We start from the raw sequence: 72,089 nt of genomic DNA, 5'->3' as shown, positions 1-72,089 counted from the left end.
CATAACAGATTTGAGAGTTTATGATATGCAGCACCCCTTGTGCTAGGTGCTGGGGATGCAGTGTTGAATACATCAGACATGGTCATGACTTTTGTTTAGACTTATGGTCTAGCACAGGCAGCAGAAATCAACAAATTATTATACAAGTGTTATGTCCAATGCAGGATCCTATGGGAGTCTGTAATAGGAAGTGCAAACTTCATCTGGGAAAAAGAAATAGCAGTATCTCAGGGAAGAGGATTAAGAAGGCAGGCTGTGTTGCGTTGCCTTAAAGATCAATGAAGAGAAGGGCACCCAGGTGGTTTAAGCGGCTGCCTTCAGCTCAGATTGTGATCTGGGGTCCTGGGGTCAGGCCCCCTGTGAGCCCTGTGTCGGGCTCCCTGATCAGAGGGAGTCTGCTTCTCCCTCTCCCTCTGCCCCTTCCCCACACTTGTGCTCTTTCTCTCTCAAATAGATAAATAAAATATTTTTTAAAAAATCAATAAAGAGTGGCATAAAAAAGGTAGAGACACTCAGGTGATATACAAATTCAACCTGACTCATCTCAACCCATTTTAGCTAGTTTTTTAATAACCCATCAGATTTATGCTAGACTTGTCTTTTTGTTGTTGTTGTTGTTTTTGTTGTTGTTTTAGACTTGTCTTTATGGAAAATTCAAAGGTGAGTGTAGTGAATTTAGGTGTTACATTTAATTAATTAAAAAGTGCTCTCAAGTTTTATAAGTAATCCCTTTAAAAGTTATTCAAGCCATTAACTTTTTTCTTTCTGGAAACAAAATGTCATTTAAAAACTGGTGAGAGGGATCCCTGGGTGGCGCAGCGGTTTGGCGCCTGCCTTTGGCCCAGGGCGTGATCCTGGAGACCCGGGATCGAATCCCACGTCAGGCTCCCGGTGCATGGAGCCTGCTTCTCCCTCTGCCTGTGTCTCTGCCTCTCTCTCTCTCTCTCTCTCTCTCTGTATGACTATCATAAATAAATTTAAAAAAAAAATTAAAAAAAATAAATAAAATAAAAACTGGTGAGAGAGAGCCTCTGCTCAATTTAACATAAAGTCCATCGCAATAAAATTCTGTTATTCTACATCTTAAGCATCAAATCATCTTATCAACAAATAACATGCATGTGATCTTTAACATTAGGAAGTCTATGTGTTTAAACAGCTAAAAATAAAACAGTGGGATGGAAGATTTTCCCCATTAGAATGGAAATACTTAGAAATAGAGAAAATAACCAGTCATGGCAAGATAATTTCAGAAGATGAGCACTTACTGAGAATTCAAATCAGCATTCTTTCCATGAGGGGAGGATTTTTAAAGAAGTTAAAATAGTTGAAGAAAAGGAGAGGGCAAAAATAAATAAATAAATAAATAAATAATAAATAAATAAAGAAAGAAAGAAAGAAGAAAGAAAGAGAAAGAAAGAAAGAAAGAAGAAGAAAGAAAGAAGAAAGAAAGAAAGAAAGAAAGAAAGAAAGAAAGAAAGAAAGAAAGAAAGAAAGAGAAAGAAAGAAAGAAAGAAAGAAAGAAAGAAAGAAAGAAAGAAAGAAAGAGAAAACAAAAAAAAAAAAAAAAAAAGGAGAGGGCAGCCCAGGTGGCTCAGCAGTTTAGCGCCGCCTTCAGCCCAGTGCGTGATCCTGGAGACCTGGGATCAAGTCCCAGGTCGGGCTCCCTGAATGGAGCCTGCTTCTCCTTCTGCCTGTGTCTCTGCCTCTGTGTCTGTCTCTGTGTGTCTCTCATGAATAAATGAATGAAATCTTTAAAAAAAAAAGAGAGAGAAGGAGAGATGCAGTTTATTTTTAGGATAATGCTCAGATTTATTTTCAAGTTCTTATAGTAGAAGAGGTTATGTTAATCCGCAAGGATTCTTCATTTGAGAACAGTGCCGCCTTTACAAAAAATAGGACATTCCTCAGATATAATCTTAACTGAAATGTTTAAAGTATCAAAACTATTTATAATCTATGCCTCTATCTTTCTGTTTTCTGGTCCCACTAATATCTGAAGAATCTCCAAATTATATGAATATATATTTACATACTATGTGTTGTGTGAATATACGCATGTCTGTGTATGAATATGTGTGCATGCATACTTTACACACACACAAACACACACAAAAAGCCTAGAAGCATGGAAATTCGGGACAGTGATCATGACATGATATTTATACTTTTCAGCTACGTATTCTGATAAAGCTTAAATTTTTTTTGAATGAGCATGTATTCATAATTTATCATTTAAGTAAAACAAAGAAAAGGGGAAGAGTGATCTAATGCCTCCTGTGGTTGTCTTCCTCTGCCTCTGGCTACGGCAGCACAATCCTGTTTGTGTGGGGCCATCTCTGTATGGAGGGCAGAGGATGCTTATTTTTTTTAATCCTGTGCCTAGCAACTAATAAGCACTTAGTAAACACTTGTGCTGGATCAGTGCCTTCTCAGCAGAGACCAGATATTTCAAAAATATAAAGAAACCCAGAGGGAAAACTAAATGCCTGTCAATTGGGAGCTAATATAAAGCAGAGTTTATCCAAATACCCAAAGATGGAAGAGCATGCGGCTCTCGGGAACTATGGTTCTATAAGAAAAGTGAATAAGCTGATAGATGTTCAGAATATATGACATAAGGAGTATACGTTCCCAGATGCGATGAACAGCAGGGACTCGAGTTGGGTACTAGAAGAGGGAATCATCCCTTTCTCCCATTCCATCATGTTCTCATGACCATAAATGTTCTCATGTAGAGAATGCCAATAGGAGCACTTTTAGCCTTTTCAAGAGAAAAAGTGGCTATTTTGTTTTCTGTGTAATAAAGCATCTGACTTTATTTTTTTCTTTTATGTTTGCCAATGGCTTTTAAGCTCAGCCTTTTCTCTTCCCTGTCTGCTCTGCATCTCAGCAAGTCCGTAATAAAGGCAATGCCCCCTCCTGTGGGTGCCCTGGCAGATTCAAATCAATCAAAGACCTGTTCACACAGGGGGCCCTCCCCCCCGGCCCACTCCTGGGTCAGAGTAACAAACCAATGCCAATCGCCATTTCCTGTACTCTGGAGCTCATTTTCAGACCAGCTGGGGAGCCTGTCCTGCTCTCCCAGAAAATTGATTATGTGAGTAGTAAACCTTCTCAAAACCACTCGGTGTGTAGATGTAGTGTCATTAGGCTCTGCGTCTCCATCTCATGTTGGGTGGGGGGTCCATCCTGTTTCTTCAGAGTGGCTGCAATGCTGACCTTCATGCCCATTGGCTGTGTCCCAATGTCTAAGTGAGTCTTCATTCCAAAACCACAATCTGTGCCCCATACTGTGATTCTGGGGTCTAGGATCTACAGACTACATCCCTCCTTTGCCACTTCTCCGCCCATTAGGCTCCAGAAACAGCTGTGGTCTGCAGGAGAGTGAAGGGGCTTCCTTCTGGACCACTAACTGTTTTCACCAACTTAGCTTTAGCACTAACTCTTCCCCTTGTAGCAGCCGTTAGCTCTAGCTTCAGACTCTCTCCCACACCAAGAACCAGTTCTGTCATGTACCCTTAGAAAAATCAGTTCCAGCCAGGCTGTTCTTGGTGATCAAAGTCATAGCTCCAAGATGCTTCTTCTCCAGCCTCTTGTTAGGTACTGGGGTACCTGCTGGCCAGCACCCGTAGGACTACTCCTCTGTGCTTCAATGTATGAAATAATCCCAACCTCCTCTTTGTTCCTCAAACTTTGGTACCTGCTTCCTTCAGCTACTCCTTTATCATCTCACTTATTCTTTTTTTTTTTTTTTCATGTTTCCTTCTCAATCCCCTCTATTAGATTCTCTCTGTTAAAATGATTGGTATGATTTCTGTTTTGATTTGATCTTTCCCACTACAGACTGATTTGATCCCTCCTACTACAAACTGAAACTTGTACAGATAGATGAAGCTACATTGTACCAAACTTTGGAAATAGTCCCCTATCTCTGCTGCATAGATTCGAAAGAAAAGCATGGATTTCCCTTGGGTTTTCCTGCTTCCATTTGCTAAGAATACCTGCAAACGTACTTAGAGTCAGCCTCCTAGAGATGAGCCCAAGGTTCTACTATTCACCCTTTTTCCTCTGCTTTCCATTCTTTGTGAGGCAGGTATGTTTTCCATACAGCTGACAAGGTGAATACAGTCAGATGTAATTCTCCCCACAGTGGATCTGAGGGCACAGGCATGGTTCTTAGGAGGACTGCACTTTAACATCAGATGTCAGCCACTTCTCTAACTCTGTCTTAGAAAGGACACCTACAAGTTAGATATTATTAAGCCTCTTTTATTATTGGCTCCACATTTGACACCCTGTTTTTCTTTCAAATACTTGTTATAACCTAGAAAGGGAGAATATTAAATGAGTGGTACTCTTAATTTCCAACAGGCAAAATAATAATGAAAATCAAGCAGAGGGAAACTAGAATAGTATCCCCCAAATACGTGGAACAACTGTATCTCTGAATGATTTTAACTTTTTAAAAAAAGATTTACTTACTTTTTTGTGAGAGGGAGAGAGAGAGAGAGAGAGAGAATGAGAGAATCCTGAAGCAGACTCCCTGCTGAGCTCAGAGCCCAATATGGAACTCTGTCTCACAACCCCGAGATCATGACCTGAGTGGAAATCAAGAGTTGGATACTTAACTAACTGAGCCACCCAGGGATCCCTCTCTGGATTATTTTAATACTTATATCTTTTATATCTCTCTGAATTTGACTTACAATGAACTTGCATTATATTTTTATTAAAGAATAATTATAATATTTTTTAAAAAGACTAAATCTGGAGAGAAATTACACTATGGGAGGAAAAATTGAACTCTTAGAAGCAGAAGATTTATAATCAAACCATGTTGCTTCAGCCATGCCCGCAGTTTCTTGTGTATCCTCCTGGCCAAGAGGAGAAATAATGGTCCAAATGGTACAAGAGGAAATTAACCCTAGGAAAGGCACATAAAGGACTCATTTAAGAAGCATAATAAGCAAAAGAGAATGAGCAGGTAGGGAATGGAAGGAGATGTGAGCCAGACAATTAAGGGTAAAGCAAGAGGAAGAAAGAGCCCAGGGTTTGCAGGCAGTGGCATCTGATCTACCACCATCTATGGAGATTTCCTCAGAAAAGAAGGCTGGCTCCTGGCCCCAGCTGGCAGCTTCTCCAATCTCGCTCTCCTGTCAGACATCTGTCAGCACTCTGTGAGGACCGTTGGAAATCAAGGCCCTTCACAGTTTGTCTTGGACCTCTTCAAGTCTTCCCACCCCTACTGGCTACTGAAAAGGAAAGGGGAAAAAAGTTATAAAGTTTCTCTAGCCACAGTGAGAATAACCAAAAAAAGAAAAGAGAACAAGACAGCCTTAACAAAGGCGATGTGTTCCCAGGACGCCTCATTGTCAAAGGCTCCATTCATTCATTTGTTCACTCCCCCAAATATTTATTGAGCACAACTGTGTGCCAAGCATGGCAGTCAGCATTGGCGGGCGACATATTATTAATGTCAACCTGAGCAAGATGTTCATTATCTTGCTCCACGTTCTTCCCTCAAACAAAATACAGCTCCTAAGGCCTCAATCCACTTCCACCCTCATAAGGTGTTCTCTTTCCCCTGAGATCAGGGTATAGATTACACCTAACACATGCCTAGGTATCTGGGAAAGGGGAAACAAGACAAGGGGACTCATCTTCAGTTGATCCAAAGGGACATATATCTAACCAGTGATGCCTTCACCTGCTTTCAGTTGACTCTGAAACTTTAAGCTCAAGAACATGTATTTGAACTAGGTGTCATTCTTCAAAAGTACATACATGCATAAATGCTTTTCACATGTTGATGTCTTTATTCATGCTATTTTTTTTCTGGATTTTCCTTTATCATTTTTCTACTTGCTGCAAACTCCTACTCCATTTTTTTTTTCCCTATGAAATACTCTATATTCTTTATACAAGAACATAGCTAGGGGCACCTGGGTGACTCTGTCAGGCATCCAACTCTTGATTTCAGCTCAGGTCATGATCTTAGGGTTTTGAGATCAAGCCCCACATTGGGCTTCATACTAGCCTGCTTGGGATTCTCTCTCTCCCTCTCCCTTGTCCCTCCCCAGCCCTCTTTCTCTCTCTTAGAAAAAAAAAAAGTTTATCTAATGTATGTAGATAGATGATAGATGATAGATAGATAGATAGATAGATAGATAGATAGATAGATAGATAGGCTAGATGAAGGAGTACTGAGAAAACAACCGTGTGTACTTCACTCAGCTTCAAAAATAGAACATTACAGAACCTTTCAAGCCATCTCTGTGCCCTTCCCTATATGCATTCCATTATCCCTCTTCCAACCTCCAGAATTAACCACTATTCCAAATTGTGTTTTTATCAACTCTCCCTTGTTTTTCTATACTGGATTTTCTACAAATATACAACTCTGTTTACTGTACCTGTTTTATACACAAATAGAATCATACTACATGCATTTCCTCGTGAATTACTACTTTTAATCAATCTTATGTTTTTAAATTCTGTATATTTTACATGCTAACACTATGTGGAATTTTGCAGTTTAGTTTTTTTTCCTATGTTGTATAATATTCCAATGAAATAACTATACTACGGTGAATCCATTCTATTGACTATGGGAATTTGAAATTTTCATGGTTTATTAAGAGTAAAATCAATGTTGCTGGAAATATTCTTATAGAATATCTTATACTTTACATGTGCAAGTTTCTCCTAGGCTATATTCCTAGAAATATAATTGCTGAATTTAGAGTTTTTGAAATTTTATAGGTAACACTAATTTATTTTCAATGTGTTTGGATCAATTAAAATTCCGTTGGCATGATGTCAGAGTTACTGTTGCTCTATGCTCTTTACAACAATCAGTATTGTTAGGCTTTTTTCCCCACCAATCTCAAATGTATGGAATTGTTATTTTATATTTTATTTGGCATTTCCTATATAAATGATTGGAATGAGTGTTTTTGAAAATACTTACTGTTTATTGCTTTTCTGCTTTCATGAAATATCTGTCCATGTCTTTGTTCATTGTTATGTGGCCACATGCTCTATAATCTGTATATTTTACATGCTAACACTTTTAAGTGCTGTAAAATGTCACAGATACCCTTTCCAAGTGTATTGCTTGTATTTTCACTCTCTTTATGATGACTCTTGATGAACAGAGGTCCTTAATTTAGAAAGTGAAATTAATTATCAATCTTTCCCTTTTTGAATGGTACTTAAGTATCTTTTTTAAAATATTTTTACATTTCAAAGTTGTATATATATATATATATATATATATATATATATATGTATATATTCTCCTTTTCTAAAATTTTAAATTTTTAATTGATTTTTACATGTACTATAAGGAGACATGCCCTTTTTCCAGTGATGGATCCCAAATGCTAATTATCCATCCTTCATTATTCTGCAATGTCCTTTTTGCCATATACTCTTTATGCAAATGCCTGTCCCATCATTTAGCTTCTTTTTTATTCCATTGGTTTGTCTCTTCCTGAAACAATATAAAGTGCCTTAGTTACTGTAACTTCAAACAAGTTATACTCTATGTGTAGGCAAGTTTCCCTGTCTTATCTTTTTTTGAAATATCTTTAGTTTTTCTTTGTCTTTTAGTAAAAATTTCAGAATTAGCTTGTCAATTCCACACATATATACATATGAAACAGAAAATCCTACAGAGACGTTGATTGGTATTGCATTAAATCTATTAATTTGGGGAGAATCAATATCTGTAATAGATTGAGTATTTCTATCTATGAGTATTTCATGTTTCTTCACTTACATAGTATGTGTACAGTCATTATAGAAAAGAGTATGGACATTCTCCAAAAAATTAATTATAGAACTACATGATCCAGTAATCCCACTTCAGGTTATATATCTGAAGGAAACAAAATCAGTATCCCAAACAGATATCTGCACTCATGTTTACTGAAGCATTATTTACAATAGCCAAGTTATAAAAATAATCTAAGTGATCATGGATGGATGAATGGATAAGGAAATTGTAATACATTATATATATATATAATATGTATATATAATATTCTAGCATATATAAAATTATATATTTATATAACATATTAATATAGTATCATAAATAATATCATATATGTTATATATAATGAAATATTATTTAGCCATGAGAAAGAAGGAAATCCTACCATTTGTGATCACATGGATGAAAACTGGAAGACAATATGCTAAGTAAAATAAATGAGAGAGATAAAGACAAACACTATATAATCTCACTTATATACAGAATCAAAAAGACAAAAACAAAAAAAATGTTGAATTCAAAGAGAGAGTAGATCGGTGGCTGCTAGGGGGTGGGGGTAGAGAAATGGAGAGATGTTGATCACAGGATACATGCTTCCTCTTATAAGATGATTCAGTTCTGGGGACTTAATGTAGAGCATGGTGACTATAGTTAATAATAATATATTGTATACTTGAAATTGGCTAAATGTTCTCACCACACACACACACACACACACACACACAGACACTCACACACACAAAAGGATAATCAAGCTGATAGATGTGTTAGTTAACTTCAGGGTTATAACAATTTATCAATGTATATGTATATCAAATAATAACCATTTGCAGTTTAAATATACACAGTTTTATTTGTCATTTATACCTGAATAAAGCTGAAGTGGGCATCAGGAAAAAAAAAAGTTACTGCCCTCTGAAGAGTTGACACTGTTATTCACAAATAGAAGTTAACCTGTATTGACTATTTTTTCCTGCATCTACTGAGATTTACTGTTATCCTTACATATGCCAATATGATAAAAATATCTTAATAGATTTTATAATGTTAAATCAATTTTGCCCTCTAGATTATACTGATAATAGATAATGCTAGGTTTAGATTATGACACCATCACGGTGTGTGGTTGAATGTTTACTTACTAATTTTTTTTTGAGTTGATTGTTTTACTCCCCATTGTACACCACTTTATGAAGTATTGGACTAGATGATTTTCCAAACCAATCTAGAATTCAGGAATCCAGTCAATGGTACAGTTGAATGCTGAGTTCAAAATAAAGAGGGCTTCCTGGGAGCACTGGGCACTCAGGGAAGTCACATACTGGGAATAGTAAAGAGATGAGCTTTAGATTATCTGGGACTGTCTAGCTGAAATCTTAGGACATGGGCTGGAATAGTATTAACTAAGTAACTATGAGGTAGTTAAGTTTGCTAAGAGGCTTGACCTGAGTTAGACCTGAGATTCACTCTATAAATTGTAGACTACTAGGTACAACCAAGTTATCAGTTCCTACATTCATAGTGTTAGTTGGTATCTGACAAGAAACTCAACATGAACTTACTGTGTGCCTGCAGTTACTCTCTCACTAGTATCAATGTTGCTTATGAGAATGCAGTCTGGATCTTATAGTAGAATCATTAGGGACAAGGACATTTCTCCAAATAGCAGAGTACCTAAAAAGGACACTAAAATACATCTTAAACAGTGCCTGCTTTCCTAGTAGACAAAATATTTAGAAATCCAATGGGCCATTCTTTACCTGGATCTATACAATCTCTTGTGGGTGGGGAGCTGTTTGCATGGCTCGCTTTGCTCAGAAACAAGAGATAGCTTGTTTTTTGTTTTTTTTTTTTTCCAGTTCCTATTTATTTTGCAGCAATTGAAATATTTCCAAACTGCAGTTAAAGAGAATTTCAGAGACATCGAACTATCTTGAAAAAGCTGTACAATTCCACAGGCTACCTGAGTCAAGATTGCAAGTAAGCAAGTACATGTTATAGTCTTTGAAGGTTGTCCATGCAACACAAGCTGACCCAGCCAGCATCTTTCCACATTGCAGAGTAAGAGACATACAGTGAGAGACCTGGTCTTCTTACACTGTTGCCTATTAGGTGCAATGGAATTTTTTTTAAGTGGTTATTTGTTAATCCAAAAACATCTGATTCTTGAAAAATCTGTTTTACTAATTGAGGGAGAGTTGATCTAGATATTGACAGTTCACTTTTTACAAATGATCTCATGTTTCAAGTTTAACTTATTTGAATTCTATGTCTGGATTTGCCATTGTTTTACTGTATGGCTTTGGGCTATTTATTGATTCACCTGGGGCTCAATATACCAATGATAAAGCATAATTAAAATGATGCAAAACAAACTACAAAACAAAATTTGGATTGAGTAGTCACTAGAATTACTTCTATTTTAAAGATGTGTGGCTGTTGAGTAATGACTGCAACAAGGATTTTATCAGCTATAACTATCTGAGAGGCTACTTCTAGAAGCAAGTCTTTTATGGATTTTGGTTCTCAAAGACAGTCTTATTCATGCCCAAGACACAAGAGAGGCTGGCTGACATGAATACATACCTTGGGAAATCAGTGAGTAGGGTGAAAATAGGATATTGGGTTATTACCCAACTTAGCCATCAATGCATTTCCAAAGTTTTCACATTAAAAAAAAAAAAAAGACCAAATTTTGAAAATTCAAAAGGCCTTTTGTCAAATAGAACAAGGCAATCAAAAGAGAATAAATGGGGTGGTGGGGCCATTTCAGAGTTGGGAGTTTTAGAGGAACAGAAACTATGGCTTTTATTTTAGATGGCTGAATAATAACATTTGATTCTCCCTTTTACTAGGTTTGTGACACTGGATGAGTTGCTTAACCAGAGCCAGTTTTTTGGGCATGTGACCTGTACACTCACCTAAGACCCTGCACTTAGAAGTTCCCCCACACTTGATTTCATATTCTGCTGCTGCCATCCTGAAATTACCAATAGTTTGTTTTTTTTTTTTTTTTTTTTTTTTTTTTTACCAATAGTTTTTAACATTTTTCATTTTCACTGGGTCTTGCAACTATTTAGCTAGTCTCAAGCTTCACTTTTCTGAAGCTGGGCTTTTCTACCTGTGAAGTGAGAATAGTAATACTTGTTCAGAATCACAGAGAGGACTGAGATACTTACGAAAGTTCCCAATGAACTCAGTGTATGATGCGTTTGCTAAATAAATGATAAGTCTTAGTCTCTACTTTGATCCATTTCTAGACCCAAATCTAACTGTTCTTTAAAAGGAGACACAAGACTTAGGGTTTTTTGTTTTTCAGGGTTTTTTGTTTGTTTATTTGTTGCTTTTTCCTCCTTACTTTATGTTCACAGACTGATGCAGTCCAAAAGTGGAAGCATAAAACCATCTTGAATAAAAGCTATTTTTGGCCGGCTTAGAAATATTAAATATAATAATATTTCTCATGTGTTTATAGTTGGTTCTGGGACTTCCCATGGATTGATAGTTCTGATAAGGCTTTTGAGAATGTCAACACTATACTGCATTTCAAACAGTACAGTGTGTCCCCATCAACAATTAACATGGAGTTTGACCCCTTAGACATCTTTTCTGGACAAATAAGCCCTTAAATGGCCAATATCTTACTTCAGTAGATCTTAAGTTATGAGGGTAATGTGAGTTGTTACTATGGAAGAGTACATTATTTATCTTCCTTGAACTCCCTGTTTTCAACACATTATCAGTTTTTAAAGAATATGGGTTCTTCAATTTCAAAAGAGGTATTTTCCTCTCACCTCTTATGGAAGAGATCTTGATAAATATCTTTTGTTTGATTTTATTTCTAATACACATTTTTCTTTATTTTAAAATAATTTGACATTATGGTTGTATTATTGCATTTTACCTAGAATGGAATGGAATGGAGAGTCAAGGGATTTCTAACAAAATAAATAATAAAATTGTAATGATAGCTCACTTTTAATGAACTATGTACCACTATTCTCAAGAATTTAACATGTCTGTTATTTTATCTTCATAACAATCTTCTGAGGTATGCAATATCTCCCACATGTAAATGCAGAAAGTGAGATTAAACACAATGAAGTGAACTGAACATGGTCATATTAGTTGTAGCACGAGACTTGAATCTATATCTGCTCATTTCCAAAACCTGCATTTATAGCATTTATGATATCCAAAGCAAAAATATCAGATAAGCGAAGGACTTACCATTAAGGAAGGAGAAGGTCAGTTGCTATTCATTCATTCAGAAATTCAACATATGTTCATTGAGCATATGATAAGTCAAACACTATCTTAGGCAAGGTGCCTACAGGTAGATAGGGGCTAAAAAAGTGAAAGGCAAAGCCATCCAAGTAAATGACTTATTTGAATTGTGCTAAATGGTATGAAGGAGAAGTGTAGGATACTTGGTGAGTGTGTAGCCAGAGAATGGGTTCCAATCTGGTATGGAAGAAAAAATCTCCTAGTATGATAGTATACTTTATCATTGAGTTGTAGAAATATCATAGACAAGGAAACAGTCCAGAGAAGAAAAACAACCTGCTTAAAATCACACAGAAAGTCAGTGGAACATTTGGTGGTCCCAGTTTGTATTCCAGGGTTCTTTCCTCTGTAGGGGGCTTTACACAATGATAATGGACTCTATTTTCTCTGAATAGGATCATGGGACTATATGCAGATGAAAGATATCCTTTTCCACCGATGAGAAGTCATGCCCAGAAACAGTCTTGTGAATGTCTGTGTCTTCTTTCATAACTCTCTGGACATTTCAAAGAATGCCACTACCTTGACTGAAGCACATACACGCACATCTCTTTCCTTAAGTGTCCACATATCTCTGGACAGTCCTATCCTGTTTACCACAAAACCAAACAACTCTGAAGATCGAAATATGTGTAAGTTCTTTAAAGGTTAAACATGTTTCTTCCCCTTGAGATTTATGTGTGTGTACTCTCAAGGTTTCCAGGCCTTGGCCATCGCCTCAGGGAATAAGACAGTTTGTTTTGGCTACAGTTTGGGAGGAGCTCGATTGAAACATTGCTTAGATAAATGACACAAACCCTACCGGTGATGTCATGGCTTTGTCATGGAGCTGTTGCAAAGAAGTCCATTGAAGTTATTTAAAAGGAATACTTGAAGGGTTGCTCTTTATCTTGGGTTTTTGAGACTGAACCTTTATTATAACCTCATTATTTTAGATAACCTGTATTTCAGTTCACTTTTGGGCTGTAGTTCAGATCACTTTCAGAAGTACATATTCAGCATCTACCAGGGATTGTGTTTGGTGCTAATAATTTCAGAATGAATTAAACATTACTTCTGATATTTCTTCTTTCTCTCCTTCTGTTTTTTGCTTCATGACTTCATCCTTAATTTTTTATTGCAATTAGTCACAGAAAGGCAATTTATAATTTGGAGGAAATACTCCTTATTTACCATATTGCATGAGCTCCAAGAAAGTTCTATTTTTCTTAAGTTAACAGTTTATTTATTTTTTAAAAGATTTTATTCATTTATTCATGAGAGGCAGAGAGAGAGACAGAGAGAGAGAGAGAGAGAGAGAGAGAGGCAGAGACACAGGCAGAGGGAGAAGCAGGCTCCATGCAGGGAGCCTGATGTGGGACTCGATCCTTGGTCTCCAGGATCATGCCCTGGGCCAAAGGCAGCGCTAAACCGCTGGGCCACCGGGACTGCCTGAAAGTTCTATTTAAGTTCTAGACTTTTGTAAAGATAGTAAGTAGAAAGCTGAGTTCTCGGGGATCCCTGGGTGGCTCAGTGGTTTAGCATTTGCCTTTGGCCCAGGGCGTGATCCTGGAGACCCAGGATTGAATCCTGCATGGAGCCTGCTTCTCCCCCTGCCTGTGTCTCTGCCTCTCTCTCTCTCTGTCTTTCTCTCTCTATCTCTGTGTCTCTCATGAATAAATAAATACAATCTTTAAAAAAAAAAAAAGAAAGCAGAGGCAATTTCAAGATAATATTCTTTAAAACCTGTGACAAATATAGCTTTACATTATATTTTAATTGGGTGGTAGTTAATTGGATGACTATTGTCTTGATGGCTTTTCGATGTCCAGAATATTTTATAAAGTGTTGTATAAAGGTATTAATAACCACAAAGTGGTGTGGAGACCTAAAGAGGAACTCTTGATTCAGGATGGGACAGGGAGTGGGAGTAAGGATGTATGAAAGGGAAGTCTTCCAGATGAAGGCAATGCCTACAGTATCAGAAAGATGACTTTAAAGAGGTGTGAAAAAGAGTGATATTCCAGGCAGAAGAATCCTTTGGATAAATGCATGATAGTGTAAAACAACAGAGTGTTTTTAAGGGTCTCCAAGACCAATGCTATCACTTTATAGATAGAATTCCTGGCCTCTGGAAAGAGAGGGTTGGTGTGGGGCACTTGTGTGTTAGTGTCAGAGCAGGGACCACAACACCAGCTTCCTGACTCCATATCACTGGTTTTCTATGCCAGTGTGAGATTTTTGTTCTGTATGTTTAGACTACATTCCAGGACCTCACTGTTGGTCAGGGTTCCTATAAACATTCCAGTTATCCCAAGCAAAATTCCTCAGCACAGGTTGCATGAAAGTGAGTCCAAGACCACCCTCTTTGCTAGATGAAGGATTGTTAGAGTTTGTTATGTGATGAACAAATTGTGGAATGTCTCTAACTTTCTAACAGGGATGAGTCTTAGTTACTGTTATTTTGAAAAAAAAAAAAATCTCTCAAGCAACTTTATTTTGACCCAAGTGGAAATTTAAATTAACCTACTGTCCTCCTCTTTCCTTCTCATCTTTTCTCCTCTGCAACGTTATTCTCAAAATCTTGTTGCTCTAGTCGCTGAAGGACAATTTATGTTTTGAGGGAATATATAATTTAATTAGCATATTGCAAGAAGCTCAGGAGAGTTCCATTTGAGTTCTAACCTTCCTTGAGCCGGGTTAAGAATGGAGGAGATAGACTGTTTGACCTTGAGCAAACCACTTCTTTTGTTTCATTCTTCTTATCTGACCACTGAGAGATTGGACTGGCTGGTTTTCACATTCTTCTCAACCCTAAAGTTTAATATTTTGTTTTTCTAAGTTACTGGCAGAAATATTGAATTTCTTACAACTTATTTTCAAAAATTAAATATTTTCCAGGAGTTTGATGAAAGGAAGAGCTAATTTCCTAAGCATGAGCCTGCTGATGGATTACACAATCTCCCTCACTGATTCTTTTAGCCAAAGATCATCACTGACTTTTCCTACCTCTTGCAGCTCTCTTCCTTCTTCTAGCATGGCTTCCTGTTATGTTCCTTGGATGATTTTCCATGTTTCTCCCATGACCAAACCAAAACAAAAACAAAACCAAAAACAGTGTTTCTACAAGCGTGTGGAGGGAAGCCATTTGAAATACATCAATATAAAAAAAAAAAAAAAAAAGAAATACATCAATATTTTAGTAATTTAAAACAATTCAATTCCCTAGGAGCAGTTTGCCATGTACCTCTGCTGCCCTTCTTTTCTATCATATAAGGAAAAGTATCCCAAGTAAGTACAAGGCTAAGATAAAAGGTAGAACTAATTTCCTCTTCCAGGATTGCTATAAAATGGGATTTTTTTCCTTCTTTCATCTCTAAGTGTGGGAATAATGTTCCAACAAAGCTAGGTGGAAAGAACATTGACAGGTCTTCATTCCTTAGCTATAAGATCACCAACACCCTTTGGAGAACTGATAACACATATAAATTAGTTCACTCACACCAAAAGAAAGCCTGGTTTCCCAATGGAACAGTGGGAACATTCTGGGAAAATGCTTACAGAAATCTGTTATACATGCATGCTATGGTACAGTCTGACTGGTTTCCTCATCTCATTGCCTCTGAGTTTCTGCCTTTTCCTTATATTCCTCTAGTAACATCCTGCTTGGAGTTTCCAGAGACACACAATGTGTCATGTCTTTTTCCAAATTGTTCCATCTTCAAGGGATACCCCTTTTATCACCTATTCTTCCTGGCATTTCCTGGAAGAGCCCCTCAGATCACTCTTCCTAAATATCCATGAGTCAAGTTCTCATCCTAATGCTAATTCCACTCCATCATGACAGTTCTTACAATGCACTCCAACAGCTTTTAAGCATCTACTATGCCTGGAGGACACAGTCTCCATTTGGCTCATCTCAAAACACTCAGCACATGGGCAGCTAGGCTCTGAAGAGCACTGGATAGCACTGAACTAAGAGCTAGTGAGATAAACTCTGATAAATATATCTTCCAAACACATAGATGAGCACGCAGTAGACTTCCAACACATGTGTTGAATTTATAAATAAATTGGGGTGCCTGGGTGTCCCAGTTGGTTAAGTGTTCGACTCCTGATTTCCAGTCAGATCATGATTTCAGGGTCATGAGATTGAGCCCCACGTAGGGCTCTGTGCTCAGCAGGGAGTCTGCTTGTGACTCTCTCTCTCTCTCTCTGTCTCTTTTTGTCTCTCATCCTCACAGCCCTTGCCCCACCTTCTCTCTCAAAAATAAATCAATCTTTTAAATAAAGATTCTCTCTCTCTCTTTTCATCTGCCCCTCCCCATGCTTCCCACCTCTAAAAGAAAAAAAAAAGATTAATAAATTAATTTTAACTAGAAGAAGAAAAAATTCATTGTTTTTTTAGAGGTGTGACATTTTGGTTGGGTAATTTAAGAAACAGATTTACCACTATTCAAGAGTGTCAGGTTTATTTCAGAGACAATTGGACTCTTTCTAATTAAAGATGGGTGTTTTTTTTTCAATGGGTATAAAGTTTCTGCTATGTAGGATGATTAAGTTCTAAAGATCTACTATTCAATAGCAGTGTTTTCTTACCAAGAAACACATACATACACACAGACACAAAACAAGGAAAGTTTTGGAAGTGATGGATATGTTTAGTACCTTGTGGTGATGGTATCATAGGTATATGTGTATGTTAAATCCATAGATGTATACATTAAATGTGTGCATTTGAGAAGATATCAATTTTATCTCAATAAAACTAAATTAAAAAGAGATTTTAAGAAAAGAATGAAACACAATTTCCTCTTGTTTTTTCCAGGATAGTGTATACTGCAAGGGAGAAAGAACTCTGGGGCAGGGTTTAGCAGACCGAATTCAAATCCTAACTCTACCACTTAATACTATATTGACTCAGCTTCCCCACTAAGTAGAAAGGAAATCAATCTCCTGAGAAGGTTGTGACAAATGAGCAAGGTAACACTTATAAAAACATTTTGCAAACATTGAGGCAGTTTGCAAATATTAAGTCAGGTGGCACTTCTGCTTTCCTACTGAGCTACCCAATCTATCGGTATTTTTCTTAACCAGAGGAAAATTGAAGGATGTGACTAGCAGACAAAGTGCCACTTTCTTCTTCCTTTAGTTCCAAAGCTCTGCCTATGGCTAATTTTTTTATTAGCTTTATTGAGGTATAATTGACAAATAAAATGGCATATGTTTAAAGTGTACAATGTGACGACTTAAGATACATGTATTTTGTGAAACAATTACCTCCCTCTGGTTAAATGACACATCCATCACTGCCCAAAGTTAACTTTAAAAAAAAATGTGATGAGAACACTTAAGGTCTACACTCTTAAAAAATATATATTTATTTGAGAGAGAGAGAGAGAGAGAGAGAGAGCTAGTGGGAAGGGATGGGCAGAGGAAGAGAATCTTTCAGGCAGACTCCCTGCTGAGCTTGGAGCTAGAGTGGGGCTCAACCCTATGACTGACTCATAAGATCATGACCTCCGCCAAAACCAAGAGTGGACCCTCAACCCTCTGGGCCATCCAAGTGCCCCAAGGTCTACACTCTTTTTTTTTTTTTTTTTTGTCTACACTCTTAATAAGTTTTTCTATGACTAAATTTTTAGGTGTCAGAGATGATTATAATGAACAATTGACTCAGTCTTACATTGCAAGGCTTGTTGAGTATTTTGGAAATTATTAATTAGAATTTGACTTAAACCAGTTATTAATGGAAATTCCGAGTATTAATTGAAATTGATAGGTTTGCTTTCTAGTTACACATGAGAATTTGATCCTGTTTCTTTCTTTGTGGCATTGAGAAAATTCCATCTTCCACATCCCTCCCCATTTGTTTTCTTGTGATTCACAGTTCTCAATACTCTGTATGTAGAAAATGGATTGTTAAATTGCAGGTATTGCCCAAATTATTTATAGATCAGCATGTATCAGTGTTTTTATGTTAGCAGTGAGTAGTGGAAGGCAAAGAACCTAAGTATGAGTCCTGGCTCCCCTACTTTCTGGCTGTGTAACAGTAGTGAGATAGTATCAATCCCTTAGATTAACATAATACTTGTATTGATCCAAATATTGAGGGAGGGGGAAAAATAATACCCTACAATATCTTCAAGTCAGCCCATTAATCATTTATTGACCCTTCCTTTCATTAGGCAAATATTTATTAAGGTGTCAAGCCCTGTACTGGGTAAACTGGCATGAGCAAAGCAGACACGGCCCCTGGAATATACTGAAGGTCCACCTTCCATCTTGATCACTGGACAGGGTCCTGGGTTAAAAGTGTGTGATTGAGAGTTACTCTAAAGTAGCTCAATGGTGGAGCAAGATCTGCTTAAATTCTTTCAGTGATGTGTAACTCTATCCCTCACATTTCCTGAGGAACTGATGTGTTTGTTTGCTTGTTTTAAGATTTTATTTATTTATTCATGAGAGACACAGAGAAAAAGAGGCATAAACATAGGCAGAGGGAGAAGCAGGCTCCCTGCAGGGAGGCCAATGCAGGACTCGATCACGGGACCCCGGGATCACGACCTGAGCCAAAGGCAGACGCTCCACCACTGAGCTACCCAGGTGCCTCAGGAACCAATGTGTGTTTTAGATAGCCCTTTCATTTTATGAAATCAATCTCCCAGGGACTATTTTCATTTTGTGAAAATGTTAGTTCCTGGTGTCCCACAGAACAATTTCCGCTTGGCTACATACTACATATCTTTTAATTTTTAGGAAAATGTGAGACAAAGGAAACAAGATCCTGGACATCAGTCAAAATTCTGACACAAAACAAGTTTGTTTTCAAAAACATCCTGTGATGATTAATTTTAAGTGTCAACTTGACTGTACCACAGGAAGCCCAGAAATTTGGTCAAACAGTATTCTGGGTGTGATTGTGAGTGTATGTGTGGATGAGATTAACATGTGAGTTGGGAGAGTAAAGTGCATTGCCCACTGTAATGTGGAGCTTCCTCCAATCAGTTTAAGGCCTGAATAGGACCAAAAGGCTGAGTGAGAAGGAACTTCTCCTACCTGACTGCAGTGAGCCAAGACATCTTCATTCTTTCTCACCTGAACATCAGCTCTTCTTGGGTCTCAAGCCTGCTAGCTTTCGGACTGGAGCTTACAAGATCTGCTCTCCTGGTTCTTATGACTTCAGACTCTTACTGGACCTATACCATCTGCTTCCCTGGGTCTTGCAGCTTGCCCACTGTAGATCTTGAGTCTTCTTAGCCTCCATAATTGTGAGACTCAACTCCTTATGGTACATCTCTGTGTATATAAGTGTTTATATGTGTGTATATATATAATATATTTATATATAGTATGATAAATATCATATTTATTTAAAATATATTTAAGTATTTAAAATATATATTTATAATATATTTTATGATGTATTATATATATATCATATATAATGATATATATATCATGATAAGATATATATATATATATATATGATAAGATTGGCAGTGCACCAATGCCCTGGTATTTATGAGCAGTGTCCACACTGGGCAGGAGAAGGTCTGTTTGTATAGGAAAGTTATGGGCTTGATACTAGGCTAAGATATCTGGACTATCTTCTCAGGAGCATGGCAAGTCTTTGGAGGGTTTTAATCAAGGAATAGATGTGTCTGATTTGCATTCAGAGACATCATTCTGGCAGTTATGTGGGTTATGGATTGGAGGGGACCAGACTAGAGGCATTTGATGTTCTACCTTTAACCACTGATTGATTGGATATATCATGAACACCAGTTATGCGACTGGCATATCGCTGAGTACAAAGGTTAGGCCACAGACAAAGAGTGGGGACACAAGAATAAATCAAATGATTTTTCTATCCCCCAGAGATCTCACAGCCCAAGTAGTATTATAACTGTGATGTTTTCAGGAAAGATTTTGATGTTCTTTCCAGACTTAATTCCAGACTCTACAGCAGTTTCTCAATAACATGTGTGAGACCTAAGAGATCAAGCCAATAACTTAAATGAATTGAAGTATAGCTATCAGTCACAGCCCAAAGTGTTAAGTGAATCAGAAGCTTAACTGGCAGTCTTAAAACCTGTTTCCATTTACAACGAATTTTTTCATCCTCTGCCTTGTAAAATTCTCACAAAGCACTGAAAAGTAAGAAATCTTTTTGATCATATCCATCTATTACATAAGGTAATTGAGGCTTTAAAAAAGTTATATTATTTGTCCATTACACAGCCAAGAAGTATAGAATTAAAACCACATCCTCTCATTTCTAATCCATTTTTATTTTCATTAGTCTCTCTCTAGTCATTAATAATACACATCCCCAGAAGGTAGTTTATAGAGAGATTTGAGCTCCACGCTAGTCTCCCAAGGAGGCACAAGACAGAAATAAGGAGGAGAACTCACTAGTCAGTGAGGTAATCCACACACAGGTTGCTGAATCACCCTGGCACTAAGGAGGTAGGTAAGTGATTTTGCTCTTTTGTGGAGACTAATGCATCTTGCAGGAGCTTAAATGGCTTCTTGACATAGACTCTGCTCATGATTCCCATGGAGTCATTCACTTGTTCATTTACGTGCTCATTCATTCAGGATGTCTTCCAGCATATTAAAGCAGGCCAGGTCTGAAAGGATGATCTCACCCTGTCTGGGGAGCTCAGACCCTGGAATGGGATCTGGCAGGGATTTTCTCTCCTGTAAATGTGGGTCAGGAGGCCTGGGAGGCAGCACATCAGAGGGTTACAGGCCAAATAGCCCCTCCTGGGGGAGAGGATGGCTCTTTCTGAGGCAAACATCTGCATCATGTGTCCCTAGCCTCCTTTGGCCCAGGGAACTGTGCCTGTCTGTTTTAAATTGTAGAAATAGGAAAATCAACTCAGATTCCACCTTCCTTGCACTGAGCAGAGTCATTTCACATAAAATATAAATTCAGTCCAGTCTCCAGAAAAGATCCACTGCTTTCCAATCCAATTATGTGAGCCCAAAAGTGACATGTTAGTAATGAAGGAAATTGGGCTTTCATGTATGAAAAAACAGGACTCAAATCCCACGCTGAACTCATTGTGTGAACTTTACCAAATGACTTAGCTTCTCCAAACTTTAGTTTTCCCATCTGAAAGATAGAGAAAATTTTAACCTCCAACAGGACAGTTGGAAGAATTAAGTGGAAAAAACTAAAAGGATTTTAAGAATAGAATAATTTATTGTGTGGTAGGCCTTGTCCTACTTAGAATTTCTAATTGAATCATCACAGAAATCATTTGATGAGCCCTGAGACTAGAGGCTGACACATGACTTTCCTGAGGGTGGAAACCGTATCAGCAGTAGAGTGGAATTCAGAGACAAGCCCAGTGTGTCTGACTCTGCATTCCTGCCCATCAGCTTGATGATATATAATGTCGTGCTCTTCTTTTTTGATCTTTGGCTACTCTCCCCCCAGATCCCTTTCTCTACCTTTGCTTTCTTCATCAGTGAAAATAATCATTTGGCTTGTTTGCAGATAAAGACACCGGAGGCTTATCATCTGAACCCAGTGCAGCCAGACGCTGGCGTCCCATTATCCTTCTACTAATGAGTCTCACCTAATTCAAGTCCTGTCACATAGTCAATGCGCAGTAAGTGTTCTCTTTCATTTCTCTACAAGTGGCTCCTATGTAAAAGTGCATCTGAGACTTTCCCCTTGGATACCAGTAGCTATGACAGGTATCGATGGGAAGACATACTCCCTGTGATGGGGAGGATGAGCAGGTACTGGAGCACATGGTTGCCGGAGGTTAAATGGTATCCAGAAGGCTCGCTGCAGTTTGGATGTGTGTATCTGCTGATGGCGTTTTCCATCTGGCCTCTCTTCTCCGGGTTTGGTTCATAGCTAGCAGAGGTCTGGGAAGGTACCAATACCAATCTCTCCCTTAGTGCAGAGTATAAACTAAAAGGGAATGGAGACCCACTCTCCACCCCCACTCGCACTTGAGGAAGCAACTACTAGAGGAGGTGAACTCTTCGGGTAGTTTCCTCAACAAAGTGACTGAGATGATCCTTCACATCTGTCGTAACTCTGTTGTCAAACTCTAGGGACTGCACTCTCTGATGCTTTATCGTCATCCCTGACACTCCTGGGAAGCCTCTTCCAGAGTGTGAACAACCAGTCTTTAGCACACTCAAATTTTGCCATCTAATAGACTAATATTAACTCATTTTATCATTGTTTTGTGCATCTAGACTTACCATGTCACTGGAAGGTGGGACTTAAGAATGACTATGGATGCCCTAACAATGACAGTGGCCTTACAAGGACTGGCTGTGGAGTCAATCAAAATCAGGCTGCTTGGGGTTGACAGCTCCATCCTATAGGCCTTTCTACATGCTTATTCCTGTCTGGGATGCTATTGATTTCCTTTTCATTGACTAATTCTATGGATCCATCTCTCTTTTGCATTTAGAGTGTTGAATGAAATATAATTACAATCTAATCATTGCTAGGTTGGTTTCAACATAAGCTGAAGGGCAGTCCTTTACACAGTTGTGCACTGAGAATTCTGTGTCATTCACAATGTGTCCAATGATGGCACTAACTGCCACGAGGTTAAAATGCCAAAATTCAAGATAGCAGGCCCATGATTGATGTTTATGTGGCCCACATTCATTTAAAAATGCTACTTTGAAGTAGAAAATGCATAAGAGGTGTCAAATTTTAGAAATAGAAATTTGAACCTGGGCCAGCAATTCAGTTTTAGAATATTCAGGAAGCACTGAGGATACCCTTCTCCCCTTTGGGGGCAAATAGTATCAATTTATCTACATTGGAAATACTTCATAAGATTCACTATAAATAAGCATAGAGATTCAGAAAATATGTATAATATAAAAAGGATAAAATAGCTAATTGCTTTGTAAAGCACTGAGTCAGGTGTTTGTAAGCATGACCTAATTTAACCTTCATGGCAATGTATGAGAAAGATGTTTCCTCTATCAGTGTAGAAGCAGTCTCAAGAAAATTAATCTATTTGTTTGGAATAACATTATTCTGGAATGTGTATATGTGTTGGGTCTGAAAACCTATGCTCATACCATTTCATAAAATCCAGTATTGATGATGGCTTTTCTCAAGGTCCTCTGCTTTTTCAAGGCCCTTGAATTTGTAGCTCCTTGTAAAGAGCAGTAGGAAGGCAGATAATTGGGCTGCTTTCTAGATGAATACTCTCAGACAAAGCAGTTTCCAGCTAGTTTGAAAATAGATATCTGCTTGTCTCAAGCAGGCCCACCTCTTGGACAAAGTCCAGAAGGCTCGTCCATTCTGTTCTGTGATGGTTTCCACCCCCTTGATGACTGGGTATGTCCTACCTTGTCAAAAAGACATCTGGGCACCGTGAGCATTGGATGTGGTTATCTCTAGAGTCTGAAATTAGTAGCCATCCGGTGAACAGCATGCCTCAGTGGCTACTCTGAAAGGAGCTCCAGAGGCAGAGGAAGTGGGATGGGTCCTCCTAGACTGTAAAGAAGACAGTGTGTCTCACATTGTCTTGTCATACTGCTCCTTCCATGTGAGCCAGCACGTTCATGTACCCCTGGCTCCTTTAGCTTCAGTGGGACCCTGAATGTTAGTCTTCTGAGGTGTTTGGCAGGTCTCTCCCCCTGTGCTTGGTTGCTAGGAAATTGAATCCTATCCCTCCACAACCATGTGGTTTGTCTCTCCCTGAATTTTGGAAATAACAGCATTAACATTAAACTGTTTTTGTTTTCTTTTGTTTTGTTTTGTTTTTGCCTTCCCTAAGATTCATTGGGTTGAGCAGTTTGTTGGACAATGCCAGTAGCCCCATTCAGAGCCAAATGACTCCAGAGGTTTTATGTGTGGCCCAGATTTTTAATTTGGTTTTTGAAAGCTGTTATTGTCTGGACCCTGTGTATGAGAGGGAAAGTAGAGAAAAATGTAAATATGGTTTTCTATTGGTAGAGACATACTGCAGGCATACTAGACAGGGGAAGGGCCAGGAGGCAGTATTATGTGCTGTTCTGTGACAGAAGAACAGGGTCAAAGAGACCCTAATTTGGGACAATTAGCATCACTCCTGTCTCCAACTCTAGCAGCAGAGCTAGTTTTGCTGGCAACAGGAGCTTACTATCTCACGAGGGGAAAGAACAAGGTTGAGTTAACATGTGTCTTAGTTGTAGAAGCAAAGGGTCAGGAGTACAGGAGTATTGAGAGAAGTCTCTCTGGGGACCTTGGGGACCAGCATATTCAGCAGCCATATATTACAGATGAAGCAACTAAGGATCTCTACCAAGAAACAAAGAAAATGATCTTAAAAATTATGTCATAGATGAGGATTGAATATGCTACCCCCTCTTTAACCTACCTCTTCATTCACTCAACCCCTTAGATATCAATGTACCACCAACTAATCCAGGTCCTGCTGAAGATCCAACAGTGAGAAAGACAGAAGCATTTCTTAGAGTTCAGTAGAAAAGACAGTGAAATATAAATGAACACATGAATATTAGTCTATTACAGTAATTACTATAAGGAACACTAAAACTAGGGTTCTGAAAGAGGATATTGGGGATGGAGGAAATCTCCCAGACAGAAGTGTTAATGGAAAGTCTCTTTGAGAATTAAAAGATGAGAAAATATGACCCATTTGAATCTCAGAGCAATAAACACACCTAGAAGAGGAAAAAATTTGTACAAAACCCCTGAAGGAGAAAGAACTAGGAAAGTTCTAAGATCTTGGCAAAAAATACCATCTGGCTGGTGTGGTTGGAACCTAGTGCATCAGAAGGCAATGAGGGAGAAATGAGGCAGCAGAACCCAAGAAGTGGTCCAGCATGGCCTTGGAGATGATGCATGCTAGTTAGGATGTTATACCGACAGTAATAAGTCATCGGATGTCTTCCTTATTTTTTAAGTAATCAGCATGTTTCCTGTGGCTCACACATTTAGAAATTAATAAAGTATACAATGTAAAGATTCTCTGCCATTTCTATCCTATCTACACAGTTCCCACCCCTAAACTTCTCCCTTGTAGATAAGTGTTGTCATTATTTTTTTAGGGATCCTGCACACACAGAAAGCACCACACACAATTTATAGGTACAACCCTAATTTACACACAAAGTAGACTACTATATACACTGTTTTGCTACTTGCTTATCAGTTAGCATATCTTGGAAATCTTTCTCTGTAAGTGTAAAGAGATTTTTATTTTTGTGTGTGATACAAAGCACTTTATCTTGCAGATATACCATAATTTCACCAGTGGATTTGGGGATTATTTTTAGTCACTTTTTGTTGTAAACAATGCCACAACTAATAACTGTGGGAAAACATCATTTTGTCTTGGCCAGAGCCTATCAGCAGGATAGAGCCGTGGAAGAGAGTTTTGTGAATCAAGAGACACACATTTTTGAGAATATCATGACAAATAGCAGAGTAGGACATTCTAAGAATTAATCCTTCCACTGAGTGAACCTATAAGCTGGTAAAAACTAACAGAAGAAACATTTTCACAACTTGAGGATTTAATAAAAATCTTACAGAAACCAGCGGTGTGTTTAATGAAGGAAAGGCTACTACATTTTGGTAAGAATGTCTTGTGATACTTCTGTTTACCTGTCTATCGTTCAGCATTCCCCCGTTTTGTGGCAGCCATGGGGACAGGGGTCCACATTTCTGGTGCAGCTGCTAATGCTAGGACAATGAGAAACAAGCAATACAGACTTTTTTCTCTACAGATAGTGGTGTATTTTGACTTACTTAGCAGTTCTCAGAGGCACCATTTCAGAAGCTTGCCCTTATTTCACCCCTTTCAGTCTCGATGGCATCTGTTGAAAACATTAGAGATCTATTACCCATATCTGCCTGGGGCGAGGGATGACATATGGGCTAAGCAGCAGACAGACCCAAAAGCCTGAGCAAGGGGAAACTGAGAAGGAAGATTCTTGTGCATATAATGATTTGAGAGTGGGCTGTGTAGACCAGATAATTGAGAGTGCAATGCACATGCCTCGGACTGGATAAATACTCTGAGAAGTCCTGAGAGGACTGTGGATTGCATCTCTGGCTGATGTTTGAACTCTACACAAGCAAAAGATGAAGGGGGAAGTAGAATTGTAGGCACACACACTGGCAAAGCATTGAAGGAATGCTCCAGCTCAGAACCAATTTGCAAAGGAAGACCAAAACACTATTTCTGGCTTTTGGCTTTTAGCCTTTGGCTTTTGGTTCCAGGCATTTTAGGAAATCTCTGTCAGGCCTGATTGACTACTGAGGCAGTTTTCATTTAGGGACTTTAGAGACCACACATGACAAGGAAAATAGTCTGCAAAAAACAGTTTAGCAGAGTCACTAAACAGATGGGTGATGGTAGCTGTCACCAAGCAACAACAGCAAAACCTGGGGACGAGGAGAACGCCTGATTTCCAGAGTTACGACATTATAAGGCTCAGAATGTTGAGTTTGCAGTAACAGCAACAAAAATTACAAGGTATATAGAGAAACAAGAAAGTGTTCTATTTTTTCATTCTAGGAGGAAAAAATAGAAATTGGCAAACTCTGCAGAGCACCTGGCTGGCTCAATCTGGAGAGCATGTGACTCTTGATCTCAGGGTCATGAGTTTGAGCCCCATGTCAAGTGTACAGATTGCTTAAATAAAGAAATTTAAATGAAGAAAAGAAAAGAGACTGACAAACTGCAGAAGCCCCCAGGTTGAACTTGGCAATGCTGTGTATTTAGCCATGTCGTTACTTCCACTAGAGTTCTTTCTTTCTCTATTTGAGCTACTGTCTAGTGTCTTTTTATTTTCACCTGAAGAACTCTACTTAGCATTTCTTTAAGGGATGACCTCCTAGTGACAGACTTATTCAGGTCTTGTTTATCTGGAAATGTCTTAATTTTGAAGCCTAGTTTTGCCAAATACAGAATTCTTGGTTCTTAGGGTTTTCTGTTTGGTTTGGGTTTGTTTCCTTTTACCTTCAGCGCCTTAAATATGCCTTCTGGTCTCTGTAACTTCTGCTGAGATATTGGCTACTAATCCTATTGAAGATCCCTTGTACATGGTGATTCACTTCTCTCCTTGCTTTCAAAATTCTCTTTTTTGTCTTTTTATAGTTTTATGATAATGTATGACTCTTTGTGTTTACCCTTCTTTGAGTTTGTTAAACTTTATGAGTGTGTATATTTGAGATGTTTTTGGCTATTGTTTCCTTAAATGTCTTTCTGTTCCTTTCTCTCCTGTCTTAGGACTCCCATTTTGTACTGTTGTACATTTGATGGTGTCCCACAGATGTCTCCAAAACTTCAAACACTCCAGTCTTTACAAATGCATTTATATGGGGAAGAGTCTTCCCCGTAACTGGCAAAATGACTAAGATCCGTAACTAGAACCAGGTGTGCAGCAGGACACCACATATGGGCATGCAGGAGTGTCACACAGGAGACAATGAGTCTCCCAGAAATTAACCAACTGTGACGAGTGTTCTGGCCTTCACAGGCTCTGGTACTATTGGGGAACTCTTCTCAAGCCCTCTGGTATTTTGAAGGACAGCAGACCCTTTCTAATAACTGAGTGACAGCTATATCAAAAATGCCTACAACTTGGTGGTTGCTCAAGACAAAGATGCAGTGAATGAATGAGAACCACATAAAAAATCTGTTCAATAAGGTGGAAAACAGATGAGTTCAAAAAGGCAGAGTCTTCTCAGGTCTGCTGAAATCTAGTACTGAAGTAATTTATTGAAAATGGCTAAAGATCAAGCATAATTTGCAAAGCCTTGGAATAAGCCCAGGGAAGAGGAACTGAATTACTTGAAGTGATTTCAGTCACTCCAATGCCCTTGTATTATCTCGTCTGTTTTTGTGTGTTCTGTTGTTCCGCTCTGTCTTCTTGCCACAGTACTACTTACCCTATTCGTTGACAGCTTGAGTTTCTTTGCCTGTATTCTCAAATGTGCCAGAAAGATGGATACTCTCATGAGCACACATGAACTGACTGAAGTTACTTTAGGCTAGGCTCCATGCTGAGTACAAAAGATTCAGAGATGATTGGGACATAATCTTTGCCATGTTGAAACTGAATCTACAGTAAGAAAAAAAAATCTCCTAAGTATACAAGCAGAATGCACACAGATATAAGCCTTCCTTGAAGAATTCAAGAAAGTTATTTATTCATTCTTCAAAGCTTTCTTGAATCCTGAAAGGTGATCAGGCTCTGTTCTAGGACAGGAAATTTCCTGAAAAACAAAACAATCAAAATCTTTGCACTCGAGGAGCTTTCTTGTTTTGTGTGCTTTTAGGAGGTGGAGAAACATACACAAATCAAGTAAATGGGTAAATAAACAAGGTAATCTTAGATTATGTGAGGATTATGAAGGGAATGTATTATGTGTTAATATAGCTAGAGAACAGCATTAGTCTGATAGAAAAAGAGCTACTTAAGAGGTTTAAGTCAAGTTAATGAAATCTTAGCAGCAGGTGGATATAGATAAGTCCTTATGCTTATGTTTACAAAATAATTCAGTCCCATTATTTACTGTTTATAAAACAGTGTTTCTTCCTTTTACAAACAATGTCAGCTCCATTATTTTCATTTGATCCTCACAGCTAAATACATTATAGTAGTTTCATTATGGAACTTTGGTTATTTACCTGAGTAATTTGGGTTTTTGAAAAAAAAATCATTTCCCTATTTAGAAACAAAACAAAACAAAACAAAACAGGTCAATGAATTCTCAGCTCCCAAAATTATTTGAGGGTTCAAATTAGTGGGATGCAACATAAAATGAGAGTTGAATCTTAATCAGAAGAAGGCTATTGAGGGTCAACTATCTGTTGGAAATTATGGTAAGAGTTGGACTTTGTTTCCAGAAATATCCAAACAAGTGTAGGATATCCCCATATCAGAAATACTACAAAAGAGGGCAGCCCGGGTGGCTCAACGGTTAGTGCCACCTTCAGCCCACGGCCGGATCCTGGAGACCCAGGATCGTGTCCCACGTCAGGCTCCCTGCATGGAGCCTGCTTCTCCCTCTGCCTGTGTCTGTGTCTCTGCCTCTCTCTCTCTCTCTCTGTTTGTGTGTGTGTGTGTGTCTCATGAATAAATAAATAAAATCTTAAAAAAAAAAAAAGAAATACTACAAAAGAGATTCCTGGGTTGTGTTGGGTCAGTAGATTGAAAATTCTAAGGCAAGTATCCATCTGACGTTTCCATTATACTATTTCCAGGACCCAGTTAGGTGCCTAACAATGGGCATCTACAGTAGATAATCATTGTGGAAAGAATGAGTGAAAATGTTCAGTAACTTTGAATTTATTTGATGCCTTTGACTTCCCTACCGCCTACTACTCTAAAATATGAATGCTAAATTCTTCAACAGTTTCCTTGAGGTAGCATTTGGCAAAATGAGTGATTCTATAGCCTTGAAATCAGGCAGTACCTATGCTAAGGTTTACTCATAGGGAAGTGCTGAAGGACACTCTCTACCTCTCAACACACTGCTCTGAAGTATAGAGAATGTATATGTACCAATCGAGGTACTACTAGCTTTTAAAGCCTCTTGAAGATTAGATATTGATTAAAATGTACTCAAGGATTATTTAAGAGCTCTTGCCCAGCGTGCCTCGGAGCATATGAAAACAATTAATGGAATATATACCAAATCTGACCTACTCTAGGGATTAGGTGTTCTCCAAGAAAGAATTCCAGGATGGTTGGTTTGAGATGATTTCTGTTCACTTTCTTTAGAGGAACACTGCTACTTTGTGATGTTATTTGTTCTGTGAGAGACAAGGGCTTGCCAAGCAGTATTCTCAGACCGGAGAGTTAACGCACGTTTAGAGCACCAAAAATGCAAAAATAATCTTCGGTCACCATATATTTTGGTCTCCTAATATTCAGAGCTTTCTTGTCTATTTTCTTAAAATACAAAATGTTAAGAGGTGGTCTTTGAGCAAATTAAAATCATTTTCTTACCACAAACTTCACACTACTTTTCATAAATGTCACATCAGAATAGCAGAGCCATTCCAGAAATTCAGGTGGCCTTCTGGAAGGACTTATGGATGACTTCTGGAGGCTATATTTATTTTTTTCCTACTGTTATTATCTCTACAGAAACAATGTTGAGTGCATAGAGAAGCTCTGGACATATTTTGCCAGGTTCTCTCTGTGGGGCTCAATGCTGTTTTTCAAAATTTGTGTTTACATTGAGAACGTATTAGATGATTGAAACCAGAACTTGCAACAGCTACTTGCTGTTTGAGAGGCCAAACACCTGGCGACTGAGGGATTGGGCTCTTGCCCTGGCCTCACCACTCCCAGCTTGTAGATCTAGGACACAGTCTATCTCCCTTGGCTCCTGTGTCCCCTTCTTTACCATGGGCACGATACTGCCCACCTCACAAAAATAGCCAGTTGATAATCACGGAGGAGCTCCACTAAAGTTGAAATAAAAACCAAAACTACTCATTCTGTTATTTAAGAATTTTAGAGTAATGGCTCACACCTAGTTTTTATTTTATGCTCAGTACTCGAAATTTTAATCCAATCAATCGGCACACTATTTTTCTCTCTCTTCTATACTCTGCACAGAAACAGGATTCATCCTAATCTTTGAACCTGTAATTTTTCTATCAGGTAGACTGTCCCTGAACCTGTATTCACACAAGTCTTACACATGCTTTGAATCCTAGTTTAAACCCCAAATTTTCATGACAACTTGGCACTAAATCTAGAGTAAAGAATTTGCCCAGTCTAAACAATGACTTGGTCACATGTGTTGTTGTGTATCCTTATCATTGTCTGTGAGTTTTCTGAATGCAGTGGCTCCATATGACATTTTGGAAATTAGAAGTCCAACGTCAATGAAAATCTTCAGAAGTTTATGGGTTTTGCTTACCAGTAAGCCTCTGTAAAATTGTATTATTATTCTTGTTCTTGGAACAGACAGTTAAACACTCATGTTCCTCAAAATGCTAACTAATCTTTAACATGCAATAACATTTTAGGGAATTGCACACAGATCCTTTTGAAAAAGATTTTGCTATAGATACCCACCAGTGAAATTTCCAATTAATATTTAGGAAGTAGTTTTAGTCCATAGCTCAGAAGTGAACATCCAGCCTAGAGATGAGAGCATGTCCCTGAAGGACAACTGACATGCAAGATGCATTTTGTATCATTGTCATAAAAAGGTGCTATCAGGGATTGTCTATGCCCCGAACTCAACTAGGGTTGGTGTGAGGACAGTGACATCACTCTCCACAAAAGAACAGCCAGTGTAGAGCTGGCTTTCGGGATTAATCCATATATGCAAGGTGACTTGTAGTAGTTCAGAGATTGCTTTTTGTCCCGATGGCTAGCACAACTGAAGGGAGTCACTCACTTCTCCATTATCCTGACCACCACAGAGACTATGTTGTGTTGATTTTGGCCTGGAAAGAGTCAAAGTCTAAAGCTTTTTGTTTCAGACTAAAGTCTGAAGAGCAGAAGTAAGGAAGTGAACTGGCTAAGGACCCATCATTTGTTAAAATGACAATCAGGACTGAAATCCGCATTTTTTTAAATATCCATTTCAGGGGTTGGAGATAAGAAATTTATTCTGTTGTATTTTTTTTCTAAAATGTAGTATGATTTATAATTATTCAAAAATTCCCAGAAGTCCCCCTTTCCTCATCACATTCTGCCTCCATAAAATCCTAACTTATTAATGAACACCATCACAATAATGACATCCTACCACAAATCACAACTTCTAAAATGTCCCTATATCCAAGCCTCTATCCCTTTGATTTTGCTCGTCCCTTGGCCTGGAATACCCTACTGGACAATATCCTTTAATAATCAGCTCAGATACCACATCTAGTTTTTCAGAGCTTCTTTAGTTGATTGAGTTATTATCCTTAAAGAATGATTTATATTTTGCTTCAGACAATAATTATGCTTTTTCTTTTCCTTCTCCCTAAAATGTGATATCAAGAATCTGAGAACTGTATTCTCTTTACCTTGAAAACTTCTGGTACCAATAAGCCTCCTATAAATGTGTATTTAATTTGAATCTGCCATTGCGCAAAGCCATAGATTAACTAGTAAAAAGAAGTAATAACCAGATCTTCTGAGCCCCAGTTCCTGTTCTCTTCCCATTCCAGCTTGAAAGGTGACTTTGACCTCACTTTTAACCTTGAATGAGGACACGTCTCTTGTCTCTTGCTTCACACTGGATGCTCCAAGCCAGCAGTGTATGGCTGGATGTATAGTAAAGGATGAAATCATCCCTTTGCTTGTCCTGGAATCTTGGGAGGTCTCACATCCGGCAGTCCCAACTGTGAAGTCCAAACACTCCATCTGCGAGTCCATCTGGCGTTTTGAAATACATAAATGTCTTTGTCAGCCTAAACTTCTGCTGGACTAAGCACAGTTTCCACACCAAGTTGCCCCTCTAATCCCACCCATCAAGTTCTCAGAATAGTCATGGAGCAATAATTGTTTCACCCATTGCCTCTCTACATCTGAGATTTAATTATGCCCAGCTGGCAGGAACATGCAGCGAAAGATGCAAGGGCAAGGAGATCCAGGGCAGAAAGACACGAGACCCCACACTAAGGTCCAGACCCTATGACTCAAATGCCCAAACATCAGCAACTCTAATCAGTTTCCACATTCTCTTCCTCGGGGTCATGGGGCATTGACATGAATCACTTGCAGTTTGAAATTGGAAGTTCTGCACTTTCCAGTGGGAACCGTTTCATTTGCCCAAGAGAAATGGGAGAATCCCCCTCCTCCAGTCAGAGACCTCATCTTTGTGCTTCCTGGACTTTGCCAGCTGGCTAAAGACAGGTTTAAAAGATTTATATGAGGTCCTTAGAATTTTCTACCTGTATTGGGGCTTCTTGGCAAAACTGGAGGAAGATTTTCCACTCTCTAATACATGGCTCCTTAAAAGGACCCTGGAATATTAATTGGTATTTTGAAGAGAAAGCTTATGCTGCTAAATAAATTTGTGAAACACTAGGTTAAACCAGATTAACTATCTCTGTTGTTGCTATTTAAGCAAGGAAAGCATTTATCATCATAATATACTCTGTAATTGCCCCAGAGGACAGAATGTGTGGCTTATTTGACCATTAAAACACTTTTTCCACCAAGGCTCTGGTGGAACTAATGGTAACTGGAATTCATTTAAAAACAAACAAAACACAGTAAAACAAACAAACAAAAAAACCCTGAAACAGACCAAAAAAAGTCTGATCTATTCCTGCTATTCTTTTCTTTTCATACCAAACTTGGATAGTCACTTCTGCCTTTTACATTTTCTTCTCTGTTTTACTGCCCTCTAGTTTCTTTATTAATTTTATTAGTTTATTTATAGAAATTACCTGCTAGTTTCTTCTTTAAAAAAAAAAAATCTATTTTTAACATTGCTTCCAATTGTGGTTCTGAGGAAAAAGAGCAATGGCCTTGAATTCAAACAAATACGAAGTTAAGTCTTTGCTCTGAGTTTTAACTGTGTGACCTGAAACAAATCTCCACTCTAGGGGCACCTGGGTGGCTCAATTTGTTAAGCGTCTGCCTTTGGCTCAGGTCATGATCTCAAGGTCCCGGGATCGAGTCCCGTGTTGGGCTCTCTGTGGGTTCCCTGCTCATTGGGAAGTCAGCCTCTCCTCCCCTCTCTGTTCCTCCCCCATCCCCACTGCTCCTGCTCTGTCTCCCAAAAATAAATAAATGAAATCTTTATAAATAAATAAATAAAACCCCAACTCTAGATCTGTCCCTGGGCCCTGGTGATCCACTCACTAAATTGAGATGCTGAAAGGAAGAGCCCTGATGATAAATGCGGGAAAACATCTTACAAATGGTAAAGCACTGTGAACATGTGAATTGTTGTATTCTACTGGTCTGGATCTGGAGGGCTGGTTTGGGCAAATGGAGACTGAGCCAAAAAGGCAGCATTTCCAGCTCAGGCCTTACTTCTGGCCCCTTGCCTTTCCCATTTTCACATTCGCACATCGGGGCTCAGACTGAGGGGAAATTGCCCTAGAGACTGGTGGTTTCCATTAGATTACAAGCTCTACGTTCCACGGCAGGATTTCCAGCCTCAGCACATGTTGGCCCAGACTCTGCAACCCCCCGGCCCCACTCCCCCACATTGCTATCAGTCCTCCCGGGACGGCTTCTTGCAACGTGTTGTTTTGTCTGTCCCTTGTTGCTACAGCAATCCAAAAAAGATTTGTGTTTCCAATTCTCTGAAATGGAGACATCTGCATGCAATTTTGAAAATCCTTGTCAGGGTCCTCGTTTACTGTTTTGATCAGCTCTCTCGACATGTGGGCAGAGTCTCCAGAGAAGTTCAAAGGGAAAAGACCCCTCTAGGCAAACAAGTGCTTGCCATAAGGGCAGCCTGCCTATGAATTCCTGTCTCCCGTGGAATAAAAAGGTATGAGGCGAAGCCATGAATGCTCAGAAGCTAACTCCATCCCCCACTCTCCCCACTCAGCCCATGAGGAAGAGTGGTCAGTGGAATTCAAAGGCTCAGGTTAGAACCCCCTTGAAGTTCACTTCTATGAAGCAGATTATGACTTGAATTTCCATGTAAACCCACGGAGTCCTAAAATTTTGCCGCTTACACATGCCCCATCTTGGGAGGTGGTGGCGGTGATGGTTAATATTGGACAGCAGAAATCCTGGGTTTTGCTCCTCATTCCAATTCGCTATGTGACCTAAAATGTTAGAATTTCGTCTGGGCTTCAGTTGTCTCATGTGTAAGGTGAGTTGGTTGGATGTCCACAGCCTCTTTCAAGTCTGAAATAAGTCAGGATGGACCACAAGAAAGGCTCCTACACACCTACTGACCCTGGGCAGAAATTTATCATTTTAATCTGGACCAAATTTAGTCTGGACTAATATCAATTTAATCTGGACTAATCATCTAGATCTCAGAGTCAAATAGAACTAAATTCAAGCCTTAGTACAGCACTTTTGGGGCGTGTGAGCTGGGGAAATTTATGTAAGGCCTCTAGGATATTGGCAGCAACTCTAGAGAAGTCATGAGAAATAGGTAAAGTATATACATACAAAATATAACGCATGGTGCATAGGACAAAGCAACATTTATATAATTTCCCGTTCCTCCACCTTTTGCAATCTATCAACTTTCTTCCCTCAAGCTATCCCAAATCCAAGCATAAACAGACGTTTAAAGCCCTTGATGCATATCTGTATACATAAGCTTACATGCATATTATAGCTGGAAAGTCACTCATACCCTACCCATAGCATGGCTCCTTGGTTACTTATGTTTAACACTTTTGAGAAACAAGGTCTGTTTGTTTTTAAATGCAATTTAATATACATTTTTTTTGTTTCCCCCTGGGGGACCTTATAAAATATATTCAGTTCTTTCTTGAGTACCTGAGTACTCCAAAACCTATTTTCTTCTTGGATCTTCAGAAACATCATTTATGTTATTTTAATTACTTTTAATATGTTGTGTGTGAATGCTCTCATCAGTCCTCCGTGGAATATTCCACCTGAATGAGCTCTGGGAGATGTGCTTTCACACCCTTCCACTTTATATACGTGAAGCTGTGAGGGCTGTTACGCCTTTCATTGCTGTCAAATATTTTTCCTTAAGCAGCTCTTCCCTCTGTTTCTAACATGATGCCTCTCCTTTGTGACAGACCAAGTTGGTGCAACTTTTGTCAAAATAGCAGTGCATGGACTGACACCTGGAAAGTTTGGGGGCTTTAGTCTAGTTTATAAATACCATGTGTTTGAATGGCTGTGAAGCCTTTTGTTTCTTTCCTCCTTAGCTGCATTCCAGGTTGGTGAGATTATTAGAGAGCTGAGTCTTAGGTGGGTTCATTTTCACCATAATTATGACGCAAAGCCCATGACTTTTAAGGGCTACTGCATTTCCCATTGCTGTTGTGACAAATGACCATGAAGTAGGCAGCTTAAAACAACACACCTGTATTATCCTATAGTTTCAGAGCTCAGAAGTTTAGAATAGGTCTCAATGGGTTAAATCAATATGTCAGGAGGACTGGGTTCCTTTAGGAGAATCTAGAGAAGAATCTGCTACTTTGCCTTTCTCAGCTTCTGGAAGGTACTGCCCTCCTTGGCTCAAGTCCTCTTCCTCTGTATTCAAAGCCAAAAGCATGCACATTCAAACCTCTCTCACTTTCTGTTCCTCACCTCAACTTTGTCTTCACATTTGATTCTCTGACTCTACAACTCCTGCCTACTTCTAATAATGGCCCTTGTGATATTTTTTGTTTATTTTTAATATTTTTATTTATTTATTCATGAGAGACATAGAGCGAGTGAGAGGCAGAGACACAGGCAGAGCGAAAAGCAGGCTCCATGCAAGGAGCCTGATGCGTGACTCGATCCTGGGACTCCAGAGTCACACCCTGGGCTGAAGGCAGACGCTAAACCGCTGAGTCACCCAGGGATCCCTGGCCCTTGTGATTATATTGGGCCTGCCAGCATAATCCAGAATAACCTTCCCATTTGGATCCTTAACTTAATCACATCTGCAAAGTCCTTTTTGCCATGTAGGATACTATATTCATAGATTTCGAGGATTAGGACATGGACATCTTTAGGCAGACTTTATTCTTTCCACCGCAGGTGCCAAAATCAGATTGCCCTAAGTGATCTCCCTTCCCATGTGCCCACCCCACCAACTTAGCAACCCGGGACTGGCCTTTGGGATACTTATCTAACTAAGCTAGTGTTTCCACTGGGCCCACCAAGAAGACATTCTACTGCCTCTCCAGCCATAACAGTGTGGGTACCTGACCGCTTTGGCTCAAGGTCCTAAATTTGAATCTACTCCTTCAAGTTCTTGCAAGAAATCAAGCAGGCTTTCCCACTGATATCCAATCCAGGCTGTCTATATATGACATCTGCATCTGGAAAAATACCAAATGGCAGCAAAGACAGAGGGGTAAACCTAGCTCTGTGCTCCCCAGAGTGGGTAGATAAAATATTACTTTTTCTCAAACTAGAAAAAATGGGCAAACACCCCAGAATTGGAGATTTTTTTTTTCTACTGGTGACTGATCCAGTAAGACACATTTAAAAGGGAGAATAATACAGTAACTAATGTTTACTAGCATCTTAGTTTTTGCCAGATACTATGCTAGGTGTGGATGTATATTATCCCTTTACTTTTCTCAACTACTTTATGAAGCTTGTACTATTATTAATCCCCTTTATATGTAGTAAAACAAGGGCTTAAATGGGAAATTGAGCAAGTTCAGACAATTAGCAAGATTTAATTTCTAAGATCCTCCATTGTTTCCCCATTTTTCAGAAGATTGCCTACAGCAGGCTTCCATCCATATACTTCTTCTTTCTGCTCACTCTTTAGGTGATGGCACCTGGTCTAATTGCTTTAAAAACTATTTATATACTAAATATTCTCAAACTTAAGTCTCTAGCCTACATCTTTCCAAGGAACTCCAGACTCATGTCCAACCACCTATTACTTTGATGTCAAGGTCCATTAGACATCCCCAACTTAGGACCAAAACCAAATTCCATTTCCTATCATCCCCAATAGGCTCTTCACCCCCAGTGGTTTTCATCTTGGAAAATGTCACCATCATCCAGTGTACTTTTTAAGCCCCTATATAATATGCATCAGCAAATTCTATCCTCTACTTTTATAAGAAGGTAAGAGGCTAAGCACTTCTCACCATCTGAATCTAAACTGAGATGTCCAACAAACATACAATGCAAACTACATATATGATTTTAAATTTTCCAGTAGCCACATTTAATAAGTAAAAAGAAACAATTAAATAGCATATTTTAATGACATACTTAGCACAATTACTAACATCTGTTTGAACAATTATTTGAGCAAAATATCATCTCAACATGTGATCAATACAAAATAAATATTAGTGAGGGATTATACATTGTTTATTTCCCACTGAGCCTTTGAGTCTGACGTATACTTTACACTTACAGCACATGGCAGTTTGAATGAGCCCTGTTCCAAGTGCTCAGTGACCATATTTGGCCAGTGGCTTCTGTGTTGAACGGTGCAGATCCAAGATCCTAATCCCCCCAGAATTCCACCACAGCCTCCTAACAGTCTTTGGTGCTTCTGCTCTAATTCCCCTGAGTCTATGATTCACACAGCAGCTTAAGTGATCCTTTTAAAATGTAAATCACATCATGCCACTCTTTTGCATAAAATATCTTCAAGGCTTCCCATTACCAATACTGCCCATTACCAATAAAGTAAAAATCCACAGTCTGTCCTCCTGGGTCCCTGGCCGCCTCCTTTTTTTATTTTTTTATTTTTTTATTCATGATAGGCACACAATGAGAGAGAGAGAGGCAGAGACACAGGCAGAGGGAGAAGCAGGCTCCATGCACCGGGAGCCTGACGTGGGACTCGATCCCGGATCTCCAGGATCGCGCCCTGGGCCAAAGGCAGGCACCAAACCGCTGCGCCGCCCAGGGATCCCCCTGGCCACCTCCTTAACAGCTTTCGCACCCTATTCTTTCTCACTCTGCTCTAGTTTACTGGCTTTAGGGGACACAGCTAAGGCTCCATTCATATACCCTTGAGTCTCTCTGTTGGTGCTCTATGCTCATCCTCCAGCTTCTGGGAGTCATATCCTCTAAAGAATGAGCCCAGAGACCTTCTTTAAAGGGCTGCCTTTGTGCACCTAGGACTAGCCCTCTTGCCTTTCCTGACAGAGGCCAAGGGAGTTGACTTCCTCCCTAGATCCTTAGTGTATAATCTCCAGGGAAGACCAAGCTAAGGCCAGGACTTTGCCTAAATTCTCACTTTCCTCCCCTACCTTCCTTACTCCCCTATAGGCTCCTCCTGAGAACACTTCCTTAATGAATCATTTATAAGGGAATCTGGGCAGCCCAACCTAAGCTGCTGGCTGTAGACCCTTTACCACTTCAGGGCTGCCTTTGTACTTGCTATTCCTCAGCCTGCAACTCTCCTCTCCCAGAGCGAAACAGGGCCTGCTGTTCTCACTTTATCTGAGTCTCTGCTCAAACATCAGTGCCTCCAGAGAACCCTTCTCTGATGCACTTGTTTCTCCCTATCTCTTTCCCTGCCTCACTTTCCACTTAGCATTTCTCACCATCTGTCATATATAAGTGGGTTTTGTTGTTGTTGTTGCTTTTGCCCATTTCTTTCACTAGAATATAAACTTCGTGAGGAACAACTTTGTTTCATTTGCATACCAGCCCCAATACTCAGAGGTGTGTATGCTCTCATGAATGATGATAAATATGTGTTGAGTTAATAGATGAATGCATGAGTGAATGAACTGGTGGAGACAGGACCAAACTGGACAGTATAATTCCAGATTTCACACCTCATGTGTTTAAAAAGCCTAATCTTTTTTGAGACATAAAGAGTGTCTCAAACTATTGGTGTGCACATATATTCCTCAAAAAACATTGAGCATCATTCATTCTATATGCCAACTGTGGCGCCCTCACCTGCCTCTGTACTAAGGGAAATGGCCCTAGTTCTTAGGACAACAAGAGCAGAAGCATACATTACTCTACTGAAACACTAACAACTCTTAGGAATCTTAGCTTCTTACTTTCCAAGCCCAATTTTGGCTCTAACCAGTAGTGCAAATATTAACCAATGTCAGTCGGAATACATGAAAACTCAGGTGAAATAAATGAAGTAAATGCAAAATGCTCAGCACAGTTCCTGGCACATAAGACGCTCTTTATTCCCAGTAGCTATGATTATCATGGCAATTATTTGCACCCTGACATTTTACTGAAAACCTGAATCGGTAACTCTGTTACATCAATGTGAAAGAATGAGGTCTGGTAACGAACAGAAGGGAGACTTGATGTGGAGGGGGGAAGCTGATAAAATATGCAGTGCCACGTTTCTAGGACTTTGCGTGCTGAGCATTGACCACTGGAACCTGTGCAGCAGAGGCGAGAAGTAACAACGAAGGGGAACATATGATTTCCCTGGAGGAAAAGAATTATCATCTCTGTGGCTTTAGTAACAAGGCTGCTCAGTAAACTTTGCTGGTAGTTTGCAGCCTGTCTGAAAAGACTAGCACATTCTTCCAGTGCCCCAGCCAATATTGCTTTTGGAATAGAGATTATTGGCAGATGTGAAAAGACGACTGAAATAGCTTAGAAATGAGCTTTCTCTGCACGAATCACCCCAACCTTTTCCTGTTTCAGTACATCAGTGTAGGGAGCATGCACTCTGTCTTTAAATGTCAATGAGCTTGGGAGTCATTTGATTCACCAAGGAACTGCAATCAAATGATAAAAAGATCACATTAAGATCATTCATATTAATATTGAAACTGCAAGCAACACAGCAAAATGCCACGACATTCCTGGGCAATGAGTATCAAACATGTTCCTGCTCTACCAAGAAACTGTGTTCTTGGGAGTGAGTTCCATTGTACACACTTTCCTTCAGTACCCTGGATGTCACAGTCCTCAGGGTGTGGTGCCAGGAACTGGGACTGGTGAAATGGGCAGCTTGAGGGTCATGTTTATTATCTTGTGTTGTCCTTTCAAATGACCACAAGCGCAAACAAGTTTTAGTGGCTTATAACAACATAAATTAATTTTCTTACTCTTCTGGCTGTTGGAATCTTGCAGGGCTAAAATCTATGTGTCATCAGGGCTGTATCCCTTCTGCAGACTCTAGAGGAGAATCTGTTTCCTTGCCTAATCCATCTTCTGGAGGCTATACTCATTTCTTTGCCCTGGCCCCTTCCCCATCACCAAGGTCAGCAGCATCTTCAGATGTCTCTCTCTCCCCCACTGCCTCCCTCTCTCTCTGCCTCTGTCATCACACCTCCCCTAACTCTGACACTCTCTTTCATAGCATATTCACGGTTCCCAGGAAATAGAATGTGGACATCTCTATATAGGGGACCATCCTGTCTATCATACTCTCCACTATAACACCTCCCTTATTTATTCTGTATTTTCTTCTCCTTCTTCTGCACACTGTGAACTCCCATGCAGTACAAAGGAGTTGCCCATGCACCATGTTAAGATATATGACTAAATTTTAACTTGTCTTCCACCTACACTAGGCTGTGTCCCTAAAGATGATCCCAGCACTCATGCTGAGCCTTATTAGCTTGAGAAAATGCAAGGCTGCCAAACTGTAAAATATACATTGTACCAACCCACCATCAGACCATTTTCAGCAATTCTATACTTACCCCACTTTCATTTTCCATTTATACATATGCCACTTGTCCATTTTTGGCTCCCCTTTTCACTTCTCCATAGTTCTTTTTCCTACTTGTCCTCCTTTTGGAAAAAAAAAAAAAAACATAACAAAACAAAACTCAGTTACCTTTTTCTTAGTTAGAGTTGGGCTCAGTCTATACTGGAAACTCTCTCCTCTACTACAGTAGCTTCGATAAAATCTGTCTTTCCACCTTAAATGGGTGTCCAGCTCTATTTTCTCCTTTGGGACTTCTATCACAGCAAATATCAGAAAAGGATCTGATATAAGCATATCACCTCTGTATGATTTAGAATCTGTATTTTCTCATGGAAACTTGGGTCTGAGTTTTTGAGCTACTGAAATCTAGCAAGCTAATCCTTTTCATACAATCAGCAAGGGAGAAGATGTTTTCTGGGGGGATGCTCCTAGAACTACACCACATGACTGATGTGCTAGGAAGGGGAATGGTGTGCATTAGGGTCTATGGGATATTATCAGAGAAGCTTTGTGGAAGAGATGGGTTTGAGTCAACACTAGAAAAATTATCCAAATCTCCTGGTGGAGGAGTGAGAACAAAGAAGGGATGGAACAATGGAAAGCAGGAGAGGTCTTCACACTGCATCTTCACATTTAATATCTGCAGTTCTCCTCAGGTATTAAAACCCAAGAGAACCAGGAAGCTCACAATAACATCCTCTATGAGGATATCTGAAAAAGTCCTCTTTTTTTTTTTTTTTCCAATTCCCATTTTCTTTGCTGGTCAGTCACTTTTGGAATCTACCTTTCCTTATTCTCTATTGTTTGGTTGCTCATTCTCTCTTTATTAGCTCATCTTTGTAAAGCTATAAGAAACAAAATTGCTTATACTCTCCACTGAGATACGATGTCTAGTAGTGCTGTCACCATTCAGAGGGACAGTAGTGCTATGTTCCAGTTACCTGTGCTCTCTTTCTCCAGTGTGAGTGATCCATATCTCCGGATCCCAATTACCTGAAGTTAAAGGCCCAATGCAGCTTTGTTTCTACTGTTAGTAATACTTGCTACACCTGGAATTCCACAGATAGGAGGGATGGTGGACTCTTGGACTGACTTCTTCTAGATGTATATTTTTGTCAAAATATTCCTTCAATGGTCATAAATAGAATGGAATGACAAATGTTACAAATGCAGGCATGACTCTTCCCTTGATGACTAATCTGCTTCAGTTAGGACTTTATATGGGATCAAGGCTTACTAACAAGCCAAGCCCATGGGTAGCATGGAATCAACCATCAAATGAAGCCTTTACAATCTCAGTTTTATCATTTGGATTCCAACAGAGACCCCATTTATGCATTGTTACCTTCTTAAAAAGCTGTAGTCACTTCTCTCAAAATCATCTCATATCTGGATAACTGATAGCTAGTTATCCACAAAGAAATGGGTATTTTAAAAATTTAAAACACATTAATAAAGAACAAAATCTGTACATAAAAAAGGAAAGGATAGTATTTATTTCTTTCTAGTGTTCATAGTCTGTAAGGGAATCATGATAAAATAAATATAGTACTATTTAAAAAAAAAAGCACATGAGAAAATGGGAATAAAAACCACCTCGGTAATTAAGGAAGATATAATATAAAACGTTAGAGTTAAAGCAATTCTTTGTGGTGAAATGGTATGAGTTTGCTAGGTATGGAATTTTGAGGGGAAGGGCATTATAAGCAAAGAGAATAGAATTATAAAAACTCAGAAGAATAAAAGAGTATGACATATTGATGAAATGCCAGTAGTTCAGTGCTTTGGGCTTTGGGTGCAAAGAGGTTCTTGGTGAGAAGTAAAATTGACAAAGGAGAACAGGGCAGATTATAAGAATCTCTGCATGCTGTATAGGTGGATAAGCTACTTAGAGATTCTTCACTGGGCCACCGTGCTGCTTGCTCCTGGGCACAAGGGATGGTTGTACCTGGATTTATAACTGAAATAATGGCCTCATGAAGTAGCATGAAGGATAATGAAGAACATAGTGCAACGCAACAGTGAAGCCAAACGATTGAATTCCAGGCCTGTAAAATAGCCCCAGCAAGAGTCTAGCCACTCGAAGTATTCATAGTGAAGAGGAGCTGAATATTCAAAAACAGAAAAACAAATTTAGAAAGTATAATAGACTGGACATAGAGACCAACTGGTGGTGAGGAATGAGAGAATGAGTAAAATTTTCTGTTTGAGTTACTGGGAAGCATGATGTTCTCCACTGGAAGACAGGCAATAGCAGTAAGTTTTCCCCAAAAACGTATTCCACCACTGACCCACAGAGTTGGTTGGAAGCAGCTCTTATAATCAGACATACCCCATGGTCATTGGAAGGCTGTGACTACGTAGGAAGCAGGCGCCTCTTCGATGCCTATAGTGCTTAAATGGATGGAAATGTTCAAACAGATTATCTGGAAAATATTTCATTATTAGAAGTGACCTAAGTATGAAAGTGTCTATTGGGAACCAGTCCCAATCCCCAAACTCCTTGAAAACTTTTCCTCTCAAGAGGAAAGTGAAATAAGCAATACAGACTTCTCCCCTACAGGGTCAGGAATTTTGCAAGAAGAAATGCTGGGAATAGCTACTTCATCTAAGAAAGTGAATCCTAACAAGGATGACCGTGGGCCATGAATCATTGCTTCTAAAACTGAAGCAAAATTGGAATGGAATCTGGCTGGAGCACAAACTTCCTGATAATGTGAATTCCCCTGATTGGTGACTTTAGGGCAGACAATGAGAAGAAAAGAGCCTGGCCAATTGAGTGATGCAATTTTTCTGACCCTTACAATGTATGTGAGTTCATGTCAAAGTGAAAAATAACCAAGCCCCAGGACAAGGTCAAAGCTTAAAGATGACCTTCTCTAAATCTTATTTTGTGAAAGAGAAAGTTGGAATCTAGGAGATATTAAGAGGTTTGCCAAAGATCAAATAGTAATTTGGAGGTAGAATCCATTTGACACCCGATGGATAAGTTATGAAGGCTCTGAATTATATAACTGGACGCCTATAAATGAGTGGCACTCATTTTTTATTTGCTCTATACAAGGGTGTGTTCCAAATGTAAGACATCCCAAGTACCAATGATAAGTTCAGGTCAGTTCTAGAATACTAAAATATTCATGAACAGATAGGGTATAGTAAAATTTTCATTACTTACATCTATTTTTATTATTTAAAATAGTACTGCTTATCAGTTCCTCAACCTATCTCTCTACAACAAAAAATGTGAACCCTTCAAAGAACCTACAGTACCCTTGGAACCCACAAAATTACCACCACCACTACCACCATCACCATCATCATTATCATCATGCTTTCTACATGGCAGGAGTGGCACTAAACATTTTATACCCACCATCACACCCACTCCTCATAATCATCCCGTGAAGCTTGTATGATTATTATTCCCATTCTATAGAAGAGAAAAGTTAAGCTTAGAAAGAGGTAATATGTCCAATATCACATAGCTGGTACATAGCACAGCCTGGCCTGCATTAAAGGCTGTAAGAGAAAGGGCTTTGAGGTCATATCCACCAAACCTCTGCATACTTTTCAGCCACAGGACATTAATCCAGATCCTGCTTGGATGGGAGTTCATTGACACTAGAAACAATTTATCTTCATTTAGATATCCATAACTGTTCTTCTTATAATGAAGCTGAACTCAGGATCTTTGCAACATTTAATCATTTGTCTTGCTCATATTCTCTTGAGACCTGCCGAAGAGTTCAAATGTGTCATCCATCTGAAAGTTGTTCAGATGTGTGAACAGACTGTCTTTTCTCTCCAATATTTACTTCCTTTCAGTTATCTTTCATGTGTCCTAATTCCTGGATCTCTTATTATTTTTATGATTCTCTCTCAGTCATCAGGAATTCCAGTGGTCCTATATAGAGCTGAGTTAACAGCATGACTCTGAAAGAGTCAGTTTAGAAAAGGAGAGATATTGAGGTTAAATCCTGACATTGTTTTTTGCTTGTGTAAGTTCCTTATCCTACTGAACCTCAGTCCTCACCCATTAAATTGAGATAATGATACCTTAGCCATTGTTTAATAGAGACAAAATAAAATAATGTATATAAAGAATATCATAGTGCCTAAAACTTCTCTAAGCAAATAAAGTCTAATAAAAAGACTATCATATTGTGCCTGGAGATAGGTAATAATTGTTCAAAATGACAGTTTAAAACTATTGATAAAGGACTTCACTTCCAGGAAGGTAGACTAGACCCAATTTTCTCCTAATAAATACAACTAAAAAACTCTAGGCGTTATACACAAGACACACATAAGATTTTGAAAATTGAAGATAAGAAGGCAGACAAGCCAGGGACTTCAAGACTCAAGGGAGGGATAGGATAATGGATACCCTGGGTTTTCTCTCTGTCTCATATATACATAACTGGAAGATGAAAAAGCCAGCAACCTGGAAATGCCAAAGGACATAGACCAAAAAAAAAAAAAAAAAAAAAAATTTCCCCAACATAAGCTACTTCTCTTAGTAAAGGGACCAGGAAAGGGACAATCAAGGCACAAAGATTTTATTTATTTATTTATTTGTTTGTTTGTTTGTTTGTTTGTTTGTTTTGAGGAACACAGCTGCATCCGGGCAGCGGACAGCCAGCGCCCTGCAGCCCTGCTCTGTGCACCGGCATAAAGATTTTAAACAATAACCAATCTACTACAGCCAAACACCACAGAAGAGCTGTGGCACATCCACACCCATGCCAACAAATGCCACGCAAGGAGCAGCCTGGATTTCTGTCCTCATAGCATTGTAACAAAACTCCCCAACATGCAAGACTGGGGTGATATCAGAGAAGGTATTTCATCCCCACCAGCCAATGAAAAGCCATCCTACATATGTCACTTGGGACCATACAGGAGGTCTGAATTTCTACTCCAACCCACCATTCCTCTCCCCACCAGATAGTGCCAGAGCAAGCCTAGTGGGGAGGCAGGACTTTCATCACCCAGCATAGTGAAGGCACCCCACACCGAAGTTACCATGGAAATGGCATAGGGAACCAGATTCATGCCTCGCAGTAATGATGAGCCTCCAGTCTTGGTTGTAAACAGAGACCAAGTGGGGAACCTGGACTTTTACCTCCATTTGGCAGTAACAAAATGGTGCTCTCCCTCTCTGCCCAGAACAGTATCAGAGAAGGCCAGGTCTTATTTATTTATTTTTTAAAGATTTTATATATTTATTTATTTATGAGAGATACAGACACGGGGGGAGAGAGAGAGAGAGAGAGAGGCAGAGACACAGGCAGAGGGAGAAGCAGGCTCCATGCAAGGAGCCAGGTGTGGAACTTGATCCCGGGACTCCAGGACCATGCCCTGGGCGGAAGGCAGATGCTCAACCACTGAGCCACCCAGGCATCCCGCCAGTTCTTATCTAAAGAGTAGGTTTAATAGTGCCTGGTTGGCTTAGTTGATTAAGTGTCTGACTTTTTATTTCATCTCAGGTCGTGATCTCAGGATCATGAGATTGAGCCCTGCATTGGAGAGCTTGCTTGAGATTGTCTCTCTCCCTCTGCCCCTCCCCCTGCTTGCATATACACTCTCTCTCTTTTTAAATTAATAAAATCTTTTTAAAAACTCCTTTAAAATCAATCAATCAATAGTAGATTTAAATAAGACCCAGAGTTTTACAATGTAATCTCCAGATTTCAAACTAAAATCCTTGTACATACCAAGAATGAAGACGATGTCAACTTGAATGACAAATGACAGTCAGTAGATGCCAAAACTGAGGAGACAGAGATTTAAACATTATCTGCCAACGATTTTAACTCAGCCCTAATAGGAATATTGTAATGGGAAATTACAAATATTCTTTAAGTGAATGATAAAACAGAAAGACTTAGCCAAGGAATAGAATAAATAAAGAAGCAAATGATGATCTTAGAACTGAAAAATGGGAAACTCAGAGGTAGGCTCAAAATGGAGAAGGCAAAGGAAAGAATCAGTGAGTGGGAGGCAGAATGTTAGAAATTTCCTAGTCTAAACAACAATCTAAAAAAAGAAAGAAGGAAGAAAGGAGGAAGGAAAGAAAGGAGGGATGGAGGGGGGCAACACAGGGAGGAAGGGAAATGTGAACCAAGCCTCAGGGACTGATGGCAGACACTGAAAAGAAAAATAGGCAAATCCATAATGATAGCTGAAGAGTCAACGCTTGTTTCTCAACAAATGATTGGTCAAATAGAAAATCAGGAAGCATATAGAAGAACTCACATCATCAAACAAAAATATCTAATCAGCATTTAAAGAATATTCCAACCAACAAAAGCAGAATAGACATTATTTTCAAGTGTCCAAGAAGCATATACCAAGATAGACCCTCTCTTGGGACAAAAAACAAACCCCAACAAATTTAAAATGATTGAAATCATTTAGGTTTCTCATACTACAATGGACTCAAACTAGAAATAAAAAGCAGAAAGACATTAGGAAAATCTGAACACCTGGAAAATGAATGATACACATCTAAAGATTTCATGGGTCAGTATCTTGTAGTGATATTGTCCTATAGTTTTATAAGACATCATTGAGAGAAACTATTATTATTATCTCTATTATTTCCTGCAATGTCATGTTACAACTACAATTATATCAATATAAAACATTTAATTAAAATTTATTGATAAGAATAAAGTGTATCATAATTCCTTGAAAATTTATAATCAATCTGTGACATATGTTCAATGTTAATATGAACAGTTGTTTCCCACTGTGATCTGGAGAGTATTAAAAGAAGGAATTTATCATCATATGCATTTAGAAAATGCTGGCTTAAGGGGTGCCTGGGTGGGTCAGTTGATTAAGCGTCTGATACTTGATTTCTGCTCAAGACATGATCTAAGGGGCCTGGTATCAAGCCCCCGTGTCAAGCTCCCTGCTCAATGGGGAATCAACTTGAGGATTCTCTTCCTTTACCTTTGCCCCTCCCCCCACTAAGCTTACTCACTCTCTCTCACTAAAATAAATAAATAAATCTTAAACAGAAAGGAAAATGCTGGCTTAGGTATATTTCTCTTTTTTAAGAATTTTCAGAACCTTTATTATAGCATTCTATCTTGCGATCTTTCAAAGGATTGGTAGAATGAACATCATTCTTCCTCATTTTGAGATCGTTAACACTTAGCTCCTCTTCCCCTTCTCCCAAAAACACATGTTCCACACATCAGAAAAGCATTTGATACTGGTGATCCATGGAATTCGCTTAAGAAAATGCCAGTGTCTACAGAATATGCTATTTGTTACTCTGACTTAATAACAGAAGGAAATTTCAAGCAAAAGCAGTAACTAATCAGAAGGCACAAAAGCATAAAATAGTATAAATTTTTGGAGTGACGACTAAAGACATGGGAATGTGTGGAGAGCTTACAGGAGGCATATCAGCAGGGGTGTCAATTTGTCAATTGGCCAGATCATAAAGGGACTTGAATGCCAAGCAAGGGAATTTTTACTTTGTCCTGGAAGCCATAGAGTCTCTGCCTAGAGCCCCAGGGCCATCCTTTTATTCTACAAACAAGGACACTGTGACACAATTGCCTGCACGGTCCATTTAGCTGTAGCTGTCTAGATTTGACTCTATGAATTCTAAAATTCTGAGTAGAATTTATAGACGATGACATTAGCCTTTGACTTCAGTGATTACGGACTGTATATATATAGAGAGAGAGATAGATAAGCTTTGATTCAAAACATTTCTGCATATATTCACAATATCCTGTATAACCAGTAACTGCAAAGCCATTCTTTCTCAAATCCCCTTATTTAGCTGCTGGGGCCACAACTCCAGAATAACAGAAATGAGATAAAAATCTAGTTTTCCGTCCCCCACTTCAAGCATCTGCATTCTTTATCCTGTTTTCTGAAGGGGTCTTTCAGCCTGCATTCAAATGTAACCCTGCAAGAATAGGATCTTGCACCTGAACTTTTGTGAAAAGGAGCAATCCTGGGATTAATTAAAATCCTACACACTGATTAAAAGCATCTCTAGCACTTCAAGCTCAGTTATAAAAGCTTTTCATCTTGCAAACTCAGAAATATTCTGTAAACAGCTCCTACTTCCAACCTGTATTTTGAGAACAAAAGAGCAGATCCATCAGGAGGGAGGAAGGATGGGGGCTGGCAGTGGGGCTTGTTTTTCTGTGGCTTCGGTATTAAATAATCTGGTTTGAATTGTTATAAAGTACAAAAACAAATGGCATTCAGTCGTGGATCTTAACAATATCAGTTTGAAAAAATGTTGTTTTCCCTTATAACTCAATGGAGCATCATGCTTGGCAGCTGGGCCCCATTACCGGGGTCCCCCACAAGGGAAATGTCAAGTCAGGCGTTATTTACAATCCCAAGTTTATTTTCTCACTAAAGCCTCTCGTGGTTCTGTCCACATTTCAAGTGACAGGCATTCCATCCATAGTCACTTACACTCTGTCCCGTCATGTATGAACTTTCAAATCTTAACATCTTTAATACCAGAGACTATGAGAAGTCTTCTCAAACAAAATTGTACTTAGAGTCCTGAAGATTTCTGTTAATGTATTTCCTGGCAAGGAACAATGTGCATGGGCTAATATTCATTTACCCAGTGTTATTATAAACGCTCAAAACACAAATAGGAATGATTGCAAATGGGTTCCTGCCATACGACTGGCGCCAGATGATCTTAAGACAAGCCAGAAAGGACACAGAGACATTACATGCCATGGCATTCCCATGTCTGCACACAAGATCATCGGAACATACTAAGTCTGGAAATGTTTATTGTTCTGTTTCTATCCAAGTTTTACCTCTTTGGACAATGAGATTGATTGATCAGCTTCTAATAGAAGAACCTAGCCTCTGATACAAAAGCTGTGTGTTTATGAGAAGGTGAGAATCAGTTTTCCTTGAACGCCACTTCTTTCTCTAAGCTATTTTTAGTTCCACATAGCCTGGATAGAGTGGAGAGAACATGACTATATAACCAGAAGTGCCCAGTTCAAGTCCTTACCGTTAGCAGTGGTTCTCTCTGGGCAGGTTACTGTAACTTCTTTAAGTCATTTCCTTAGTTGTAAATGAAGATAAAGATGTTGATTTTGGTGAATTGTGAAAAATGTGAGACTATATTTGTAAAACTGGCTTTACAGAGGATGCTCAATAAATATTCAGCCTTTTCCCTCCATCCAAATTACTTTGAATGAAACTCTCACAAAATCTTTTTGTCTGTAATTTTCCTTGTGTTCCTGTTATTTTATATTCATTATTTAGGCAGTACTCCTATATGAGCTTCTTGAAGACAGGTGGTTCATTGGTAAATGATGCAGTAGATACAAAGCTGTGTTCTTCCCTCCCCAACCACAACGATCTCATACAGTAGGGGACTCAACACAGTTTGAGTAAGTAATGGAAGGAACTGGAACCATTCTTCCATCATCTCTGTTCTGTGGCTTGAGTTCTAAGATTCCTGGAGTTAGGGGCAGTATCCTATTCATCTTTGTACCCACTATGCCTAGCACAATGGTCTGCATAGCCTTGGTGATCAATAAATAGGTTGCCTTGAATAAAACTGACTTGATATTTCTTAATTCTCTTCCCCAACCTCTGATTCTGTGCTGGACATATAGGAAGTACTCAGTGGAGCTTAGGAAATCATTGTATTTAATACACTGAAGGAAACTCCCCAGGAAACCACAAATCTTATCATCCAAGTAGCATGCCATTTGAGTTACATAGACACACCACATTTATTTCTCCTGTCTTCAAATACCCAGTTTGTGTTGCTTTAATCTTATAGATTGGAAGACAGAGAGGCCAAAAAACACACAGTCACAAGTGAGACCTTCATATGGGGGACTATGCTCTTCACAATTGCTCTCCCTACTGCCTCCCCTCCCATTGCAGCTCACTCACCTGCCCCATGTTCCAGCCATGCTGCTCTCTCCTGCATCTGTGATCCTGGAGAGCAATTTCAGTGGGCTGCAGTCCCTTGTGCTCTGCTAGGCCATCTTAATCCTCCTGCAAAACATGACATGAGTTGCACTTCTGTGAAATAGTCCCCCAAATTGCTAAACAAAGTCAGACAGGCTCTCCTCTGTCCATCCGTCATGCCTCTAACATCACACGTTAAGGCACTTGCCCTGTTGCTTCAGTATGATTGTGAAGTACTTGAGAATTTTAATTCTAGAGCACCATAGAGTTCTTTAATTCTGTGCACCTGGCACATAAAAGATGGCTGGTAAGAATTTTCTGGATTCAATGATAAATTAAGGAAGTAGCCAGGAAGAGGAGGAAAGAGAAACTGGCCCAGTAAGGAAAAGAACATGTAAATAAGGGATGTATTTTAAAACTTATTTCCCAGATGCCTCATTTGATATATTGTTTCCTTACTGATTTGAAATAATGAAATAAATATATACTGTTTACCAATAGATAAACTCCTTGATTTAGGGAGAACAAAAATCTTTTCAACTTACTAACAAATTTCACATTTTGAAATTTAAAGCTCATTTTCCAGAAAAGCTTTCTAGCCTGCCTGTGAATAGTTTAATCATGGCAAAGTGGAAACCAGAAAGCTAGAAAAAAGAAAAAGAAAAAGCACCCTTATGTCTGTAGTTTATTTTTATTTCTGTACATGTTTCAAGAAAATTTCAAAACCACCCAAAGAGAACTCAAATCTCAGTTCTCAGTCCACATTTTCTGGTTGTAATTTCCAAGTTTCTAGTTCTAGTAATTTGTTAATGATCTGGAGATAATAGACACACATGTACACACACACACATGATCTCCCATGAGTCATCCCTAGCTCAGAGCACAGTAGCCATGGGGATAACACTTTTTTCCTGTCTTTGACATTTCAGTTCTTGACTTTTGAAAACTGACTGCAATTGGATTAACTTTATTTTCCACTACTTCATGAGAAAAACATGTCTCTCCTGAGTTTAAATGAGTCTAATTGCGCTGACGATTGTGTTAATTCGGGGAATTCTCAGATTGTTGGCGGCGGGGTGGTGGGGGGGAGGGGTGGGGGAACAGCAGTGTCCTACCTTAGATGATAAGAAGAGGCAATCAGTGCCAGAGGCAGTGCATATTCACAAGTGAATTAAGATACTTTTGGGAGGCATCTGGGTGGCTCATTCAGTTAGGTGTCCGACTCTTGATTTCTGCTCAGGTCATGACCTCAGGGTCATGAAATTGAGCCCCACATTGGACTTCATGCTGAACATGGAGCCTGCTTAAGATTCTTTCTCTCCCTCTACCTCTGCCCCTCCCCTTGCTCATGCTCTCTCTCTCAAATAAATAAATAAATCTTAAAAAAAAATACATTAGGATAGAAAGAGCTGAATTGAAGATTTTAGAAATGTTGCAGACAGCATTTTTCGGTGGAAAAATGAGAGGCAGTCATTTCAGTTGGGCACTGTATCCTTAGAGCCTAAAATCCCACATATAGTAATTGCTCAAAAAAACATTTTTTTTTGGAAAAAATAAGTGGATGTATGATACTGCCTCACTAGGCAAAGGTTAGTTAATATATGTGAATGGCAGGAGCTTCAAGAAAAACAAATCTTTGCACAGAGATGGAAGCTATCCTTTTATTTTTCCACCAAAAAGTGCTTTTGAAGAGTACAAAAGATGAACTGTAGCTCTTCTTCCATAACATGAAACAACCCTAGAATCATTGAGGAGGCCTTAGTCCAAAGGTCATTGTCCTCCTTGCCCTCCCTTCCTCTGCTTATAAGTATCACCATCCCTACATCAGCCACACTAAATAGCTCTGTGACCTTAGGCAAATTCCTTAGAAACCACTGAATCTTGGTTCTCATTTTGTAGGTGGAAACATAGGGCTCTTTCTGTCTTTGTACTATTTATCTCTCCCTATCCTTTCTCTGACTGTGAGACTTTTTTTTTTTTTAAGGTAATGACACATCAATGTTATGCTATGAGAGGTTATTAATATAGCACTAGAGAGTTTCATTTATATTGTCGGTGAGCCAGTCTAAAGAAGTGAGGATCTGGGCTAAGCCTGAGTAGGCAGCGAAAACAGATGGTGTTGATAAGATGTTTGGGGACGCTGAGGGAAAGAGAAGGGGGAAGAAGAGGAGGAGGGAAGACAAAGAAGATGAGATTTATGAATAACCAACTCAGGATGATCTATGGAGAAGAATAAATAACTATGGTGCCCGTGCTTGCTTGTGAAGGACCATAAATAGAACTGAACTCTCTCTGGTACTGAGCAATGCAGACATTTCAGGGAGTCATCAAGTTATGCAAAATAGAAAAAAAGAGTACAAGCCTGCTGTAATAGAAATTAGTAATGTTTACCTTATCTGATTTTCTTCTCCTATTCCTGCATATATGGGAAGACTTTTCAGATTCCATTATAGTCAGGCTGTCATGTGACTAATATTGACCAGTGGTCTGTAACATTTACTGTCATTTACTGATGAGGGAGTTTGGGTAAATTAGTTGAATTTCCTGAGCTTCATATTTTTCATCTGTAAAATGTGGTGGTAGGAGATGGGGCAGGGAGAGACAAAAAATGGCCTGGATTAAATAAGTGTAAGAATAAAAATAAAATCATATGTGCCCAACAAGTTCTAGGCCCTATATATAGATCAAAGTACTAACGAGGCAATATCCAATTAACATTAACATTTTTCTGATTATTATAAATTAGAGTGAAGGAGGATAATAAATAGCTGATAAGTATATTCTGTTTCTGTATAATCTTACCCTATGGAAAACAAAGAGGAGAAAAAAGTGAGAACCAAAGTCAGTAGAAGGTTCTGATTATAATTCACATTACAAGAAAGTTTGAGGATGGTAGCCTGTCTTTCCCTTGATGTTTCATTGGCCAAATCCAATGTTGACATTTCCTAGTTAAGAATATGGACTCTGACGATTGAATTATATTTAGGCGATTAAAACCAGCCTAGCTGACTGATGTGAATAAAGATTGTCCTTTAGGGCCAAGATGTAGCTGTCATCAATCATAAACAGACATGAACCCAGGATAGAGTAGATCTTTGCAGAAAATATTTATGTCGGTTACTATGCACTTGGGTTTTGTGGGATATGCCTATTTTTCCAACAGTTAATGACATGTAGTATTTAATGTGCTCAGGTTAGCTCCTGAATATTTTCGCTCTCCCCTTTTTGTCTTTTTCATATTCTCTTTCTCTCCCTTCCTTCCTTCTTTATTGTGATTTGCTCCCATATATTTTGCCTATCTATCCCCAGTTTTGGATACGTAAAATGGCTTAAACTCTTAGATCCCCTCCTTATCTTCATCTCAATCCTGGCTTTGGATTAAAAAAAAAAAAAAAAGAGAAAGAGAGAAAGGAAGAAAGAAAGAAACTTTATAAAGTGTCAGGGTGATCCCTAGCATCAACTTCTTAGTTGTTTGTTTTCAGTATTCCTGGTTGGTATTCAATTCTAGCCCTTGAGTCCAAAGTAACTTTTCAAAATTTGTCTTCAACTGATATCTTAGAAACAGTGAATAAAAAGCCTTGGGAAGACTTCAGGCTTATTTTTACAGATGTGGAATCTGAAACTCATTTTATGTGATCCAGCACTACTGGATTGACCAAGCTAAGACTCATCCAAATCCCAGAATTCCAGTGACCCTATCCCTAATCATAATTAGCCATACCTACATCTTTTACAGGGTAAAGCATGTTTTAAAATTCAGGCATAGAGGAATTTAAGAAGCCCTGCTTTCTTGATCCACTTCTCCAAGTAAGGTCATCTTGGTTAGCTCAATGACATCATCTTTCTCCAACTTAATACCTTTTCCAGGCATAAATGTAACTCCTTTGGGATTTTTCAGTCTTTTATATCTTGGCATAATTTAATTTGTAATAGTCTCAGGAGAATGTTCTTGATGGGAAAAAGCAAAAGAGTACTAATCAGGGAGCTGAGAGAATGTAATATATCAAGTCTTTGAGAAGAAATATCAAGAGCAAACATCCTTTATCAGTTTTTGCCTAGAGCCAAACAAACACATTTATAACCACATTCATATTTATTTTTATTTACTTATCAGATTTTTTTTCTATTGAATGAAAATCACTATTCTAGGTACTGAGCTAAAACATAATTGAGTAGGGGGCCTGGCTGGCTGAGGCAGTACAAGCAAGTGATTCTTAATTCTGGTGTTGTAAATTCAAGCTACATGTTGGGTTTAGATATTACTTAAAAATAAAATCTTAAAAAAAAAAAAAAAAAAAAAAACAGAGTTTAGTAGGGAATGGCTACAAACTTCTAGGACCTTGTAGCTAAAAAGGCAATCTTCCTCATGTCACTTAACCAACACAGTGATGAAACAGAACAAAATGCTTATAACAAGGACATCTATTCAACACTCTGAGGAAGGAGAGAGATTGAATTTAAATGGTAAAAATGGGAAAGAATTCCTTGAAGAAACGATCTTTTAAACTGGACCATTTAGAGTTAGCAGCAAGGAAAAGAATTTTGCAGCTGAGGGAATGTCATCTCTAAACATCCATTCAGCATCTTACAAATATTTCTTGTGCTCTTTGTTAAGCCCATAGGTTATAGCAAAGAAGACATGATCTCTGACACAAGGAGTTTTCTGAATCATGAAACATTGGAGAAAACATTAATTTAATATAAAGTAGCTCAAAGTGAACACAGACTCTGGGTTGGCTAATTTAGCTCTAGGAAAATGGCCCATCCATTCTTGGATTGTATTTTTATTTTAATTTTTTCAATAAAGTTAAAAGAGGCAGCTTGCCAATAGCAATCCTCCTTCAGTATCAGTTTTTCCTTCCTATACTCTTTCTACTTTATACTTGGGCCACAGAGTTGACCACGCTTCTTTAACATGTGTTTATTAGTCCTTTTGTCAGAAGCTATCCACCATAGTTTAATATTGGTTTAATATTATTGGAAAAATCTGTTTCCTGGATCCCCATACAAGGTACTATCAGTGAGATATTATTTAGATACTATTCCTAAGTAGCAGATCCAAGTTATGTGGGTTACAGCTTGGTCACTTGAGATACCCTGTGTCTTAACACTCTATGGCACCAGAAAAGTTACCATACCTCTCTTTGAACTTCAGTTTTCTCACCTGTAAAGTGAAAATAACTTGATGCACCTCAAGGCAAAGGTAGTTGTTTCTTTCTCTTGAGTGTATTTGTGGGATGGTAGTGAAGGAAAGGTGGCTGCTCTGAAAATTGGAAAATATCAAATCTACCACTGGCTACATCCCTATTTTGTGTTGGGGAAATTATGTTATGCCTTGTAATGTTCCAGTCTGTTTTAGGGGAAATTCATGAGGATTAAATATAAAAGTGATCAACAATATAATCAAATAATTCGATTTGGTGAGAGAGGGAAAGTAGAAATTGGCCAATTGATTGCTTGACTGCATGACTGATTATGTGACTCAATTGACCAGATAAAACCAGAACCATCCCTCTTTAGTAGCCAAGAGTGTAAGCACATATCAAAACAATCTCAGAAAAGGACTTGGGGAACATCTGCTCATTTGGACTGAAGTAGACAAAATATAGTTTACTAAATTCTTTGATAGATTCTAATCCTAGTTGAAACTCTTTGAGAAAAAAAAACAATGTAATGAAATCATGGGCTTTATTAAGCCTTGGAGAGTTGACAAAATTGTGTCTCTACATATTTATTTAAAATGATGATATGCCTTCCATGCTCCAAATATAAACCCAGTCATTTGTGTTTCTTATTTTTTTTCTTTATGTGAGAGCAAAGGAACCATGACAATAATAAAGATGATGAAGGAGAAGCAGAAGGAAGATAACCAATAACATACCATTTTCTTCTTTCCTACTTGGAATTGCACATTTTATGGGCACAATCTCTAATCCTCAACATCACAATCTGAAATATTCATGTACTCATTTTTAAAAGGAAAAAACAAAACTCAAGTAAAATGCATATTATATTATTTAGAACTCCTTTACCTATAAGAAACAAAATTGTATGGGCAGCCCGGGTGGCTCAGTGGTTTAGCACCGCCTTCAGCCCAGGGCGTGATCCTGGAGACCCGGGATTGAGTCCCACATTGGGCTCCCTGCATGGAGCCTGCTTTCCCTCTGCCTGTGTCACTGCCTCCCTCTCTCTCTGTGTGTTTCTCATGAATGAATAAATAATAAAATCTTAAAAAAAAAGAAACAAACAAAATTGTAAAAACAACCGCAGCAAAACCCAACTAGTTAAAACAAGCAAACAAACAAAAGGTGAGCTTTGGTGTAAGCATTGAAATAAAAGTGTCTCATGGAACCAAAGGACAGAGAGCCCACCCAGCCTTTGGATGTCCAAGAAACCTTCTCTTTCCTTTCTCTACTACTTAGTGGGTCTTAACTCATTCTCATTACTTTGTTTCCTCTCCACCTCCAACTTCTGACAAACTTTTGGGTTTTCATTTCCTAGAAGTGAATTTAATCTCTGTTTTTCTTTGGTCACTTCCTAAATCGCCACTAATGTACTCTGGTGGTTCAGCTTGCATTACATCCTCAACTTTGATTCCATCATCGGTGACTTCTGACTAGGTCACTGCTGCTGGGACCCTTAATGTGTGGATTGAGAAGACAAGCAGTGTTGAATCAACATGCTAAGATGTACCTACTACAAGTAATTTGACTCTGGTTACAAAGAAAATTCACTGTTGAGCAAGGATTTGAGCTCAGAAGCCCAAGATATCTTTACCACACAATGATGCCATAATATTTTATAGTTTGAAGAAAGACCACAAGTAATTAGGGAAGTTCTTTCAGGTCTTTGTAAGAAATTTAAGAGTGTTTAAGATACGATCTGAAATATTTTGGCTTATAATAGAGATGATTGCCCTATGTTTCACAATGAATGCTCTGGGGCCGTTATCAAATAAAGGACTCTGATTTACAGAGATAAATGATTTTGAGCTCCAGAGAGACTTGTTTTGACTTAATAGAGGAAGAACAGAATTGACTTGCAAACTTCCACTTTCCCTCTCTAAAATAAAATACTAACTTTCTTAACTACAACTTTGAATTGGGAAAACACTCACTTAAACTTAATTAAGATCATATGTTTTAGTTTTCACTCCTTTGACAGGCTTTAAAATGTCATTCAGATGTTAACTTGGCAAAAAGAAGAAAATAAGACTGCGGAGAAAATGAGTAAAAAGATTTTTAAAATGAAAAGCGAAATACATTTTAAGGATAAAGATAGGTTTGCATATTACTTTTAATATTAGAAATATGTTCTCATTTATCTTTTTATATTTTTTAGCTCATATACTTTTGAATATCAGAAATCTTAAAATCTCAAGATATTTTTATCTGTGTAAAACTTGAAATAGCTTGAGTACTTAGAGGAAAGATGGGATTATAGTTGGGGGAAACATCATAATGCCTTTGATGAATGACCTGAAGATTTATCTGAATTTCTTTTGCTGTAGACTGAAGATTTGTTTCCCCTAGTTCATTTTTTAAATGCTAACCCCCAGTGTGGTGGTACTAGGAGGTGGTGGATTGGAGAGCTGACTAGATCATGAGGGTGCAGCTCTCATGAATGACATTAGTGCCCTTTTATTATAAAAGACACACCAGAGAGATCCTTTCCCTCTTCCACCACTTGAGAAAGAGGATGCAATCTGCAAATCAGGAAATGGGTCCTCACTATATATAGAATCTGCCAACACCTTGATCTTAGACTTTCCAGGCTCCAGAAATATGAGAAAGAAATTTCTATTGTTTATCAGTAATCCTGTTTCTGTGGTAATTTGTTATGCAGCCTGAACGGACTAAGACATCTATGAATATCAAATTGGAATGATTGGGTTACACAGTGATAAGAGGCTGGCAAGATTCTAAGGAATTGTTTCTTGTCCTAGGGAAACAGCATTTCCTAGAATGTGGCCTATAAAACATAATATTGTGCTCCTTAATGCTTCATTCAGTGCACACATCCCCATACCACATTTTGATGACTCTGAAATTACGCTGCCTGTTACACAATGTCAGGGAGTGTTTATTAGCCATGAGGCCTTGCTCGGGCAAACTTAGCTGTGCATAGATAAGGCCCTTTCATCAAAGGATCACTCCAGTCAAGACATTTGCATTCCTGTACCTCATGTGGCTAAATTTAACACAGGTCCTCAATTTTTGCTTATAAGAGATTATACTTTGATGTTGTATTGAAATGAAACATTTTTATGAAGGCAGAAGATTGACAGTCACAAGACAACTAATCCAATTTAAGGTAGTAGACACTGCCAAATCTGTTGAAGTAGATCATAAAATGTTGAAAGCTAGAAGTTGATGTGATTTGTTTAGGCATTGAACTATTTTATCTGTCAAAAGCTTCCAGCTGAATTTCAAGAGAAACAGATTAACTTCTAGAGATACATACTTAAATTAAGTATATAATAGGAAATGCAAATAAAACTCTAAGAGCCTTTCATATAATATAGAATTATAATATCAATCCTGAGGACCCTAAAGAAGTAATATGATGAGTGTAATTTATGAAAAACATGTCAATCTGATGTTATCCTGGGTACCTTAGGATGATGGAAATCTTCCTTTTATGATTTCCAAAGGTGTTTTAGCTTATTCAAATCTTTTAAACATACTACAATAGAGAAATCTGCTTAGCTTTGTCCTTACCATTATTTCCAAACATATGAAGAAACTAGAACTCCCCTACCCCCACTCTCCATTGCCACTATACACACACACACACGCACACACACACACCAACAACTACCATTTATTTACCAGTGCTGCATCCTGGTGAACATACCTTGGGGCATGTCACCCTAGGAATAGATTATTAAGATCATTTGCCCGTGACTCACTTTTGTAAGTGATACAGTTACAGATCTAATCGAAAGGGTTAAACACTGCAATTCAGAAAACCTACTACTCTTTTTTCATTAATTTATGACCATGAACAACAGGTCTCTCCCCCATCTTTGAGCTGATTTCCCCATCTCTTCAATAAATACATGGTACAAAATAATCCACAATTCCTCTTACTTCCCTACCTTTCAAAGCCTGTTAGATGGGGGGAGAGGAGATCAACTTTGGCTAAACAGACACTTATCTTGTTTGTAAATATTTTTACAAAACATAAAACCACAACTTATTTTGTGGTTTTCAAGAATAATGCATGAATTATTTGATATTTAACTCTTTTAGATCAGTCACTCTTCCAATTCCATGTTCTGAAAGTGCAGTGCTTGCTATCACAAGGAGCACTGTGAAATCAAATGAACCACCAGGCATTCATTCATCAAGTTCCCTTCTGCATGCTGACTCTATTGTTGGCATGGAGTAGAGTCAGCTGAGTCCATAAGAGGGGCTCTTTAACTCTTGGCCACATATTCTACGGGGGTGCTGGTGGTGTTGATGGTGATGGTTCTTCTCCTTTTTTGTTGTCATCCTCCTCATCATCATATCTCATTTCCAATCTACCTTCTATATTACTTCCTGGAAGGTTTGATTCGGCATGCTCATGATTAACATTTCAGACACTTCTCATCTACTTAGAGATGAAGGCCGGTCTTCTTGTATGAATTCACAGACCTCCTATAGTTTATCAGACCATTTATATGTTGGGCATGCAGCCTACACACACACACACACACACACGTGCGTGCACGCGCGCATACACACAATTTAAATTTAAAAAAATTATCAGACCATTTGTACACTTCTAGTTTATCAGATTTTTTCCTCTCTATGCCTATCTCTTACCACTTTCCTACCAATCACAATACATTCCAATACTGCATGATCTTTGTTTAGTTCCTTGAATGTGCCATGCTTTTTTATATCTCGGTGCTACACATGCTCTTCCTTTATCCGAGGACGGTCTCCATCCCCCTGCCTCCTTCCTTCCCCTTACCTCCATTTAGTTACTGTTTTAATGGGTAATGCCTTGAACACTAATACTGAATTAGGTGGTCCTCCTATCAGCTCCCATAGCACCTCCTACTTCCCCTTGGTATGGCACTGTCAGGACTGTTGTGATTGTCCTCTTCCTTGTGTATCTCCAGTTAAATTTCAAAATCTGGGATGGCTTATCTGTTGGGTGATTTCAGGTGGCATAAGGATTCTGCTGTGCTCCAGAGCTCTGTCCAGCAGTATGGCCAAGTCTGAAGTCTACAGTTCAAAGCAGAGATATGAGAATGTGAAGGATACAGTCTGTTTGAAGTCATTGTGGCTGACATGACCTTTTCAACACCACCAATTCAAAGTGTTAGCAAAACAAATGACCAACAATGCACTGGATCTACAAGGCCCAAGCAGCTGTGACAAATGGCATATTTGGAAATGATCCCCAGTTGCCTTAAGGAATGACTTACACTCCAGAGTACTCTTATCTAGTCTGGAGATCTGAAATTTTCATTGTTCTAGCTTTCCTCTTACTCACATGTTGACCGACCATATGTTTGCCTGGGGTGAGTTTCTCTCTCTTCCCACCACATAATATAGCTTTTCTTTTGAAGCTGTGAATCAAGCTAAGTGCCTGGCAATCTAATATTAAGCATGATGTGTGAAGGCCCCTGGATCTAGAAAACAGGTCTTTTTTTAACTACAATTTATTAATTAACTGATATAAAAGTGACGATAAAAATCAAGGCTTTTAATTTTGTTATTGTTTTTAAGATTTTATTTATTTATTTATGAGAGGGGCAGAGACACAGGCAGAGGCAGTAGCAGGCTTCCTGTGAGGAGCCCAATGTGGGACTTGATCCCAGGACCCCAGGATCATGACCTGAACCAAAGGCAAACACAACCACGGAACCACCTAGGTGCCCCAAATCAAGATTTTTTAAAGAGTCCACTGTGATCTCGACACATTGAATACATTACATAAGTTAATCTTCTCAACAACCCTGCAAGTATGTCTTAGTGGCCCCTATTTCAAAGATGAAGAGACAGAGGTGCTCAGCAACTTTAATGGCTTGTCCAAAGTCACGGGGCTTATAAGTGTCAGAGCTCATGTTAGAAGCCACATCTCTTCAATTCCAAAGTATGTTCTTTCCACTCCATGAAGATGCTTCTCAATGTTTCAGAATAAGATATCAAGTATTTGTAGAATCAATAAAGAAAAATTATTTATTTGGAAACACTTGCTTTTCATCTGCAGTGGAATGGAGTAAAAGAGATTCTCTCTCTTACTCAGCAGAGCACTGAACCTGGTGTGGGCAGATCAGAGTTTGAGTCCTGACTTGGGCACTTACCACACACGTGAATTGGATGACCACCTAAATTATTGCATCTCACAAGGAAGAGTTGGGGCTCTCACAAGGTTGGAGAGGGAACCACGTGAATGACACTTCATGCATGGGAGAGAACCCTGGGAGCTGTAAAAGTGCTGAACACATATAAGGCAGTATTATTGTACTCTCCAAGCCAGTAGTCAATAAAAACTTTAGATACCAGGAGTTCATATAAACATATTGTCATCTAAACTGAGCACATCAGGAAGGGAGACATGGTCCCATTGTTTCTCTGTTTGCTCTTCCTTGGCCCCAAGTTCCTAAACAGAAGAGCACCTCCACAAGGGTTGTTCCTTGAGACCTTCACGGTGATGATCACAACCCCCACCCACACCCACCGCCAAGCTGGAAGGAAGTGATTTCTACTGCTCTGAAAACATTAACTGTCTGAAATATTCATCTGCATATTGAATCTTCTGACTTACTGTGTTTTTGTTTTTTTCTGCTACACGTGCATAATAATGTTAACAGTGAGCATTTACTAAGTGTTTAATTTGTGCCATACAAGTTGTATTTTGAATACATTATCCAATGTAATTTTTACAGCTGTCTCACATCTTATTGTGTAAGTATTACCATTTTTGCATGTGAAAAAACTCAGAGAGGGCAACTGCCTTTTGTCTGATTCATCAGGATTCCCCAAGAGAGGGATGTGAACTCAGGGGTCCCAGGGTCCAGAGCCCTTACATGGCCTCTATTTTATGATGGTGACTTTGCTAAATTCTGACTGTCAAGTCAGAGAACATGATTTAATCATGATTGTTTTCTTCAAGGAACCAGAAGCTTGCATGGAACAGTTTTAAATTGATATTCTCAAGTTCCTCGTCTGAAAAAGGGTCCCTACTTTATGGGGTTGAATGAGGATAAAATGATACCATATATAAAACACATAATGAAGTGCCTCCCACGGATAAACATTCAATAATGCAGTAGCTACTATTATGTATGGTCTTTGAATGTCATTTTCATATTTCCCTCCCTCCTCTGCAGCATAATATCCTCAACTCACTGTCAATACTAACATGTTCTTTATTTACGGCCCACATAGAAACCTATATGAAATCTGTAACCCACAAAAGGTGTAAATGGGCAGGATGTAAGGTCCAGGAGGTCTACTGGGAACTGACTCACAGGGCAATCAGTTTGAGGCTCAAAACTGATGACCAAATGTCTTACAGGTAGACAGCACTCTACAGTTTAGAGTTAAGCAATACAGCACAATACAAGTGACATGGACTATGGAGTCAACCTGAATTAAAAAACAAGAGTTGGTACTCATATTGATTCAGTAAGTACAAATTAAGTGCTCCCTGTGTGCCAGGCACTGGAAATGCATTTCACACTCACGAGCTTTGTGAACTCATGCAGGTCAGTAAATTCCCCAAGCCTCGATTTACTCATCTGTAGAATGTGTGTAACCCAGCCTACCTCAGAGTGTTGTTGGCTGTATAGGAAACAGTGTATGACTGCTATAAGAACAGTGCCCAGAAATGGCAACTCTAACAGTTCAGCCTCTGTATGTGACCTCTCCACCTCATTTGAGTCTCACAACTGTCTTGAGCATTGTTTGTTGTTACCGTGATCCCCACTCGGGAAGTGAGGGCATTGGAGAGATTCACTTATATTTCGCGTCTGTTCTTGTGCATGGCATGAGGCAGCTGGATGAATGTGTGGGTGACAACAGTTATTCATCAGCCCTTCCAGAGGGAGACCTGAGGACAACTGAACTGTGTAGGTTGCCCGGTGGCCGCAGAGGAGAATATTATCCCAGCTGTGTCTAAATCTTCCCACCAGTGAGTCCTAGAGCCCCAGACATGGCCACGTGAATTTGCTGAGCTTCCAAGAACTGAATGGAAGCAGGAAATCTGCCAGCCTTGGCCTCATCCCTAGGAAACTTCTGCCACTCTTTGCTGCCAGCTCAGACGGTTGTCATATTATTCATGCATGTGGTATCTTACCCAAGAAGTCACTGACTCCCCAATGGCTGGCATGGATAAGCAAGCACTGGAAGTCCAGAAATCCAGACCAACAGTGGAAAGGTCTGGCATGATTTGGGGGGCCTGTTGGGCTCATCAGTGTGTCAATTCTGGGCAGACCAAGAATGGTCTCCTAAGGCTGGCATCCCAGGGGCCAGTCTGTCAACCAGGCCCTGGAAGCCAAGCACCATGTTAGACACTGTGTGGAGAGCAGGAAGGGAGGTGTCTTGGTCTGCTCAGGCTGCCATGACAAAATACCGGGTGGCTCAAGCAACAGAAATTTATGGATGCTGGAAGCCTGAGATTATGGTGCCAGCATGGTCGGTTTCTGCTGAGACATCTCTTCCTAACTTTCAGATGGCTGCCTTCTTGCTATATCAACACACAGCGCAGAGAGAGAGAGTGACAAGCTCTCTGGCTTTTCTCGTTATAAGGGCACTAATCCCATAACTTCCAAAGGTACCATCTCCAAATACCACCACATTGAGGGTTAGGGGCTTCAACATATGAGTTTGGAGGAGGACATAATTCAGCCCATAGCAGAAGGTAAGCATTTGATTGCATTTGGAGTCTAGTCACTTTGGGCTGATCCATTGAAGAGGACCAGTGTCAAACTAGAAAATGCAGAGGAGGTAAACCATAATAGTAAAAGATCTTAAAATCACATTATACAAGGAAAGAAAGAAAGAAAAAGAAAGAAAGAAAGAAAGAAAGAAAGAAAGAAAGAAAGAAAGAAAGAAAGAAAGAAAAAAGAAAGAGAGAGAGAGAGAGAAAGAAAGAAAGAAAGAAAGAAAGAAAGAAAGAAAGAAAGAAAGAAAGAAAGAAAGAAAGAAAGAGAAAGCAAGCCATAAAGAAACTGCTGGGGACCGGTACTAGTGTAACAGGAGAAAACATTTACAAAAACACACACTGCTAGGATGCTTATGAAAGATAACAAGTCCCTAATTACAAAACTATCAAGTTGATGATGAAAATGTAAGATGGTATTTATAAACATTTAGTATTTTCATTTTAATTTTAGGATGCAAGTTACATGGTTGGAATGTCAATTGCAAATGATATGGATGATCATTGCAAAGAACTAATGCACTGGTTCGGTAATTAGCACATTGCAATCCAACTCTCTGATCAATCCTTCCAGTAATCTTCAGATGACTTAAGCAGAACTTTGTATTCAGTCTGCCCTCATAGGTGAAGAGCCGTACAACACAGATATTCATTATTGACCTTTTGGTGGAAAATAAATCAAACCCTAAGTGAACCCTCATATCAAGGACTTTGCTCATTTGGTTATGATTAAGACCCCATTTGAGTAGCTGAGGACAGCCATAAACCCTTTCCTCAGAAAAATGCATTAGTGGACAAATCTTGACATAGTTTCATAGAGTTAAGAATCTCAGGCTTAGGGATGTCTGGGTGGCTCTGTTGGTTAGGTGTCTTGCCTTGGGCTCGGGTCTTGGGATCAAGCACATGTTGGGCTCCTTGCTCAGAGGGGGAGCCTGCTTCTCCCTCTTCCTCTGCCACTCCCCCTGCCTGTGTTCTCTCTAATAAATAAAATCTTTTAAAAATGTATCAGGCCTAGATAGTATCATAGTTGGTGCTCAGTGACTAGTGAACGACTTAATGAGTGACAGAATGAATAAATATTGAAACCTATTTTATAAACCTTTATGTATAGTTGGATATTTTTCCTCCTGAAGCAGAGGCCTTTTCGAGACACTTCCAGGCACACATTGTGACATCAGTTGGGCTCTGTTGAGTTCTGCTGGATTTAGCCTCTAGCTTTTGGTCTGCTCTCCCTCTCTCATTCTGAGCCCAGGTTAAAGGGGCAGTGGGCACCCAAGCCATGTGCTCACAATGATGACAGAAACAGAAGATGGCGTGCTGTGTCATGTTGATGACAAGTCAACAGCCCAAAGTTGTGGAGGGGAGCATATACTCCAGCTACCATGAAACCATAGCAGGGGTGTGGGAGGTAAATACTGTTCCAGGGGAATGAAGAATTGAGACCACTAATCTAATCGGCCAAACTCTCTCCTTTCCATTTACTTCACAGAACTTCACAGAGCTAGGTTTGGAAGGACAAACTGATGGGGATATAGAAAGATTTCAGACACAGGATCCAAAGGTGAAGAATTAGGAATCAACAGATCAATAACCAAAGGAGAGAGAGAATGAGAGCAGGAGTCTGAAGGAACAAACCGGGCAGGGTGGGGGGACATTTTCGATGAATAGTATCAATGTTTAAGGCCTTATTTTTGTTTGTTTATTGTCTGATAATTGCTTGAAGTCCTGAGACATGAATAGGAGTTCAGGAAACCTGAATTTTGCCCCAGTTCTAATACTAGAACTCAGTACTGAGTACTGACTAAGTTAACTCAATTAACTGAGTACTTAAAGTTCTTTCCCATTCAGTTTGTTTCTCCATTTATAAAGATTAAAGATTCTCCCAGGTGAAGTCAAAAGGTCCTTACTGCTTTGAGAAGGCTTACTCTAGTCCACCTGGGAAAAGAACGGATTCTCCCTCTACAACTAGGGGAGAAGGTGTGAGGAAGAGATTAACTGGTGATGCAGCTACCCCCATAGCAATGGGGACAGGTGATAAATAGGATAACACGTTCCAAAAGAGAGGACAACCAGTCTGGGAAATCCACACTGGAATGTTCCCCCCAGTTTGGCCTTGGATATCCCTGAGGGTAGAGCATTCTTACCTCCAATATTTTGAAGGGACATGGGGAGGGCAGTCCTGAATCTGTTGCCAAATACATGAAGGCCATTCCAATTAGTTGATGGAATCCACAGCTTGAAAAGAAAGCAACTTGTTTTTGCAAGCATTTCTAGGGAGCCAGCTCCTCTGTTTCCATTCACACCAAATAACCTCAGGTCAGCAAATATGGAAAGGATGACCTTGGCCAAGGCTTCCAATAGCCAAGGCTAAGGAGGCTCTAGGGAAAATGCCTTCAAAGAGTCTACAGATATTACTTAGTGTCTGCCAGAGAGACATTTGACCAAAACAAAGCAGGACTGCTAAGGCGGGCCAGGCAGTAGGAAGTGTGAAAATTCTGTGCTAATGGCCACTGACTATGGACATTTCTATGAGCTGCTCTTTGGCAGTCTGACCTGGTTTAGCCAAGGGGCCATGCCAGGGAGAGCCACCTTCACCTAACCTCTCTGAAGGGTTAGAGACAGGAAGTTTGACAACCAGCTTATCATCACACAGCAATGGGTGTTAACTGGGAGAGACCTGAGTTCTGGCTCTGAATCAGCTCCCCACCCCACTTCCAGTCCCATATAATCTTGTGCAGGTTACTCTCCCTCTCTGGATCTTAGTTTTCTTACTGTTAAAACTAGGACCTCAGTTTTGCCCTGAGGCTTAGGAAATATAGAAGAGCGAGCTTTGCTTTAAGCAACTGATATGACAGAAATTTTTACTCTAGACTGCTGTGTGTGTGTGTGTGTGTGCATGCGCACACACATGCAGCAACTTTGTGATGGAGTTTATAAACCAAGGCTAAGAGACAGGATTTCCTAGAGTCAGTCCATTTGGGTAAACATGATTTAGGTATATTGCTAAGGTTGTAAGGTAGAGGAGTGAATAAGGCTTATTTCCTTCTCTCGAGGAGTTTATAATTGATGGCAAGACAGGCCTGTCTTGCAGATCTGTCCAGCACAGTGTGGTGGGAGCAACAAAGGGCCTCATGCAACCTACTGAGAGAGATAGAAATAAGTCAAGGCCAGAAGTAGATCCTCCTCCAATGAGTGGTGAGAGGAAAGATTGAAAGAAGGTTTGCCAGCAGGAAAAAAAAAAGAAAGAAAGAAATTCCTGCATTGTCTCCTTGGATGATTGGGGGTTGTCTTAAAGAAAAGTAAGGAGTGGCTGGAGGAAAGGAAGGCTTTCTAAGACGAAAGGCAAAGCATAACGCATGGAAATGTAAAGAGGGTAGCATAATATGAGATGTAACTGGAAACCATCGGCTTAACTCCATGTTGAAGGATAAAGCAGAAAAAAATGGCACAGTGGAATAATCTGGATTTAAGTAAATGTGTCCTAAAAGTAAACCCATCCTTTTTTTGTTTGAAAATACCTTACACAATATTTTGGTATATAAAATGTTACAAAGAATAAAATAATTAACACCCATATCCCTACGATTCCATCTGAGAAATAAAACATGGCCAATATAATTACAGAACCTTGCATTCCCCACTCTGAGCATACCCATGGAGACTGAATTCACCTATCAAGGTTGGCATCACAGGAACTGAACTCTCAGGAATGGGGTATAAAGTTGGAATGCTAATTGATTGATCTGTACTGTGGAACCTGACTGTCCCATGGACTGGAATATGACTAACCCTGAAGTCAGTACATTCCTTCCCTGTACCAAGCTAAAGGGTACAGCACATCTTAGTCGAAAGCCAATTTGTCAGTTAATGGTGAGAAATTCCAGGCAGTCTGACCAGTTTATTCTTTCCTAGTGGCTAATTCCTCATGAAATGTCAAATTATAGACATATGTTTTCTTGGTAAAACTGGAATCAGATAAATCAAAAGTCAAGTGGTACAAACCTAAGGTAGCCTGATTCGTATCTTCCTCCCTCCCTCCCTTCCTTCCTTCTTTTTCTCCTTCCTTCCTGTGGTTGCAAGATAAAATACAAAATACCTAATTACATCTGAATTTCAGGTAAACAACAAATAAATGCTGAGTATAAGTATTTACCAAATATTGCATGAGATTCATGAAAAAAAAACTATTCATTGTTCCATCTGAGATTCAAATCAAACTGGGCACTCTATGTTTTCATTTGTTAAGTCTGGCAATCCTATAACCCTTCCTTCCTTTGACAGATACTGAGAATCAATGCCGCATCACTGAATGGGACTTTTTTATATACTCTCTTGCTACCAGTACCTGTTAAACTCCCACCTCACATTTTCAAGAATTTCTAACTTTCTGAATCCTATCTCACAAAGACAGAATGGAATGAATTCAATCCCTCAGGTCATCTGGTTCTGGCCTTACCAATGAGATTCACTCTTACTACACCTTGATTGGCAAGTCAGTAACTAGGAAAGGAAGCACCACTTAAAATCCTTTTTGTCCACAGGGTGATCTCAGAGGCACCCAGATTGTGGCAATGGGAGTGTTTTCAAGACCAAGTCTAGTGGTTTTCATTATGGAGTACGCACTAGGGCAGCAGCAGGGACAGAGATATACTTATCCCAATTCTGCAACGTGGTTTGGAACATCTTTTTTCTGGAAGTTTAGGCCTGAGCCTGATTTTCCAGCACCATTCCTGTCCCTGCTTATTCTCCAAACTTGGTTTCTGTTGCCTATGTATAAGGATCCTGTTTATACTAAGAGTTTTATAACTAATGAGGATACACTGGCCCTGACTACATGATATGTATAGATCTGTGGGGAGGCTGACATTAAATAAATTAATACGGAATGACAAATTTTGACCATTTGTAATTATCTCTGTGAAGAACAACTATATCTATAAAAAGTGTTAATAGGGAGAACTAACTTCAGTATCAGCCAATTCTACAGCAGCCCTCTGGTTAATGATGTAGAATGAATAAGATATTTCTCCTGAGGACAGTAGGAAGCCATTGAAAAGCATCAGATAAGAGAGTTGCTTGACCTCATTTTTCTAAAAAGTTTTATTTTTTATTTGACAGAGAGAACATAAGCAGAGGGAACAGCAGGTAGAGGGGAGAGGGAGAAGCAGACTTCTCGATGAGCAGGGAGCCAGAGGTAAGGCTAGATCCCAGGACCACCGGATCATGACCTGAGCCGAAGGCAGACATGTAACCAACTGAGCCAACCAGGCACCCTCATTTTTTATTTTAATTCGCTTGTATATGATAGATTTGCATTGGGTCAAAAGCAGAAATAGGCAATTCCAACCCCTACTTCCACATCTCCACCACCACCTTGAGTGTGGTCTGTACTTAGTGATTCAATCACATAAAAGGGTATGGAAAAGGGAAAAATAATAACTTTACCAGGAAGAAACCTAGAAAACACTTCCTTAATGAAATGATCAAGGTTAACATTACCAGCTGCTCTAGATTTCATGTTTCTATCACCTCAACATTCATAGGTTGAAACCTAGTCCTCAGTGTGGTGGTATTTGGAGGGAGAACCTTTGACAGATGATTAGGTCATGAGAGTGGAGCCCACATGAATGGATCTCAGAGAGCTCCCTTCCATGGGAGGAGGGAACTTCACTTCTGTGGAATTTTTGCCCCAAATCCATAACTGTAGTTGAATCATGAGGCTACACATCAGACAAACTAAAAATGAGGGACATTCTACAAAATACCCGACCTCCCATACTCCTCAAAACTGTCAAGATGTGAAAAATAAGGAAAGATTTAGGCACTCAGTCCACTGAGGTGACTAAGGAGACATGCCAGTGTAATGTGCTATCCTGGATTGGATTCTGGAACAGAAGAAAGACCTTACTATAAAAATCGGTCAAATTCTCAGCCAAATCTATAGTTCAGTTAATAGTAATGCACCAATATCAGTTTCTTAATTTTGAGAAATGCACCATTAGGGGATGCTAGGTAAGGAATCTATAGGAACTCTCTGTATTAATTTTGCAACTGTACTGTAAATTTAACAGTATTGCAAAATAAAATGTTTATTTTTAAAAAGAAGCAGGAGAATTCGTTAACTGACTAACGAAGTCAGTTGTTGTCCAAGCAACAGAATGGACATTGGAGAAGGCATTAAGAGGTAGAATTGACAGTTGCAATATGCTCTTCTGACATTAGTAGAAGAAAGGCATTGGAAGGATAAGGGAGCAAGGCCTAGAAATAAAGCCTTTTACTGGTCAAGGCTTTACTAAGTGACTTACTGTCCCAGCAACACACGCCAGATGTATGCATATTCCAAATCCAGACAGATTTCCAATCTTTTAATTCCCATGGAAAATAAATTCTTTTTTTTTCCAAGTCCCCAAAGCCCTCTCCCTAAGCTTCTTGTTTAACTGATTTATAAATGTTTGGTTTTTCATTTGCATCAAATAAATTGTTCCCAACAGTGAGCTGGTGATTCAGCCTGGGTGGGAAGCTCCCTGCTGTCTTAGGGCCATGTGCTTGCTAATTTGTCATGCCGTGCTTATGGCCTTAGGAATCTCTTTATTTATCCTGTAGTTGACTACAGTAGTTCCTCTTCAATTGTTAAAAGGCCGGTGGAAGTGAAGAGCATGTCTTATTTCTCAACTCGATGTGGTTTTGATGGACAACTGTGGAAGGAGGGGCGGGGGCAGGGAGAGATGTACATAGGCAGGGGTGAGGGGTGCTGGGAGTGGCTGGGATATATATTTGGCAAAATTTCCTCAAGCCCAAGGTTACTGCTTTTGGGGAGTTTGTGGGTTATTATGGTGTTTGAGCCAAGGAATCTTACATGGTTACTGGATAGAAAATTATGGGGTCTGATGGCCAAGAACAGTGACATATTTGTAACTACAATCTAAGAACAAATGGTAGAGCGGTGGGCCTAGGTTTTGCCTCCTCCTTTATGGTTATTCTGTGAGG

At 39.2% G+C, this 72,089-nt stretch overlaps 1 long non-coding RNA gene across 6 annotated transcripts; it reads right to left on the bottom strand.

Moving 5' to 3' along the window:
* Positions 1–20,359: 20,359 nt before the first annotated feature.
* Positions 20,360–50,678, bottom strand: LOC112650437 (uncharacterized). 6 transcript variants are annotated; one of them, XR_004803841.2, is made up of 9 exons: positions 50,299–50,678; positions 44,841–45,206; positions 43,222–43,378; positions 42,215–42,399; positions 41,266–41,356; positions 27,960–28,132; positions 25,812–25,879; positions 23,402–23,549; positions 20,360–21,173 (listed from the first exon to the last, which is right to left on the bottom strand). It is a non-coding gene; the product is annotated as an uncharacterized LOC112650437 (long non-coding RNA). The 6 variants fall into 6 exon arrangements; XR_003130176.3 differs by lacking the exons at positions 20,360–21,173; positions 23,402–23,549; positions 25,812–25,879; positions 27,960–28,132 and adding an exon at positions 29,720–32,407; XR_003130172.3 differs by lacking the exons at positions 20,360–21,173; positions 23,402–23,549; positions 25,812–25,879; positions 27,960–28,132 and adding an exon at positions 38,396–40,332.
* Positions 50,679–72,089: the final 21,411 nt, after the last annotated feature.

This window comes from Canis lupus, chromosome 11, assembly GCF_003254725.2.
Source record: "Canis lupus dingo isolate Sandy chromosome 11, ASM325472v2, whole genome shotgun sequence".
NCBI lineage: Eukaryota > Metazoa > Chordata > Mammalia > Carnivora > Canidae > Canis > Canis lupus.
This window is presented reverse-complemented; position numbering and strand designations above follow the sequence as displayed.